The 72,089-nt window shown below is 34.2% G+C and overlaps 1 protein-coding gene, 1 long non-coding RNA gene and 2 pseudogenes across 2 annotated transcripts; 2 read left to right on the top strand and 2 right to left on the bottom strand.

Moving 5' to 3' along the window:
* The first annotated feature begins 42,482 nt into the window (after positions 1-42,482).
* Positions 42,483-46,060, top strand: LOC132281032 (L10-interacting MYB domain-containing protein-like; annotated as a pseudogene).
* Positions 46,061-46,323: 263 nt separating this feature from the next.
* On the top strand, positions 46,324-47,703 carry LOC132281031 (uncharacterized). The gene is made up of 3 exons (XM_059782771.1): positions 46,324-46,830; positions 46,918-47,149; positions 47,240-47,703. The coding sequence occupies exons 1-3, from the start codon at positions 46,324-46,326 to the stop codon at positions 47,701-47,703; spliced, it is 1,203 nt and encodes a 400-aa protein (XP_059638754.1).
* A 2,159-nt stretch (positions 47,704-49,862) lies between these two features.
* Positions 49,863-52,593, bottom strand: LOC132285745 (uncharacterized). Its single transcript, XR_009472597.1, has 2 exons — positions 52,428-52,593; positions 49,863-50,080 (listed from the first exon to the last, which is right to left on the bottom strand). It is a non-coding gene; the product is annotated as an uncharacterized LOC132285745 (long non-coding RNA).
* Positions 52,594-53,119: 526 nt separating this feature from the next.
* Positions 53,120-54,949, bottom strand: LOC132281030 (F-box/kelch-repeat protein SKIP11-like; annotated as a pseudogene).
* Between the last annotated feature and the right edge of the window lie 17,140 nt (positions 54,950-72,089).

Raw genomic sequence — 72,089 nt, 5'->3', positions numbered from 1 at the left:
TTAATAGTCCAGCAATTAAAGTCCAAATCAATAATCCTAGTAAGTGCAGAATTTAATAAAATAATTCAGCAATTAAAGTCCCAAAATGGTAATCCATGTAATTGTGGAATAGAGTTAATATTTCAGCAATTAAAATCCAAAATATAAGTCCATATAATTGCAAAATAGAGTTTAATATTTCAGCAATTAAAATTCAGAGTAAGCATAAAACAAGTCTGATAATTAAATGACCCTATTATGCATCCAAAACAAGGTTTATAAACTATATCGTAATCTGTTAAATTGCTAGACACAATTTAAGCAAATAAACCCTCTCTATCTGTTAATAGTATGCAAGATTATTTAAACTTCCCTATTGGTAAATCCACTAGCATAAAGACTTTAATTATGCAATGAGGATCCTAATACAGCGTAATATAATATTTAGAGTCCTTACCAATCACCCAAAATAGTCCAGGAAAAATTAAACAATTTAATCATTTCTATCCGTTAACAGCATGCAAGATTGTTTAAACTTCCCTACTGTTAAATTCGTTAGCATAAAGACTTTAATTATGCAATGAGGGTTCTAATACAGTATAATATAATGTTTAAAGTCCCTAGAAACCACCCAAAACAGTCTAGGAACTTCAAAAACCCAAAACAGACCCTTAAACCACGTCCTGTGGCAAGTTTGGCATGAGAGCATGCTCTCATAAGTTGAGAGCCTGCTCTTGACCCTTGGGAGCCGGCTCCCACACCTTGGGAGCAGGCTCTGTGGTCTAGATAGCCGGCTCCCTCAATCTATGTAGCCGGCTCTCTCTCACAGAGAGCTACTTCCTCTGTTTCCTCTTCTAGTTCGTCTTCTTCACTTTCGACGCTGTTACAGAAAGTTCTGTGATTTCTAATACAATTCCTAGGGTTCAATTCATGTCCCAAAATTCTTTATAAGGCATCCAAACTCTAGTATGCATCATCAACAGAAACTTAGAACACATATGAAACAACAATTGATACGAAAAAATGGATTAATTTTTCAGCACATAGACTATTTAATCTTGATTTAAAAACATACAAGTCTGATTTAAAAACATACGAGATTTATTTAATGCTTGATTAAAACCCTAGAGATTATCTAAGCATGCACAGAACACAGGTAAATGGGAGCGAGATAGAATAAAACTTGCCTGAGATTTTAAATCAAAATCTCGTCGTCGTCTTCCTAAGTTTTCCGACAACGTCCGTTCACTGTCAACCTCCTTCTGCACACCCTTCCTTCCTCCTAGGTCCGTCCTTTAATCCACAGCTAAAAACTCTAACTGAACTCTCTCTGTTTTTCTCACAATTCCCTCTCTGTTTCTCTCTATGTCTCTATACGTGAACAGGGTTCTAAAAACCCTTTGCTAACTTATAACAGTATATATATAGGCAAATATAAAACTTAAGTTTACTTGAAATTAGAGATGTAATTAGAGATGGAAACCCAACTAAACCCTAGTCAGCCAATACGATCCATAAAAGACTAAAACCCTAATTTCACATTATAATTAATAACTCTTCATTTAAATAAACTAATAAACCATTTAAACAATTAAAAATAATTTAATACAATTAAAGAAAAATACAATTAGACAACCAATTAAACAAACAATTCAATTAAATAACAATTAGTCAATTAATGCAAATAAACAGGCAAACAAAATAATCAATTAAACAACCAATCCAATTAAATAAAATAATTAACCAATTAAACATAAACACATATCCACATAAGCACATAAAATACAATAATTAAATTCCAATTAAGTCCTTTTTAAAATTAGGGGTATTACATTCTTTTTCCCCTAACAAAAGGAATTCCGTCTTCGGAATTCATGAAACTCTTAGTTATTTATTTATTTATTTTTTAAAATTCATTTCCGTTCCCATGTGGACTTAGCCTTTTTGTATAGGCTCCACCGAATTCCAATGCATCCAATAATAAATATCCTATATTTAAGAAACACCACAACTGTACAACTCCTAGGTTGTATCTAACAACGACTCAATCATACCTAATATGTAGTTAAGGTAACGATCCCTGTTCCTCCAAGTTCCACAGGATACTCGCACAATATTCCTATATTTCCAGTGCGAACAAAATTAGTAACGCTAATTTATATGCAATACTAAAAGCCAATAACAAATTTAATGTAGCAATTTTTAATTATGCTTTAGCAACATAACCCTGTCAGTACGAATATATTTATTCATATCTTGGCAACTTAACCGTGCCTCCCTAAGTATATTTATTTATATTTTTGGCAAATCCACCATGCCTCCTTAAATATATTTAGTTATACTTTAGCAAATCAACCATGCCGACAATTCAACCATGTCTTTGGCAAATCAACCATACCTCCTTAAGTATATTTAGTTATACTTTGGCAAATCAACCATGCCTTAATTCACCCATATACTGATTTTAAACTTAACGATAAACTAAATCACACATAGTCATAGCATGCATATCATACGCATATCATTAATTTAAAACCAAGCTATCCAGATATACCAATTAAACATGTCCTTACATCAGCCGGTTCACTTGACCAGCCATTCTATGTCTTATAATCGTCTGAATGCATTGAGAAGAAGTGACTAATTTTACATCGCATTCACTCCGACAACATTAACAGAAACGACTAATCCTCCGCCAGTACCTTAAGCTCTATCTGAGTAAGGTAACACCTCCACTAAAATCAACCCCGCATTCACTCTGAGATAATGAGAATAATGCTTTAGGAAGTTTTGGGAGGTAGTGAGAACACTTAGAAAGAGTTTGGAAGTTTTTCATGGAAGAAATACGTTATGTCCATCTTGAACTGGTTTAAGAATAAACGAACAGGTTTAACTTTTTAGGATTCTGGGAAAATTTCAAGTCTGGCCATCTTGAACCAGTTCAAGACTCAAAGAAGGGTTATTCAAATTCTTGCTGGTCTTCTTGAACAGGTTTAAGAATCCTGAACCGGTTCAAGGCATGCTCAACAGTTTGGAAACTTTCCTTTTTTTGCTCTATTTGATTCTTTTTTGGACAAGACTTCCTTCCAAGTCCTATGCATGATATTTTCTATATTTTCAGAGTGATTAGGACATTCTAAACTCTATATAAACCCTGGTAGTCATCTAGGTTTATTCATGACTTTCAGGAACATCAATTCTATATTTTAAGAAAGCCTTTAGAGAAAGAAAATTCAAAAAATCAAATCTGATTATTCTGAATGTATTTTTGAGAGCACACACATATATTCATAAGTGATTTAGTAGTGTTGTTCTCTATCTCATCAGAATTGGAGTTGAATTGAAGATTCAGAGATTACAATGAAAAAGTAGGATTTAATTCTTCTACATCGAGTTCAGATCTTGAAGAACAGAAGTAAAAACGATCACACTTTGAAAGAGTCAAAGCATTCGAGGAGTGTTGTTTGATCTACCTGCTACTCTTCTACAAAGATCAAGCATAAGTCTAAGGTCAAGTTGCTGTTCAACGGGACATCGCAAAGCTAGAGGTTTGTCAGTTATTGGTGTTTGGTAGAACGATAGGGTGTGAGCCAGAGTCAAAGTTCAATGTACTTTGTTTCAAATATAGTGGATCGTTTTACTTTGAACTACATAGACCACGAGTTTTTCCCATGCAAATAGTTGACGTATTTTATCAACTGAGGTTTCCTCGCTAAAAATCATGGTGCAATCTCTCTAACCTTAACTTGCTTTACTTTTCAATATTTATATTTATGATTGTGGATGGTTAATTGATCAGATAATTTAACCAATCATAAATTGAGCAAGTTGACCTAATAATTAGATCTAGGTCATTAAAGGAGTAAATCACAATTAAAATCAACTATTAGCTTCTGCACCCGTGTTAACACTGTTTTCACACATGTAGGATTAAAATTATATGATTACACCTTATAAATTCACACCTCTTTACAAAAACACCTCTTCATCACATGCATCTTTAAATACCGGGAGTCATTCAATAGATGTTTCTAAAACTCCTTGGTTTCAAGGTTTTTCTCTCTTACTTACTCTCCCTATCAACAAAATAATTCAATAGTCTGGGCTTTTCCACGCACGGGCATTGCAAAGAGCATCTTAGACTTTTACGTTCCTTTTGCCCATTTCCAACAATATTAAATATTTCTCTTGCTTCGATAATGAATGACCAGACAAGATGAAACATAATTCAATGTGAATAAAGAGACAAATTTCTTTTCCTTTTTCTTTTTTAACAATAGAGAGAGCAATTTCACAGGAGTATCTAGGAGGAGTCAATCCTGTTAGCTAAAAATTAAAGTTTCAACTCCGTCTAAGTAGCTTCGCTGATTTGCTTGCACGAAAAATGACAAAAATCGGGACAAAGAGTTCATAATTTTACAATATTTGTTGTACAACTCGTAACCTCTCACAAGTGCCGACCAAATTTAATGATGTAATATTTCATAAGTATTGATTTTCTAAATTACAATTTTTATTTTTCTTTTCAATTTCCTTTACTTATGTTAGATTTGGCTTGTTTTGAAGCCCTTCAAATAGGATCTCTGTTGGTTGTACAAGGATGATTCCTTATCTTTTTATATACAAGTTTAATACTTTCAATGTTCACTCTGAAAATTTAAATATTATTCTAATTGTTAACTATTTGCTTAAGAGTTTCAATTTAGATATTTATATAAATATGTTGATTTTACTATTAATTGATTTTTTATTTTATTTTTGGCAGATTAAGCCAAAAACACTCAAATTGACACCCTGATAAATTTGTTACATGGAATTAAAATAATATGACATATCATTAAATTTTAAATTAAAGATATTTTCAAAATGTGATGATATAGTAATTACTAATTACAAATATTTTATGTGTCACGCATGAAGTCTATCACCTCATGCAATCTAGAAGAAACTTGTGTTTCTCAATATACATATCCGGTTTATTGTTATATATTTTCAACCTTCCAACGGCCATCCTGTGTGTTCAAAAATAAAAACTCGACCTAAAATACGTCAAGACCAAAAAAAAAATAGAAAATAGGATGTAAGTTATAAAATGTCTAACAAGAATTACGTTTCTTTAAAATAGATATGACTTGGTTTTACCTTTTGTTGTGACATTGTTACATATTCTCCATTCTTTTTTATTGTGTTTGGTTTTACCTTTTGTTGTGACATTGTCTAACAAGAATTACGTTTCTCCAATTTTTATTATTTATTTATTTTTTTCACACTCAAATCATCTAACCTATTCTATTTCTATGTCACGTACTAAACATATTAACTCTATTTTTTTTTTTTTTTCCATAATTGTGGTTGTATAAGAAGAAAATAAAATACGTACAAAAGCACAGAGGGTATTCCCCCAGAATGATAAGCATACCGAAGATGGAATGGATGCATACACCCACCCCCTGATTAGAAAAATAAAACTAGGAAATCAATGGATCCATTGCCCATGCACATTAAATCAAAGAGAATCTAAAGCAAAAAATCTAAAATTGAGGTATTGTGTATATCCAACACCTCTAGCAAAAGACTCCTAGCAACAACTTCAGGATCAGTAGAAGATCCATGCAACCTAGCATTTCCCTCATGCCAGACACCCCGCAGAGCAGTAATGATAAGTGATCAAATGTGATACATTTTAGGACCTGAGATAGAGTATTTTAGTCCATTCATATACCTTACTTTCCTGTTTTAGTACTAATTTGTGTTTGTATCTATTTCAGGTCAATAAAGTTCAAAAAGGCTAAAAAGTGCCTTTTAGCTTAGTTTTGGAGTTAGGAGAGATCCAGAAAAATTCAGAAAAACTGCACTATTCAAGGTTCGATCGATCGAAGTAAGTCCCGATCTATCGAAGATTTCTACAATCAATCGAGATTAAGGCGGTGCCATTTTAATAGATAAGGTCGCCAGCTATTTAAAATATATTGCCACGTTAGCTTCGATCGATCGAAATAAGTGTCCGATCGATCGAAGCAGGTACTGGCAGTGAGCTATCTAATTCTCGAGAGCGCCCGAACTTCACCAACTTTTGTAGCTACAAGTTTGCACTAATCAAAGGCCTTATTTCTGACTTGTTGCCTACTCAAAGAAGCTTGTATTTAAATTAAATGAACCAATTTGTATAGGGTTCCAAATTTTATTTTACCAATTATAGAAATAGCTCTTAGATATTTTTCTCTCTAAAACTAGGGTTTTGGAACAAAGCAAAAAGGAAGAAGATGGTGCCTGCATTGAAGAAAACCCTTGAGGGTTCCATGACCACTACCATGAGTGGCTAAATCCTTCTTTTGGGGCTAGAGATAGCCCCTAGGCTTGCTTCCTAAACTTATTATTTTGTAGTTTTTGGAGATTTATGTTGTAAATGATATTTTGACAATGAATTTATATAGATCTTGAGTTTTTACATGATTTGTATGAATTAATTCTTTTAATTAATCTTTTATTTCTATCCATATGTCTATGCATGCTAGAATAAATGGTCATGTGCTTACACTAGGTTTTATGAGTTTAATGCATGTCTATGTGTGTTGGAATTATAAATCTAGTGGTGGTTAAGGCATGGTGTTTAATTGATTACTCTTGTGGTTTGTTTGATAGATTATGCTTATTTCTTGATGGATTGTACTACCTCCTTAGCTTAATTAGTTTAATTTACATGTCATTAGCATAGTTGTAGTGTAATTGCTTTAATTTCTTAGATAAGTAGACAGTCAATTCTTGTTGTTTGATAATCCATGCTTATGAGTGTAAGTAGTACATTTCTCTAGATTCTTGTGTGTGCATTAATTGTGGATTTATTGAATGGTTAATGGCTTAGTTTGATAGGTTGTGCTACTCTGTAGATTGATTAGACAGTTTATGCTTAATTTGCCATCCATGTTTAGTATTTCAATTAATGGCACACACATATTTGTTTTACAACATGAAACTCCCCTTAAATTGACAATTGCTAATATTTAGTGAAGTGAAGCTTAGCGGTGAACTCTATGCCTCGAGACCTTTTCTAGTTGTTCAAGTGCATTATGGTATTTTACATTTAATGAGGGTGGTATGGTCATTTATATAAATATAGGGTCTCACGCGCAAGACATGTGTTAGAAATCAATCGGACGGTCGCCTAACTGGGCAAACTGCGACCAAACAACATAGTTTTGGGGGTTTTCTACCACTTTAGAATTTTAGCGAGGTTTTGTGCTAATTGAGGTATAGTTGAGTGGGGGTTTATTGCACTTTAACCTATATATAATGTCAAGTTGGAAGATTTTTGAAAAGTTAAAAGGGTTATTATGGAAAGAAGGTAATTATTTTGCTTGAATTTTCAAAATGAATAACTAATTTAGGACATCCTAAAAAGGAAAAGTGGAGTACTAATATGGGATAAAGGTAATAGTTACATGGGTCCTAATTATACAACTTGGTACAAGTTTTGCATCTACAAAGTTGATACTCTCATCAATAGGCAAATGTTTCACATCCAAGTTCTTATCCACATTTCTCATACCAACTTGTGTTCTCAAAGATGATATAGTCCATAGCCATCTCTTGTTCCATATGATTCTAATTAAGTTATCTTTGAACTTTATTGTGCTCAGGATCTATCCATCTCATGAACCTATAAGACCTCATTAGATAACTTTCACATCCATAGAACTTTCATCCCAAATTATTTGTTGTCTTCTCAAATGAGACTTCACTCCATAATAACAATACAAATCTTCATATAACCTACCAAGATGTGTTACATTATTCAAGTTTCTTAAGGTCATAGATGGCTCTATATGCCTACAAGCAATTATTACTTAAGAAAATTCAAAAAAAAAAAAAAAAAAACACAAAACAAAACAAAAATTGTAGATATATGAACATATACATGCACATGTACATATATATATATATATATATATATATATATATAGACACATATACATACTCACCTGAAATATTTATATATAATAATAAATATAGACTTACCTAGACTATTGTTGGAGAATAGAGTTTTAGTTGGTGAGAGAGAGAATATGAACATTGGTTGTTCGAGAAAGAGTATTGTGAATGGTAACAAATGAGTTCTTATAGGGAAGGGGGTACAACTGTCATGTTCAAGGGCATTTTTGCCATTAAATAAAAAATTAAGTCATGTGCATGTCTGACAAATGGAAAGTGATATATAGTGACCTTTAGTGAGTCATTTGCTCACTTTTTTATAGATGAGGGACTGACATGCTCCAAAAAGTACCGCATGAGGTATCTTGCAACTTTGAAATAATTAGGGGTTTTTAGAAACCTTTGCCAATTTTTAAAAATGAGTAGATGATGAAGCTTGAAACTATGAATTATTCTCGTAAATCTATAAAAAGTAATGAAATATATATATCATGTTTAATTTAGATCTAACCAAAAAAAATCATAATTCTCCCATTATTTCACCCTTTGGAATCCCAAGATTCAAATTTTGAGCTTAGATTTTCATTTTTCAATTTATTTTATGCAAGATTTAGCCTTTGGGAGTAAAATACAACATTTTGAGCTAGTTGGTAGTGGTTTTTGAGTAAAAAAAAATTTTGTAAAATTATTTGTTGAAGGTATTTAAAAAAAAAAAAAAATGTGCTTGTAGTGCAAGGATTTGGATGTTTAACATTACCCCCACGTGCGCCCCCCGCTCCGGGGGGGGGGGGGGGGGGAGTTGTGGGGTTGTTTTGGAATGTTTTGTGAATATCTCAACCTTTTTGTAAAGTGTATTCCAAACTTGATAGAACATGATTCTTTATGTTAAACTAGTCTGGTTTTAACAAAACTATTCCAGTTTCGTTTCGGATTCGGCCAATTTAAAGTTGCCTCGCCTTTCAAAGTAAGAGGTTGAGAGTTCAAGTGGGTATGTGAATGTATTTTTTATCAATATATATATATATATATATATATATATATAAAGAAAATAAAAGAAAGAGATAAATAAATATGAGGAAGGAACATTAATCTAGTTGCTACAATAATCCCACATGTGGTAGCACGGATTCCAATTTTTGCTAGGCTGACAATATCATATTTATTCTTATGATACAGAATAATTGCAATCAAAGTAGTATAAAGGCCAATCCAAATGAAATCTTTGGCCGGATCCTATTAGTATCTCTCACAACCACACTGTCTCTCCAATTTTTTTTTTTTTACCCTTTTTTTCCTAGTTTTGCTTTGATGAATAGTTATCATTGAGTTTAACAATAATCCATTATCCTACTAATTTCAATTAAGTAAATTGTTTTAATTGGAAAAAAGAAAAAAAAAAGAAAAGTATTGCTATTTGGTGTGCAAAAATGGAATGGAATGCTCATTTTAACCATTTCTTTGTTTAGTATGTAATTTAAAGTGGGAATGACCATTCCATTGGAATGAAAATTCATTTTATAACTAAATCTAAGGAATGACCATTTCATTCTTAAGTAAATTTAAAAAAATTCAAATTCCCAAAAAAACACTCATGTTACAAGTTCAAAAACCACCGCCGCCACTACCGCCACCTTTCACAACCACCACCTCTATTACCTTCCACCATTGTCGCCGTCATCGCCTCTATTGTTACTGCCTTCAACCACCACACCACCGCCGCCGCCTTCCACCATCGTCGCCACCACCACTCACTTCCACCACTGCCACTGTCTTCCACCACCACCACCTTTAACCACCACCACCTCTATTGCCTTCCACCACTATCATTGCCACCACCACCGTCATCATTAGCGCGACAACTACAGTCGCCTTCACCACCACCACTACCTTCCACCACTAGCACCACCTATACCGCCACCGCCTTTCACCACCACCACACCACTGCCACCGCCTTCCACCAACACCATTGCCGCCTTCTTCCACCACCACCGATGTCACCTTCCACCACCGTCACCTTTCAACACCATCGCTACCTGCACTACCATTTTCCACCTTCACCACCATCATCGCGGTTATCTACCACTGCCATCATTTCTTCTAAAAAAAATTATTGAAGAATGTTATTTTGTTAATTTAATTATATTTGTCACTAAGAGTGGTATTTTGGATAACTCAATTTGAAATTTATTTCATTCTAAATTTTAAATTGGTCTAACTAAACACTAAAATAGTTATTATCATTTCATTCATACACGTTTCATATTTCTAATTAAACAATATAATGAGAATGACCAATCTTGCATACCAAACGTAGCAATAATAAAGAATGTAAGAAAAGAAAGTCTATAGGGCAAAGATAGTTATTGTATTATAAAATAGAAAATAGTATATTAATAAGGACTTTTATATTATTTATTTTAAAAAGAAAAGAAAAAGAAAAGTGAAGTCGGAATATTGGCTCCCTAATAATGAAAAAAAAAAAAAAAAATGAACTTTGTGCTGTGTGATCTCAGGTTGAGGCACCAAATCAGGAGGTTGATGTAGTAGAGACAGATTATATGGCACTGTGGTGTGCCACCATTGGCATTGGGTACATTAAAGCATTTTGAAGGTCAACCCTTCTTTCCTTTGGCCTACCATAAAAAAACACAAAAAAGATAAGATAAAATAAAAATCAGTTACATTTTTAAAATCAGACCTTACAAATTTGTTATATTGGAAGTCTGTGAACCTTTTCTCTCTCTAGATTATTTCATCTATTCAATGTGGAAGGATTTATATTCCCCCTAGATGGCATGATAGAAATTTCATATGGTGTGGGATAAAGGGCAAGTGGGAAGTGGAAAACTGTTTAGTGAGAAGTTGACCAGTATTTGATTAAACAAAATTTAAAATGATAATAATAATAATAATAATATTGGCAAGAGATAATGAAAATGATAGCTTCCCAGTCCATAAATAGGGGCAATAAATAATAGAAGGAAAAAAATATAAGATAAAATTTTGTCTCTTTGTTAATTCAATATGTATATATATAATTATAATTATAAAATAGAAGGAAAATAAAAAATAAAAAAAATTTAAACTACCACAACCATCTAAGCAGGCAAATGGTTGGATAGTCAATTGGATTAGTGCCTCCGATAGATTTTAGAATGTCATGTTTTGATTCTCTATATCTATTAATTAAATTTTTAACACTTTTTGTCTTGAAATAAATAAAATAAAATAAAAATAATTAAAAAAAATTGTAAGCAGATCCTCTTCAATTCTGAAGAGGGCCTCACATGGTGGTCCAATTGCCACTTTTTGTGGTGTACTGGCCCTCTCTACATCCAAGCTCCAAATTACATTTCAACATTTTTTTTTTCTTTCCCATATTTAGATTACCATTTAATGTAGTGGTAATTAACACTAACAAAATATTTGAATGGAAACGTTTGAGAGGAAAGAGAGAAGAAAAGAGAGAAAGAAAGAGGGAAGCAATTCCCTACACTCGGCTATGGTGAGAAGGTTAAAAGCAAGAAAAAGAACGAAGGGAAAATAAATTATTGAAAAAGCCATCTTGTGACCGACAATGAGCTCTCTTTATCAACTATTTTGATTTAAAAAAATAAAAATTTGACAACTTTGAAAAGTTAAAATAAAAATCTCTCAATCAAACAATCAAGAAGACGAACTCATCTTCTTATTATGAGAGGGCTCTCTTGATAACCTGAGAATTATTAAGTCCAAAGTTCCTCCTTTCACTTTCTTTTTTAACTGGGAGAACATGAAAGAAAAAGATAAAGAGTACAAAAGGTGTGTGTTTTGCTTCTATCTCTGTCATATGCTATTTTTTTTTTTAATCCTCTCTCTTTCTCCAACTTGCTTCTTATTAAACTCAACAACAGAAGAAAATGCAGTGACACTATCAAAAATTTTTGTTATCTATATTGTTAATGACACTAACATGTTAAAGAATGCAATCAATGAACACATTTTAGCTATGAAGCACGGACACTCCTCCCAGGGGCTCCGTACCCGTGTCGGATACTTTTCGGATACCGACACCCGCGTCTGACACTTCTGTAAAGTGTCCAAATATTATTTTTTATTGGGCACGCGTGTCCGAGGCTCGGACACACGGTCCGACACTTCTGTGAGACAAAATTTATTTTCTCTTACTTCTCTCAGTCTCTCCTCTTCTTTAATTATATCCCTTCATGAACAATATATATATATATATATATATATATATATATATATATATATAAGTTACATGAACAAAACTTTGTGAAAGACTAAAAGTATATATGTTTATTCATATACATATTTAGTTCATTATAGTTATGTCTCTTCTGCACATCTTCTTTTGGAATTTGGATCAACTTTATTTTTCATTTATTTTCTGTTTTGTCTTGTCTATATTTTTCTTATAACAGAGATAAAATTATTGAAATTAATTCTGTTCTTTATTGTTGTTTTATCTTTCTGTACAAGATTCTAGTAATTATATTTTGAATATATAATTATATATATATATATATATATATATATATATATATAATTTTATAGACGTATCCCCGCCGTATCCGTGTTCTATTTTTTTGAAATTTGTCGCGTTGTCGTATCCGTGTCGTGTCGTATCCGTATCTCTGTCCGTGCTTCATAGCATTTTAGTGACTGATCTGACAAGTCAGAAAGGTAATAGGGTTTTATTATGGATAAATGCCAGCCAAGATCATGATCACCCCAAGTCAACACACGCATATTTAAAGTTGCAGTCTCCACTTATTTTTATTTATTTACTTTTTTTGTGACTCTTTTTGTCTTTGTCATGCAAGTCCTCACCCCGAATTTAGTCTCTGTTGTCATTCAATATATAAAGATAAGATTTGTAAATAGAGACCGAGGACACAGGGTTGGAACTTGGAAAATATCTTTCTATTTTATTATTTTATTTTTTCGCATAGTAAAACCTTTCGTGTTTTTCACTGCGAATACAAACAAAATTTAAAATGATAATAATAATAATAATATTGGAAAGATATAATGAAAATGACAGCTTCCCAGTCCATAAATAGGGGCAATAAATTAAAAGGAAAAAAATATAAGAATAAATTTGGTCTCTTTGTTAATTCAATATATATATATATATATATATATATATATATATATAAAATAGAAGGAAAATAAAAATAAAAAATTGAACTACCACAACCATCTAAGCAGGCAAATGGCTGGATAATTCATTGGAGTAGTGCCTCCGATATATTTTAGAATGTCATACTTTGACTCTCTATATCTATTAATTAAACTTCTAATACTTTTTGTCTTTAAATAAATAAAATAAAATAAAAATAATTAAAAAAAATTGTAAGCAGATCCTCTTCAATTCTGAAGAGGGCCTCACATGGTGGTCCAATTGCCACTTTTTGTGGTGTACTGGCCCTCTCTACATCCAAGCTCCAAATTACATTTCAACATTTTTTTTTCTTTCCCATATTTAGATTACCATTTAATGTAGTGGTAATTAACACTAACAAAATATTTGAATGGAAACGTTAGAGAGGGAAAGAGAGAAGAAAAGAGAGAAAGAAAGAGGGAAGCAATTCCCTACACTCGGCTATGGTGAGAAGTTTAAAAGCAAGAAAAAGAACAAAGGGAAAATAAATTATTGAAAAAGCCGTCTTGTGACGACAATGAGCTCTCTTTATTAACTATTTTGATTTAAAAAAATAAAAATTTGACAACTTTGAAAAGTTAGAATAAAGATCTCCCAATCAAACAATCAAGAAGACGAACTCATCTTCTTATTATAAGAGGGCTCTCTTGATAACCTGAGAATTATTAAGTCCAAAGTTCCTCTTTTCACTTTCTTCCAACTGGGGGAACATGAAAGAAAAAGATAAAGAGTACAAAAGGTGTGTGTTTTGCTTCTATCTCTGTCATATGCGATTTTTTTTTAATCCTCTCTTTCTCCAACTTGCTTCTTATTAAACTCAACAACAGAAGAAAATGCAGTGACACTATCCAAAATTTTTGTTATCTATATTGTTAATGACACTAACATGTTAAAGAATGTAATCAATGAACAGATTTTGCATGACAAGTCAGAAAGGTCATAGGGTTTTATTATGGATAAATGCCAGCCAAGATCATGATCACCCCAAGTCAACACACGCATATTTAAAGTTGCAGCCTCCACTTATTTTTATTTATTTACTTTTTTTGTGGCTCGTTTTGTCTTTGTCATGCAAGTCCTCACCCCGAATTTAGTTTCTGTTGTAATTCAATATAGAAAGATAAGATTTGTAAATAGAGAGACCGAGGACAAAGGGTTGGAACTTGGAAGCACCGGAAGTCGTAATATCTTTCTTTTTTATTTATTTATTTATTTTTTTCGCATAGTAAAATCTTTTGTGCTTTTCACTGCGAATACAAACTACATACCGAACCACATAAATCAATCTTTGTACCTTGTGTGGTGTATGGTTTATTTTTCTGTTGTTTTCTGATTGTGTTCTTGATTTAAGTAAACAGTGTCTGAGCAGATACTACCAATCTGTGGAGAAATTTTGGTGCTGCAGGACAGAAGAAGAACAACCGGTGGTTAGCAGAAAAGAAAACCCATCATGGTCATGGTGCCCAGTCTTGGAGTTAAGGAAGTAGAGTTGCTAATTAATATCTGAATGCAGAACCATACAAACACAGTACACATACAAGCTTCATGGCATGTTTGCAACCAGAAACAATAATAGACAAGCATTTATGTTATCACGCACAACCCACGTGGGTTTTGTAATATTCCCATACCAACCTGCCTAATTGTAGCTGTGTCCAATCTAGTTGAGTTTGGCTCATCAATTTTCCTTAGGGCATACAAGACAACTGTACTTTTTATTTACTGGGCCAACCCAACCCTTCTAAAACTGATACAACCAGTTTCCAAACTACTAAAAAAACCAGCTGTGTTGTAGGAAACAGTAATTGAATTGGACAATATGAATAATGGAAAAAATGACTGAGACTCCGACTGATTTATGTGTGTGAGGACTGACGTAACGATGATGTCATTAATATTCCTGATATCATGATGTTAGCCTCTACTCTACTCCGACTGATTTATGTGCATGTCATTAATATCTCTGCTGACATTATGATGATGTCATTAATATCACTGACATCAGCCTCTACTCACATAAAGTAAGGGTCCGATTGTCGGACTCCCTGTCATTACTCATCCTTCATTCAAAGAGGAGCATCTAGTTATAACTTGATTTGATACTACAAACAAATTGATTTGAAAACACAACTCATACATGTATGAGCATTAGTACACATTGATTTATGACCACTAGAAAACTACCTGCATGAATTCAATTTTGATTGGTATGGAGGGTGGTTCACAACTGAGCCCCCTTCATTTTCTGACAAAAGATCCAGTTCATATCAATAGAATAGACTAGTCAGTCATCTTAATGTGTATGTGATCAAAATAATAGCACACGAACAAATTGTAGAACCTCAATGCTGTCACAATCCACCATCAGCTGTAACGTCTGTTCGAAATCGTAAAAAATTAATCATCTTTTTGTTTTTTTTTTCATCAAATCCGAGAATAATATTGAAGCACACGAAAGATGTTTTTCACATTTGGTATGAATAAAGCCTAATATGAGGTTCTAATAATTATAGCTACAAGAAAAAATACAACATCCTGGAAATTATAATGCACTAGCAATAAGATGGTTTTCCGTGCAAATTCCAACGTCACCAACTTTATTAACAAAAATGTTATACCAATCCAAATCTCTGAAAGGAAAATAGAAAATAAGAAAAGAAAATTAGTCGGGTGCATAAACTAAGAATCATAGGCTCTATTTGAAAGGATGGAATTAAAATGAAGGGATTTGGGATTTAAATAACATATATTATGGAAGGTTTGCTAATAGAGCTGGATTGAGTAATCCGACGAGGATAGAGACCATAGACATAGGAAAAGATGAATTTTCTTATGATCCATGTACAATTCGAATCCTTCTTAGCATGGAATTCATTTTCAAATGACTCCCTTCGCCTCGGTATATCAAATCCACCCTTATATGCTCTCAAATCAATCCATGCATGTTGTTGAAATGTAAGCTTAAGTTACCAAATTCAAATTTAGGCTGCAGTCTTAATTCTTAAATCATAAGAACAAAACCAATTCATTTCATCCATCAGTTCAAATGGAGCCTGAGATGACTGAATATGCATTTTATTTATGCATAGAATATCACCTCGTTATACCAATTCTACCCTTATATGACTCTCAAACCAATCCATGCAATTTATTGAAATCTAAGCTTAATGTCACGGGCTTAGAGATTTGGCGCAGCGGCACAGGAATCACTTCGTGACATCAAGCTATCAAATCCAAATTTAGGCTACAGTCCCTGAATCATAATAACAAAACCCATTCATTTCATCCATCAATTCAAATGGAGCCTAAGATCATTGAATATGCAGGCAGCTTATACCCAAACTAACCCTGCTTGATAAATTTATTTGAAAAGATTTAAGGTGAGAGATGAAGCTGCATCCAAAAATTAGACGAGACGGGGAAAGAAAAACTACAATAGGAGAAATGGCTCAAAGATAAAATATATGGGGAAAGAAAATCCTAAAATTTAAGGCTCTACTTTCTTTCCTGAATATAATAGATGAAGAAAATCCTAAAATTTAAGGCACAATAATCGTTAATTGATATTTTATGCTTGTGTTTATTTTCTTAATTAAGCTTCGCGGGTAGTTGTATTTAAGCTAATGTGTATATTACAGGTTGTTACATGTGTTGAAGCTTCATGAGATTCAAAAAAATTTCCGCGGTTTTATTTCCTTTAACAATCATTGTCATTTGTTTTTCTGCTTGGGTAGATTACAAATTGTTTTTAGGGTTTTGTCATGAAATTACCAAAGGGGGAGATTGTGAGATATGTATTTTGTAATTAGCTAATTTCATTGTCAATAAAGTCTGATCGAGTTGTAATTTTTCAATTCAAAATTTTAATATTGAAGATCAGATGCAGATTTGAAGAAGTTAAAAGTGTTCATAGTATACTACACTCCGGGATAATAAGAATAATGCTTTAGGAAGTTTTGGGAGGTAGTGAGAACACTTAGAAAGAGTTTGGAAGTTTTTCAATGAAGAAACACGTTATGTCCATCTTGAACTGGTTCAAGAATAAACGAACAGGTTCAACTTTTTAGGATTCTGAGAAAATTTCAAGTCTGGCCATCTTGAACCATTTCAACACTCAAAGAAGGGTTATTTAAATTCTTGCTGGACTTCTTGAACAGGTTCAAGAATCCTGAACCAGTTCAAGGTATGTTCAACAGTTTGAAAACTTTCATTTCTTGCTCTATTTGATTCCTTTTTGGGCTAGACTTCCTTCCAAGTCCTATGCATGAAATTTTCTATATTTTTAAAGTGATTAGGACATTCTAAACTCTATATAAACCCTGGTAGTCATCTAGGTTTATTCATAACTTTAAGGAACATCAATTCTATATTTTGAGAAAGCCTTTAGAGAGAGAAAATTCAAAAAATCAAATCTGATTATTCGAAATGTATTTTTGAGAGCACACACATATATTCATAAGTAATTTAGTAGTGTTGTTCTCTATCTCATCAGAATTGGAGTTGAATTGAAGATTTAGAGATTACAATGAAAAAGTTGGATTTAATTCTTCTACATCGAGTTCAGATCTTGAAGAGCAAAAGTAAAAGCGATCGCACTTTGAAAGAGTCAAAGCATTCGAGGAGTGTTGTTTGATCTACCTGCTACTCTTCTACAAAGATCAAGCATAAGCCTGAGGTCAAGTTGCTATTTAACGGGACGTCGCAAAGCTAGAGGTTTATCAGCTATTGGTGTTTGGTAGAACGATAGGGTGTGAGCCAGAGTCAAAGTTCAGTGTACATTGTTTCAAACATAGTAGATCGTTTTACTTTGAACTGCATAGTTCACGAAATTTTTCCCATACAAATAGTTGACGTATTTTATCAACTAAGGTTTCCTTGCTAAAAATCATGGTGCAATCTCTCTAACCTTAACTTGCTTTAATTTTCAATATTTATATTTATGATTGTGCATGGTTAATTGATCAGATAATTTAATCAATCATAAATTGAGCAAGTTGACCTAATCATTAGATCTAGGTCATTAAAGGAGTTAATCACAATTAAAATCAACTATTAGCTTCTGCACCCGTGTTAACACTGTTTTCACACATATAGGATTAAAATTATATGGTTACACCTTATAAATTCACACCTCTTTACAAAAACACCTCTTCATTACATGCATCATTGAATACCGGGAGTCATTCAATAGATGTTTCTAAAACTCTTTGGTTTCAAGGTTTTTCTCTCTTACTTACTCTCCGTATCAACAAAATAATTCAATAGTTTGGGCTTTTCCACGCATGGGCATTGCAAAGAGCGTCTTAGACTTTTACGTTCCTTTTGGCCATTTCCAACTATATTAAATATTTCTCTTGCTTCGATAATGAATGACCAGACAAGATGAAACATAATTCAATGTGAATAGAGAGACAAATTTCTTTTTCTTTTTCTTTTTTAACAATAGAGAGAGCAATTTCACAAGAGTATCTAGGAGGAGTCAATCCTGTTAGCTAAAAATTAGAGTTTCAATTCCGTCTAAGTAGCTTCGCTGATTTGCTTGCACGAAAAATGACAAAAATCGGGACAAAGAGTTCATAATTTTACAATATTTGTTGTACAACTCGTAACCTCTCACAAGTGCCGACCAAATTTAATGATGTAATATTTCGTAAGTATTGATTTTCTAAATTACAGTTTTTATTTTTCTTTTCAATTTCCTTTACTTGTGTTAGATTTGGCTTGTTTTCAAGCCCTTCAAATAGGATCTCTGTTGGTTGTACAAGGATGATTCCTTATCTTTTTATATACAAGTTTAATACTTACAATGTTCACTCTGAAAATTTAAATATTATTCTAATTATTAACTATTTGCTTAAGAGTTTCAATTTAGATATTTAGATAAATATGTTGATTTTACTACTAATTGATTTTTTATTTTATTTTTGGCAGATTAAGCCAAAAACACTCAAATTGACATCCTGATAAATTTGTTACATGGAATTAAAATAATATGAGAAATCATTAAATTTTAAATTAAAGATATTTTCAAAATGTGATGATATAGTAATTACTAATTACAAATATTTTATGTGTCACACGTGAAGTTTATCACCTCACGCAATCTAGAAGAAACTTGTGTTTCTCAATATACATATCCAGTTTATTGTTATATATTTTCAACCTTCCAACGGCCATCCTATGTGTTCAAAAATAAAAACTCGACCTAAAATACGTCAAGACCAAAATAATAATAGAAAATAGGATGCAAGTTATAAAATGTGTAACAAGAATTACGTTTCTCTAAAATATACATGACTTGGTTTTACCTTTTGTTATGACATTGTTACATATTCTCCATTCTTTTTTATTGTGTTTGGTTTTACTTTTTGTTGTGACATTGTCTAACAAGAATTACGTTTCTCCAATGTTTATTATTTATTTATTTTTTTCACACTCAAATCATCTAACCTATTCTATTTCTATGTCATGTACTAAACATATTAACACTATTTTTTTTTTATTTTTTTCCATAATTGTGGTTGTATAAAAAGAAAAGAAAAATATATACTGGAGCACAGAGGGCATTCCCCCAGTATGATAAGCATACCGAAGATGGAATGTATACATACATCCACCCCGTGATTAGAAAAATAAAACTAGGAAATCAGTGGATCCATTGCCCATGCACATTAAATCAAAGAGAATCTAAAGCAAAAAATCTGAAATTGAGGTATTGTGTATATCCAACACCTCCAGCAAAAGACTCATAGCAACAACTTCAGGATCAGTAGAAGATCCATGCAACCTAACATTTCCCTCATGCCAGACACCCCACAGAGCAGCAGTGATAAGTGATCAAATGTGATGAATTTTAGCACCTAAGCTAGGGTATTTTAGTCCATTCATCTACCTTACTTTCCTGTTTTAGTATTAATTTGTGTTTTTGTCTATTTCAGGTCAATAAGGTTCAAAAATGCTAAAAAGTGCCTTTTAGCTTAGTTATGGAGTTAGGAGAGATCCAGAAAAATTCAGAAAAACTGCACTGTTCAAGGTTCGATCAATCGAAGTAAGTCCCGATCTATCGAAGATTTCTACAATCGATCGAGATTAAGGCGGTGCCAGCTCAATGGATAAGGTCGCCAACTGTTTAAAATATATTGCCACGTTAGCTTCGATCGATCGAAATAAGTGTCCGATCTATCGAAGCTTGCTTCGATCGATCGATGCAGGTGCTGGCAGTGAGCTATCTAATTCCCGAGAGCGCCTGAACTTCACCAACTTTTGTAGCTACAAGTTTGCACCAATCAAAGGCCTTATTTCTGACTTGTTGCCTACTCAAAGAAGCTTGTATTTAAATCAAATGAACCAATTTGTATAGGGTTCCAAATTTTATTTTACCAATTATAGAAATAGCTCTTAGATATTTTTCTCTCTAAAACTTGGGTTTTGGAGCAAAGCAAAAAGAAGAAAATGGTGCCTACCTTGAAGAAAACCATTGAGGGTTCCATGACCATTACCATGAGTGGCTAAATCCTTCTCTTGGGGCTAGAGATAGTCCCTAGGCTTGCTTCCTAAACTTAGTATTTTGTAATTTTTGGAGATTTATGTTGTAAATGATGGTTTGACAATGAATTTATATAGATTTTGAGTTTTTACATGATTTGTATGGATTAATTCTTTTAATTGATCTTTTATTTCTATCCATATGTTTATGTATGCTAGAATGAATGGTCATGTATTTACACTAGGTTTTATGAGTTTAATGCATGTCTATGTATGTTGGAATTATAAATCTAGTGGTGGTCAAAGCATGGTGTTTAATTGATTACTCTTGTGGTTTGTTTGATGGATTATGCTTATTTCTTGATAGATTGTGCTACCTCCTTAGCTTAATTAGTTTAATTTCCATGTCATTAGCATAGTTGTAGTGTAATTGCTTTAATTTCTTAGATAAGTAGACAGTCCATTCTTGTTGTTTGATAATCCATGCTTATGAGTGTAAGTAGTACATTTCTCTAGATTCTTGCGTGTGCATTAATTGTGGATTTATTGAATGGTTAATGGCTTAATTTGGTAGGTTGTGCTACTCTCTAGATTGATTAGACAATTTATGCTATTTTGCCATTCATGTTTAGTATTTCAATTAATGGCACACACACATTTGTTTTACAACATGAAACTCCCCTTAAATTGACAATTGCTAATGTTCAGTGAAGTGAAGCTTAGCGGTGAACTCTATGCCTCTAGACCTTTTCTAGTCGTTCAAGGGCATTATGGTATTTTACATTTAATAAGGGTGGTATGGTCATTTATATAAATATAGGGTCTCACGTGCAAGACATGTGTTAGAAATCAATCGGCCGATTGCCTAATTGGGAAACTGCCACCAAAAAACATAGTTTTGGGGGTTTTCAACCACTTTAGAATTTTAGCGAGGTTTTGTGCTAATTATGGTATAGTTGAGTGGGGGTTTATTACACTTTAACCTATATATAATGTCAAGTTGGAAGATTTTTGAAAAGTTAAAAGGGTTATTATGGAAAGAAGGTATTTATTTTGCTTAAATTTTCAAAATGAATAACTAATTTAGGACATCCTAAAAAGGAAAAGTGGATTACTAATATGGGATAAAGGTAATAGTTACATGGGTCCTAATTATGCAACTTGGTACAAGTTTTGCATCCACAAAGTTGATACTCTCATCAATAGGCAAATGTTTTACATCTAAGTTCCTATCCACATTTCTCATACCAACTTGTGTTCGCAAAGATGATATAGTCCATAGCCATCTCTCATTCCATATGATTCTAATTAAGTTATCTTTGAAATTTATTGTGCTTAAGATCTATCCATCTCATGAACCTACAAGATCTCATTAGATAACTTTCACATCCATAGAACTTTCATCCCAAATTATTTGTTGTCTTCTCAAATGAGACTTCACTCCATAATAACAATACAAATCTTCATATAACCTACCAAGATGTGTTACATTATTCAAGTTTCTTAAGGTCATAGATGGCTCTATATACCTACAAGCAATTATTACTTAAGAAAATTAAAAAAAAAAAAAATAATAACAAAAATTGTAGATATATGAACATATACATACACATGTACATATATATATATATATATACACACATACTCACCTGAAATATTTATATATAATAATAAATATAGACTTACCTAGACTATTATTGGAGAAGAGAGTTTTAGTTGGTGAGAGATAGAATATGAACATTGGTTGTTCGAGAGAGAGCTTTGTGAATAATGGTAACAAGTGAGTTCTTATAGGGAAGGGGGTACAACTGTCATATTCAAGGTCATTTTTGCCATTAAATAAAAAATTAAGTCACGTGCATGTTTGACAAATGGAAAGTGATATCTAGTGACCTTCAGGGAGTCATTTGCTCACTTTTTTATAGATGAGGGACTGACATGCTCCAAAAAGTACTGCATGAGGTATTTTGCAACTTTGAAATAATTAGGGGGTTTTAGGAACCTTTGCCAATTTTTAAAAATGAGTAGATGGTGAAGCTTGAAACTGCGAACTATTCTCGTAAATCTATAAAATGTGATGAAATATATATCATGTTTAATTTAGATTTAAGCAAAAAAATTCATAATTCTCTGCCATTATTTCACCCTTTGGAATCCCAAGATTCAAATTTTGAGCTTAGATTTTCATTTTTCATTTTTCAATTTATTTTATGCAAGATTTGGCCTTTGGGAGTAAAATACAACATTTTGAGCTAGTTGGTAGTGGCTTTTGAGTAAAAAAAAAGTATGTGAATTTATTTGTTGAAGGTATTTAAAAAAAAAAAAAAAACAAAAAAAACAAAATGTGCTTGCAATGCAAGGATTTGGATGTTTATCATTACCCCCACGTGCCCCCCCCCCCCCTCTCAGGAGGGCGGGGGCCTTTTTGTAAAGTGCATTCCAAACTTGATAGAACATGATTCTTTATGTTAAATGGTGGTTACTTCGAGGCGTCACCCCCAAAGTCCAAAGTTTGTGCACTAAAAGATAATGGTGTAGAGCTATAATGAATGTGGCCAAGTTTTACATTTAAAAATTGCCACTACTACCTTTTACTAAAAATATTATTAGGGCAAGTAGGGATCGTCCCAAGGGATTGGTAGGTTGTACTAGGTTGTGGAATCGAGATTAGGGTTAGTAGGTCGAGTGATCAAAAGATTGGTTGGTGGTTGAATTACACTAAGATGTAATTTAAACTAAAGTAGGCAATTAAATGCAATGAAGAGAAAATAAGAGAGAGATTTTGGGGTTTAGAGATCACCACTAAGTATAACTTTTCTACACCTTTAATGAATGATTAATGAGGGGAAAAACATATATTGCAACATAGTGTGTGTGTGTGTGGTTGTTTCAACAAGTATGGATGACAAATTAAGCATATATTGTCTAAGCAACATGGTGGATAGCACAATATATCAAATTAAGCCATTAATCCTTTCTTTAAGCTCACAATCCAAACACATCACAAGATTAGAGATATATGCTACTTGCTTTCATAAGTATGGAACATCAAACAACAAGCATGGATTGTCCTTCCATTTAACATCTAAACTACAACTACTCTACAATTAAGTTAATGACATGAAATTAAACTAATTAAACTAAGGGAGAGGTACAATCCATCAAGAAATAAGTATGAACCATCAAATAAATTACAAGAACATTCCATTAAGCACTATGTCTTGACAATCTCTAGATCTATAGCATTAATACACATAGACATGCATCAACAACACAAGAAATAGAGACAAACACATGAACATCTATTCTAGCATACATAGACATATGGATAGAATGAAATGATCAAATGGAAGCATTTAACCATACAAATCATTGAATAGACAAGATCTATATATATAAAAATGTCAAAACATGTATCACAATACAAATCCCCTCAAAAATACATAAATCAAGATGTAGAAAGCATGCTTAAGGCTAACTCTAGCCCCAAGAGAATGTCTAGCCACTCGTGGATGGTGTCCTCCAACCCTTAAGGGCTAACTCCATGGTAGAGATTGCTCCTCTTCTTGGTTGATGGAAGAACTCCAAGCTTGTGTCTCTAGCCTCCTCATTTCTTTTCTTCCTCCCTAAGAATATGAGAATTGTGCCTCTCAAGTATATCTTTTAAAAAGTGGCTCATATTCCTTATATAGGTAGGTCAAAAATCACCCCAAATGAGCTGGGCTCATACAACAATATTCTTTACAATGATTGGATATGAGACAACTTTTAATGAGCTGGAATTTGGATTTTCTTAGGATTTGGGAAGTTCGATCGATCGAACTTGTGGTAACATCGATCGAACATGGCTGAGATCTATCGAATATCTATGGCGGTGCCTTTTTGGATAAAAACAAATCTAAGTAATTTTGAAGATATTTTTGGGAAAAAGACAAATGTGGTAGGTAGGCTGGTGCAAGTGGATAAGATGAAATCTTTTCGATCAATTGGAAGAAAGTTGGATCGATCAAACTTTGTGGGATCTTTGGATAAGGACAAAAGTGCTTGGATCCATCTTGGAAAGCTAAGATCAATGAACTTTCGATCGATCGAATATTTGCTGAGATCGATCGAACTTGCTGAATTTCCACTACTTGCTTCCTTTTACTCCCACTTTGCTCATTTCTTTGATTCTTCTCAAGATTGCTTCAATTATGCTCTTATTTAGCTGAGTTAGCTTATTTTGGAGATAAGTACCTGAAAATAGAAATAATACAAAATCAATCTAAAGCGGGAAAATAAGATAGATAAATGTTCAAGAATACCTAAGCTTAAGGGGTTTAAATGCGTACTTTTCAGTGCTCATCATTAAACTAATCTGGTTTTAAGAAAACTAGTCCAGTTTCGTTCCGGATTCGGCCAATTTAAAGTTGCCTCGCCTTTCAATGTAAGAGGTCGAGGGTTCAAGTGGGTATGTGAATGTATTTCTTATCAATATATATATATATATATATATATATATAGAAAAAGAAAAGAAAGAGATAAATAAATATGAGGAAGGAACATTAATCTAGTTGCTACAATAATCCCACATGTGGTAGCACGGATTCCAACTTTTCCTAGGATGACAATATTATATTTATTCTTATGATGCAGAATAATTGCAATCAAAGCAACATAAAGGCCAAGCCAAATGAAATCTTTGGCCGGATCCTATTAGTATCTTTCACAACCACACTGTCTCTCCAATTATTATTATTATTATTTTTTACCCTTTTTTTTTTTCCAACTTTTGCTTTGATGAATAGTTATCATTGAGTTTAATAATAATCCATTATCTTACTAATTTCAGTTAAGTAAATTCTTCTAATTGGAAAAAAGAAAAAAAAAAGAAAAGTATTGCGTTTGGTGTGCAGAAATGGAATGGAATGCCCATTTTAACCATTTTTTTTTGTTTGGTATGTAATTTGAAGTGGGAATGACCATTTCATTGGAATGAGAATTCATTCTACAACTAAATCTAAGGAATGACCATTTCATTCTTAAGTAAAATTTTAAAATATTTAAATTCCCAAAAAACACTCATGTTACAAGTTCAAAAACCACCATCGCCACCGCCGCCACCACCGCCACCTTTCACCACCACCACCTCTATTACCTTCCACCACTGTCGCCGTCATCGCCTCTATTGTTACCGCCTTCAACCACCACACCACCGCCGTCGCCTGCCACCATCGCCGCCACCACCACTCACTTCCACCACTGCCACTGTCTTTGTAATACCCCTAATTTTAAAAAGGATATAATGGAAATTTAGTTAATTATTTATGTGCATTTTAAATTGATAAATTGATTATTTGTTTTGTGTGCATTTAAATATGATTATCTGGCTAAGTGGTTAATTGTTTTACTTGTTTAAAATTGGTATTGTGTATTTGTTTTATGTTGTTTATTTATTTTAACTTAATTACGTGTAATTGGGATTTATTTTATTTATTTGATTAATTGGTTTTTTTATTTATTATTACGTGTTTTTAAATGATTTGTGTGACTTATTTGATTTAAGTTATATGGTTGTAGTTATATTTACGTTTAGGGTTTTGGTGTTAAGTATTTTGGTTGGCTGACTTATACTTGGGCTGGAATTAGGATTAGGGTTTTTGCATGAGTCTATATATATAGAAAAATATTTGTCTGCAAGGGTTTTGGAGACACCCTTTTCACGTAATAATCTGGAGAGGTAAACAAAGGGAAACTAGAGAAGAGACGACGGCCGTTCCAATACGCCAAACTGAATGTAGTAAATGTGTGGTTCAAGAAAAGCCTTTTATATCAAATTTAAATTTATAAAAACCACTACCAACACTACTACTAACGTAGCAAGAGTGAGTAGGGATCGTCCCAAGGGATTATATGTGTTGGAATTTCAACTTCGACTCTAGCGTACCAAATGATTGCAAAAGGGAATTGGGTTGGTTGATTACTTCTAGAAAAGAATTAATTAAAATGCATTAAGATAAAGAGTAAGTAAGAAGGAAAGGTCTTGGGGTGTAGAGATCACCACCAAACAATACTATTCCAAACCATAATCAAGTGACTAATGAGGGAAATGAATGTGTTGCAACAATATTGTGTGTATAAAAGACATTCAATTGGTAAGGGTGACTCAACAAGTGCAAATTGTCTCAATCAACATGTGTGAGGCCACAATACATCTATTGGTAGAGGAATATATTGTCTAGACATCATGTGAAGAGAACAAAATATCAAATCAAGTCATTTGATGTGACCCGAGCGTGTGCATAAAATAATGCACAACACTTTGGTTTTGGAAATGGTATCAAGCGGGCATCATAGTTTACATTTGTAAACCGCTAGACACTTATACTATGTAGTATGAAGTGAGAAGGGATCGAACCCAAGGGATTGAACACGTGTTGGGACTAAACTTGATTTTAATGCTAATTAGATTGTAAAAGAGAGAAGAGAGAGAGAGAGAGAAATAGTGTGAGAGAAAAATATTTTGGTGGAGTGATTAAACTAAAATTCAATTAAAAGTATGAAAATAGAAATGACATTAAACTAAGAATTAAAGAGATAGGAAGAGAGTCTTAGGGTTAGGATTCACCACTAAGCCCATGCAATTAACCATATGCTTTCAATTAATGGGGAATTTATTAGTGTAATTATAGATGTGGTCACATTATCATCACAAATCACAATTGTAAGCATAGATTATCAACATCAAGAATGAATTGTCTACCTAATAATAATTAAACTAAAGTGTAGAACCCATTCAAGACTACGTCATAACCCACCATACACATTCACAAATGTATCCAATAAGAGCACACATCAATCAAGAAGATAATACTAATTGTAATTAGAAGCATGGATTAAAATAATTAAGCACAGATTGCCTACTTTACTACAATTAACTAATGACAAATAAGCTAATTTGTAAAACAATCTATCATGATTAAGCCTTTATCCATCAAATTAATTGACAATTGTATCAACTAAGTTTCATGCTATGGCTATCACTAAACACAACTAAAAGAACTATCTAGTGTAGAGTATAATTCTAAATCAATCACACCTAGACATGCAATTTTCATATAGAATCAATGGAAGAATTAAATTATAATCATCTAATGAAGAATAAAATCCCTAATTAATCATACATAGACATACAATCAATTGGAGATTTTAATGGAAGAATTTATCAATACAAACCCTAATTTATCAAATCAAGCATGTATATATTAAGAAATCGCAAGGCCATACAATTTAATTACAACATAATAATTCCCCAAGAAAAGAAATACAAAGGTTAGGGTTACATGAACTTAGGGCTCATCCAAGCCCTAAGTGAAGAACTAGCTCATGGAGGAGATGATCATAGTGTCAACAAGTCCTATCTCCATCTTTTGGCCCTTCTTCTTCTTCCTTCAACTGTAGACAAAGCCTCTGTAAAAAATATTCTTGAAACCCTCGCTTTTTTTCTTCCTTTCGTTTTCTTCCAGAGAGAACGATATCACGATACAGATTAAAAAAATAATAATCAAAACTTAATTCTCCAAATAATAAATCACTAAACTAATAAATACTAACCCTAAAAACAATGGGCCTCACTGGGCTTAAGTAATAAACCTATTAAAGCCCACTAGGTTACAAAATAAGCCCAAACATTAAAATAAAAATATGCAATGTTGCCAAGTCCTGGGGGATCGATCCCCCAGAGTTAGAAAATTCCTTTAAGCCTTATTCAGCTCCATTTTTCTCCTGGGCTATTTGGTTTGCTTCTCCATCTTTGGGAACATCATCAAAGGCCCGAGATTGACCGCTTTGTGCCATTTTCTGAAAATCTTTGCTTAACTCCAAAAAGGCTTAATTGGACCGTTCTTAGCTCATTTTAACTTTATTGCCCTGAAATACACATAAACATAAATTAGGACTAAAATATAAACTTAAGATAGATGCAAAGACTGAAATACCCTAGCTTAAGTGCTGAAATGTGCAACATTTAAGCACTTATCATCATTGAACCTTTCATTAAGCTCATAGTCCAAGCAATCCATAAGGATGACTTAGTTTAACATGCATTATCTAAACATCATGTGAGAGGCCACAATTTATCTATTGGGAGAGGAATAAATTGTCTAAACACATGTCAAAGATATAACATATCATAACTAGTCATTAATCCTTCATTAAGCTCACAATCCACATACAACACAATATTAGAGGAATATGCCATTTGGACTCACAAGCATGGAACATCAAACATCAAGAGTAGATTGTCCTCTAATCTAACATTATACTACCACTACACTAAATCTACACTACTAGCATGAAAATAAAGCTATCTAGACTAGGGGAGAGGCACAAACCATCAAGAATAGGCATAAACCATCAAATGAACCAAAATAGCATTCATTAAGCATATCATCTTGATAATCTCTAGATCTATAACATCAATACACATAGACATGCATCAAAAACACTAAATCTAGAGATAAGCACATGAATATCCTACTTTAGCATACATAGACATATGGGTAGCATAGAATAGTCAATTGGAAGCATTAAACCATACAAACCATGAAATAATCAAGATTTATATATACATGAATATCAAGATGTATCATACAACATTAATCCCTCAATAATACACAAGATTAGAGTATAGAAAGCATGTTTGGGGCTAACTCTAGCCCCAAGAGGATGTCTAGACACTCATGGTAGTGATGATCCAACCCTCAAGGGCTAACTCCATGGCTGCTCCTTGTTGGTGAAGATCTCCTCCAATGGTGCTCTAGCTTCCCTCCTTCCTCCTCTCCAAGGAGAGCCTCCAAGATGATTTTCAATGTGTGTCAAGAGACTCTAGACTCCCCTACAAAAAGTGTATCATATTCCTTATATAGGTAGGTCAAATACACCCTATGATGAGCTGTGGTCGTGCAAGGCATATTCTCCAATGATTGGGTGAAGGACGGAATAAATGAGCTGGACTTTAACTTTTTCTCGCTGGAGGAAGTTCGATCGATCGAACCTTAACTTGGATCGATCGAAGATGGGTTCGATCGATCGAACTGCATCTTGGATCGATCGAAGTGGTCTGACTCCTCCGGATAAGGACAAGGTTGAGATATTTCGAAGATATTTATGGGGCAAAGGACAAAAGTGGTTGGTAGGCGTACAGCTGTGGATAAGATCAATCATTTGAATAGGACAAAATAGGGTTCGATCGATCGAAGGTGATGTTGGATCGATCGAACTTGGAATTTCAGCAAAGGCCAAGGTTGGATCTATCGAGAAGTACTGTGATCGATCATAGATGTTCGATCGATCGAACTCTAAGTTGGATCGATCGAACTTTTCAGCTGCACAACTTTGATTCCTTTTTGCTCCTTACTTTCTCCACTTTGCTCCCTCCTTTGGTTTATCTCAGGATTGCTTCAATTAAGCTCTTATTTGGCTGAGTTAGCTCAATTTTGGGATTAGTGCCTGAAAATATAAATAACACGTAATAAGTCTAAAACGGCAAAGTAAGATAGATAAAGGTACTAGAATGCTTAAGCTTAACGGGTTTAAATGCGCACTTTTCAGTGCTCATCACACCCCCAAACTTAAATATTGCTAGTCCCTAGCAATGAACTAAGAAGTAAAAGAATGAAATGAACAACTAAACAAGTATAAACTGGAAAACAAGTAAAATGATAGCACCACTTTCGTAGGGAACACGATTGCATTTAGCATATGCAACAAGCCTTTTAAACCCCTAGGTTACCCCTAGTGGACAAGTAAAGTTTCGTGAAGGTTTCCAGAAATGGTACCCACAAACATTAAGCTCATTTTTTTTCAAAAGAGGCACCAATATTGCAAACAAACATTGGGAGAAAACTACCTCAAGTATGCAATTTTTCAATCATTTCAAAGCAATCTCCCAAAATTTCAATATCAAACAAGCAAGCATGGTCCTCCACACGTCAAGAAAATGATCATGAAAATCGAAACAAGTCTAGAATCCATGTGAGAGGTCCGGCATCAAGTGTGTTGCTATCTTAGCTAACTAGAGAAGTAATCACATCCTTACCCTCAAACTAGCACACAAATCTAGTACCGATCATCAAGATAAGAGAGTGGACCTTTTATTAAAGCTTTATTGTTCTAGGTGCGCTTATTCTTTTCACTCTATTTTTTTTTATTTTTTATTGAGGATCAAAGATGGAAGTATTGTGTAATGTGTTGATCTCTTAAGCTTTCTAGAAGATTCATGTAGCGAGCTTTAGGTCAATGACTCCCAAACCAGATGGCTTTAGGGCATTAGGTGTTAAGACACCCCTACGGACTTACAAACTCAAATTAACTAGGCTACAAATCAAGACAACAACCATCTAATCATTTCCTACTTCTCACCTTTTGGGAGAAGTCCTCACTTTTATTGCTTTTGCAACTTTTTTTTTTTTTTTTTAATTAAGTATTAACCTAGAGTTTGGGCCCTCCACCTTTCGGCGTGAGAAGTTCACTGCTTAATGAGGCAAGAATCCCGGCTACTCAATGAAAAGGGGTTGTTATCCACCTTTATCAAGAATGAAAGCTTTTAATGCACTACTAGCCCAATTGGGATATAACCAATTCAATAATCAACAAAGCATGTACCCCACAATTGAATGCTACCGTGCGCCGGTGCTAGTGTAGAATCCTAGAATGAATCTCAAAACAATCACAAAATCAGGATGATGTGGACTACAAATACAAGCAAGATATCAATCTTTTGAAAAAATTACTCCTAAATGGCATCCTCAAGGCATACAAGGAGTATTGGACTCTCAAGTCAAGCAATTTTTAAATTTTAAGCAATATAGTCCTCAAAAGATCAAAATCATAGCTAGAAATGGACCAAGTATAGAAATATCCCTCAAATACACAAGACATGCTCAAAATTTGAATTTTAAAGTAACACTGAAATATACACCAATACCCCCAAACTTAAACTACACATTGTCCTCAATGTGTGAAGAGAACAAAGGAAAGAGTATACCAGTGCTTTAGACATGAATGATCAGGATAGAAGTATCCAAAGTGGGTGGCATGGCCCCCCCAAACATGGGATAAACTGTGGTCCTGAAAAGTTTGCACTCGGATAAACTCATTAGATAACAAGATAGGATAATCAGTGCACAGTGGACATGCAAGTGTAAGATGGGATAAATAGAGAATAGAGAGAGAGGTGTAAGAGTGGTCCTGAAAAATTAGGCAACACTCTCTCACTGAAGTCACTGTGGTGTACCTGATGGAGTCAAACATACGAATATGAGATACTAAGAGACATCCATAATCAAAAAACAATATATAGAGAATATAAAGTGCAGGTACATCAATAAAATAATAAAGCCGACAGACCGGCCGCAAGGTATAATACAGTAACAGTGACAGTATAATACAGATCCAGAATAAAAGAAATGAAAGCATAAAACAACTGGAAGTGGAGTCTCAGGAGGCCTAATCATGAAGATCTGCAGTGGCTGGAGGTGCAGGTGCGGGTGCAGGTGCAGGGAGTCGGCTGGAGAGATCGGCAAAGCAAGCCATGACATCCGCCCTGAAAGAGGTGAACTCAGCTCGGTGGGCAGTGATGTCGGCTCGCATGGCTGCTACGTCCTCCTCCAGTGTCTGCAAGCGTGCTCCGAATCCGAGAGTAGGAACTGGAGACTCAGGCAGAGATGCCTCTGAAGAAGACTCCCGAACTCGCTCCTGAGCAGCGGCTCGATCACTGGTATCATCGGCATCAGCATCATCTGCAGCATTGGCATACTCCTCCGCAAGTCGCTCCAGGTCAATGTCCATGCGATCGGTAGCCGGACCGACTGGTGCGTCGTCCGCTGCTATATCTGCTGCTGCTGGAGGTGCTGGCTGTGCCTAGGCTGCCTCCTCCTCCTCTAGTTCAGCTGCTGCCTCTACAGCTGGCTCCTGAAGACTCCGAATAAGAGCATTGTAGCTCTTATTCCAGTCGTTCCTCCTATAGAAGCTGGACCGTGCAAGGGGCTCCTCATCTGGGGGCACTCTGTAGCGCTGGTCAAGAAGGATCTGCGTGATGAGGTGTCCGAAGGGCAGGACCTTGGACCGCTTAGGGTCCTTCCTGGAAATGAAAGAATCATACAGTAACCTCATCACGCTCCAGATGAGGACTGGGATAGATACCCAGCAGCCTGTGTAAAAAGCGTAAAGAGCTGTCACGTAGTCATGACGCCTCTGGATCTTGTGGCCCGCCACGTAAATGTTCTGAAAAAGAACTGTGTCGATGAACCAGAGGTCGTCAGGCAAGAAGGTCCTGGTGGTGAATGTCTAACCACCGGCATGATGGCCTGTCAAGGAGACAGCCATGTCAAAAAATGAAGCCCTATGCAGCCTCGGGTATGTCTCTGCAAGCTCAGGTGGACACCGGTGTGGGCACCGGCAAGCACGGGCCAGAGTGTCAACTGTGATGACAATGTCGTGGCCGTCCAGTGTAGTGATCATCTCTGCGGTAGATCGTGGCGAGGACCAGAGATGCTGAAAGAATAGCCGCACCAGTCGCGGGTATACAAGGCCGGTGACTGGGGCAAAGATGGCTGAGAGGCCCCGCTGCATGATATCCTGATAGCCAGACCGGGTCAGGATAGACTCGGAGAAGTACGCAGTATCGAAGTACGACTCCTGAGCCACAGTCATAGCTGCATATCTCGGCAGCAACTGGTCACGGCGCTGAGCCGGTAGAGGTGGCTGCGGTGATGGCATGGCGGCTGCATCTGCCAGATGGCGCACAGGAGAAGGTGATGGTGTGAAGGATGGAGGAGCCTGGGATGTAGATGGCATGTGGTTAGCTCCCTCCTCAGCCTCGTGGGATGGGGACTGAGGGGGAGTAGCCTGTGCGGGCTCCGCCTGAGCATGAGATGGCTCTGCAACTATCTCTATCCTGGGCCGTATATGTCTGCGGGGTCGCTGTGGCCCCGAAGATCTCCTGGCTGTACTCTTGTACCGCGGAGGCATGATCTGTAAAAAGACAAGAAAATTTCAATATAAGTCAGTGCCAGACATAAGAATTTAAGTGCATAATAGAAACATGTATGTCAAATAAGATAGACAAAATACGGATGACATGAATCTATGATGATGATGATATGTGAATCATGCTAAGCAATGTAGGTATGAAATGCATCCAATGTGGAATATCACAGGCATTGTGCATATAAAGATAGCATGAAGACGACACAAGATGAATGGAGTGTGTATGTATGATCTGTGAAAGTTCGATCGATCGAACTTTCGAACTTTAAGTTCGATCGATCACAGAAATTTTCGATCGATCGGAGTGAAAAATGTTCAAAAGTTGGATCGATCGAAGTGAATTGGAACAATCTAACACTTGGATCGATCGAAGCATGAAAGTGCACAAGATTGGATCGATCGAAGGTAGTGAAATGAAGTTCACTACTTCGATCGATCGAAGCACAAGTTCGATCAATCGAACTGTGCGAATGCCGAATTTGAAAAGTCACAGATCTGTGAGATCTAGAGCACGGGGCCCACACAAACGTGTTTGTGGGCCCATCTACACACCAAACAGCCCATCCTCAACATCTAAACACTCCCCAAATGCCAAATCAAATCAAAAATCCCCAATTTGGTTCGGCCGAATGCATGTGTGAATATGTATACCATAATCATGAAATTGATGCTTCAAAATGGATGATTAATACACATACAACATAAATCAATATAGAAAATCATGAATCATGCATTGATTAAACTTTTAAATCAAGAAATGGCTCGCGATTTACCTCAAAACCGAGAGGGATGAGATGAGAGAGAGGGTGCGAAGCCGCGGTGAAAATAAGGCTCTACCTTGCCGGAATTGGCTCGTCGGAGATGGGGAAGATGATTGGAATGGAGGTTGGCCGGATTGAGATGAGATTGAGAGAAGAGGGAGACTAGGGTTTGGTTTCCTTTTGAAGTTGGATCGATCCAAAGTGATCGATCCAACTCGGTTATATTTTTAAAAACACGAATTGCAGAGTTCGATCGATCGAACTTAGGTCTCCACTCTTAATGGCATTTTTTTGAATTTTTTTTTTTTTTTTTTTTTAATGAGATGCAAATTTCGATCGATCGAAGAAAGATTTCGATCGATTGAAGAGGATAAAGAATGTACAAGTTTAAGGGTTCAAGAGTTGATATGTGCTGGAACCTTGGATCGATTGAACTTGGAATTCGATCGATCGAACATGAAAAATTTTGAAAAGTCCCGAGAGCATGCATTTTGGAATTTGGATGCAGGTCCAAAATTTTTCTAAGTGTTGGGACTCATGATCGATCGAACCACATGTTGGATCGATCGAAAGGTAGTTCGATCGATCAAAATGGTTTACGATTGATCGAACTTTTGAAAATTTGGAGATCCCGAGAGCATGCATTTTGGAATTTGGATACAGGTCCAAAATTTTTCTAAGTGTTGGGTGCAAAATGAGAGCTGGATTGATCGAGTCCATAGTTGGATCGATCGAACCAAAGTTCGATCGATCGAACCAAGACTTGGATCGATCGAAATTATGTCTAAATGCTCAAAATGACTTGAATGCTCATGCAATCCCTTACTCAGTTCCTTTCAATGTATATGAACCACAAAAACAATATCTAGACTTCGCAAAAATCAAAATGCAAGATAGAAATGAGGGAGGAATAGGGTTTTGACATCCTACAAATACTAGTGTTTAACGTCTCTAGCAAGACGTTAGGTCAACTTACTAATCAAATGAATCAAAAATTGGATATGAAACATCCTTATTGACCCTCTTTTCACTTTTCTCATTTAATGTCCCACTTATGACAATGAAATCATCCTCCAAAAGAATGACTTGAAAAGAAATAAAAGAGATGATATTGTTCCTTTCATCCACGGTCTTGAAAACAAAATCAATCATGGTTAGGCTTGCCTCTTTGTTGTGTTCTTGAAACACATTCAAATGATCATCCATATTAATAATTGGTGAGGCATTGTCTTTCAAAGACTCATTTGGATTAATAAGAAACACCTTCTCTTCATCCCTCTTCTCCTCCTCATAAATTACCATTTCCTCACCTTCTAAGTAAGCTAAGGAGTCCATTAGAGAGTTTATTTCATTTTTAGAGCTTTTAAAGTTAAAACCACAATTTTTATACATTTCCAAAAGAGATTCCTCAAGAGGGTCATTAGAGATAATAGAAGGAAGGCCCTCTTCAACAAGTTCCTCCTCCTTCTCTCCTACCTCAAGTGTGGTCAACATCTCCTCACTCTCTAGAGTAGCCATATCATAGATAAAATCATAATCAAAACAAGGAAAGTCCTCATTAATCATGTTATGTTCTATTGGATTAGCCACTAACTCACTTGCCACTTCCTCCTTTATACAAGATAGAGTGCTAGGCATTAGCTCACTTATTTCATTCTCCTCACTCTCATCATCCTCATCTATATACATTGAAGTTCTTGCCATTTTTTCATTTGCCTCTTCCTCCTCCTCTTGATGAGAAAGAGTACTTGCAATTTGCTCAACTTGAGCTTCTAAGTTGGCTAAAGCTTGAGAATGAGAATTAATAAGTAAAGTGTGTGAAATATGCACATCAAGTAAAGCTAACACTTTTTCTTCAAATCCGGGTGAGTACTTAGAAGGTGGTGGAATTGATTCATCATAAAATGGTGGGGGAGGGTAATAGTCACAAGAAGGATTAAATGAGTGATCAAGTCCATAATAAGATGATGCATGAAATGAATTGGACTCAATCTCATAAGGATTAAAATGTGATGGAGGGGCATAAGGTGAAGGGATGTAATTCCCCCCCCAAACTTGGATCAAACAATTCCTCCATTCACAATTAAAACCCAAATGCAAGAAAAAATTGGCCTCAACAAGGGCCTATGCTTGGACAAAAATTTAGCAATAAAATGAGCCTCAACAAGGGCTATCACAAGCATACAAAGAAGTGAAACAATTAAAATACAAGAGAGCCAAGAATTGGTCACAATGGTCCTTTAACACTTCAACTCCAAATTTATCTTTTAAGCTCCAATGACTGCTTTAAGTTCCAAAGTTCGCCTTCCTTGTAGTCAAGTACCTAATTGAACAAATAATAATGAGAATCAAGATAAAAGAATATACAATGGAAAATAAAATAAAAATAGAAGCAATCTAATGAACACTATTGTCTAGTTTAATTCCAACAAAACCGTTAATCCCCGGTAACGGCGCCAAAATCTTGACGACGGCCGTTCCAATACGCCAAACTGAATGTAGTGAATGTGTGGTTCAAGAAAAGCCTTTTATGTCAAATTTAAATTTATAAAAACCACTACCAACACTACTACTAACGTAGCAAGAGTGAGTAGGGATCGTCCCAAGGGATTATACGTGTTGGAATTTCAACTTCGACTCTAGCGTACCAAATGATTGCAAAAGGGAATTGGGTTGGTTGATTACTTCTAGAAAAGAATTAATTAAAATGCATTAAGATAAAGAGTAAGTAAGAAGGAAAGGTCTTGGGGTGTAGAGATCACCACCAAACAATACTATTCCAAACCATAATCAAGTGACTAATGAGGGAAATGAATGTGTTGCAACAATATTGTGTGTATAAAAGACATTCAATTGGTAAGGGTGACTCAACAAGTGCAAATTGTCTCAATCAACATGTGTGAGGCCACAATACATCTAATGGTAGAGGAGTATATTGTCTAGACATCATGTGAAGAGAACAAAATATCAAATCAAGTCATTGAACCTTTCATTAAGCTCATAGTCCAAGCAATCCATAAGGATGACTTAGTTTAACATGCATTATCTAAACATCATGTGAGAGGCCACAATTTATCTATTGGGAGAGGAATAAATTGTCTAAACACATGTGAAAGATACAACATATCATAACTAGTCATTAATCCTTCATTAAGCTCACAATCCACATACAACACAATATTAGAGGAATATGCCATTTGGACTCACAAGCATGGAACATCAAACATCAAGAGTAAATTGTCCTCCCATCTAACATTATACTACCACTACACTAAATCTACACTACTAGCATGAAAATAAAGCTATCTAGACTAGGGGAGAGGCACAAACCATCAAGAATAGGCATAAACCATCAAATGAACCAAAATAGCATTCATTAAGCATATCATCTTGATAATCTCTAGATCTATAGCATCAATACACATAGACATGCATCAAAAACACTAAATCTAGAGATAAGCACATGAATATCCTACTTTAGCATACATAGACATATGGGTAGCATAGAATAGTCAATTGGAAGCATTAAACCATACAAACCATGAAATAATCAAGATTTATATATACATGAATATCAAGATGTATCATACAACACTAATCCCTTAATAATACACAAGATTAGAGTATAGAAAGCATGTTTGGGGCTAACTCTAGCCCCAAGAGGATGTCTAGACACTCATGGTAGTGATGATCCAACCCTCAAGGGCTAACTCCATGGCTGCTCCTTGTTGGTGAAGATCTCCTCCAATGGTGCTCTAGCTTCCCTCCTTCCTCCTCTCCAAGGAGAGCCTCCAAGATGATTTTCAATGTGTGTCAAGAGACTCTAGACTCCCCTACAAAAAGTGTATCATATTCCTTATATAGGTAGGTCAAATACACCCTATGATGAGCTGTGGTCGTGCAAGGCATATTCTCCAATGATTGGGTGAAGGATGGAATAAATGAGCTGGACTTTAACTTTTTCTCGCTGGAGGAAGTTCGATCGATCGAACCTTAACTTGGATCGATCGAAGATGGGTTCGATCGATCGAACTGCATCTTGGATCGATCGAAGTGGTCTGACTCCTCCGAATAAGGACAAGGCTGAGATATTTCGAAGATATTTATAGGGAAAAGGACAAAAGTGGTTGGTAGGCGTACAGCTGTGGATAAGATCAATCATTTGAATAGGACAAAATAGGGTTCGATCGATCGAAGGTGATGTTGGATCGATCGAACTTGGAATTTCAGCAAAGGCCAAGGTTGGATCTATCGAGAAGTACTGTGATCGATCATAGATGTTCGATCGATCGAACTCTAAGTTGGATCGATCGAACTTTTCAGCTGCACAACTTTGATTCCTTTTTGCTCCTTGTTTTCTCCACTTTTCTCCCTCCTTTGGTTTATTTCAGGATTGCTTCAATTAAGCTCTTATTTGACTGAGTTAGCTCAATTTTGGGATTAGTGCCTGAAAATATAAATAACACGTAATAAGTCTAAAACGGCAAAGTAAGATAGATAAAGGTACTAGAATGCTTAAGCTTAACGGGTTTAAATGCGCACTTTTCAGTGCTTATCAAGAGAAACAGAGAGGTTTGAGGGGAAAAACACAGAGGGACACAGAGAGAATCAATTAAGCTTTCAGCTATGGACTAAAGGTGTAACATAGAGGAAGGAAGAGGTTGATGCTGAGATAGAACTGGAGCAGTAGGAGAGTTGCCGGTAGTCTACAGTTCGTCGGAGAATTTAGCAACGGCGTTGAAAGGTTTCAAACCGAAACCTAAAGGCAAGTTTCAGACTATCTCTTTCCCCATAAACTTGTGTTCTGTGCATCTTATATAGACTCCAGGAACTTAATTAAACTATTAAAAACGGATTTTATGCATTGCTAGATGATTTTTGAAATCTGTTCTGTGTTTTTTTTAAGTTTAAACCCGTTGTTGCTTAAACTATTCTGTTGTGAGTTTAATTTCTGTCGTTTGATTTACACTGGAGTATGAGAGGTTCTAGGACTATAAGAACTTAAATAGAATCCAAAGAATGCTACAAAAGTTTGGGATATGACACTGGACTTCGCCGGAAGCGAAGAAGAACTGAATTGGTTGTTTGCATAAACTGTTTTTGTCTTCAAATTAGATTTTTGCCAAACTATTCTTAGGGAAATCAAAGGAGTTTCTAGGAGTATTAGGGCTTAAATTGAACTCTTAAAATCCTTAAGAAACTTAGGACAGACAGTTGGAACTTCTGCCGGAAGTAAAGACGAAGCAATGAAGCAGAGAGGGGCTCTCAGGGGTGAGAGCCGGCTCCTAAATGGTGGGAGCCGGCTCCCATGAAGAGAGAGCCGGCTCTCCATGAGGGAGATCTGGCTCTAGAAGCCTAGGAGCCGGCTCCAATAAAGGGGATCCGGCTCCCATGGGAAAAAAAACCCCTACGGGTGTTTTCTGCAATTTTTCTGAAGTTCAGGGGCTTAAAGGTAATTACTGGAAAGTGATGGGGGGTTTTAAATGATTAAAATTAACTTGTTAAAGCCTTCAAATAGTAGGTTTATGCTAAGGTGCTAAACCTAAATGCATGCCATAAAACATAAGCTTATAATAGGCCTACTGTCAAGGAAGGAGGAATGCTTGTTTTGCTAAGTTGTTTTGACAACTTAATTTGGACTGACATTGTAATTATTGTTAGAATTTATATCAATGATATATTTAGCATAGTTCAGTTCTAGGAATGTTGGTTATGACGTCATGTACCCTTACCTAATAAGCTGCATATTGTCGGGAGTAGTGGAAGATTAGTTGCTAGTTTTGTGTTAGCAAATTAAATGGAACTCATATAAAATACTTTTTGAAGTTTCATATGATGTACTTAAACTTTGGAGTGTCATTATATCCGACACAGAATTTATAATGGGGAATTACATAGATGCCATGAGATTTAATTATAAATTTGCATGCCGTAAAGGATATGGGAGGATTTAAGTGCTAGTCATCATTTTAACATTTTAAACGAACTAGTATGGACGTGTTGTTTTGGAATTCTAGTATAATGTGCAGTTTAAAATTCTGATATTCATTATATTATGTTATAAAGGATAATTGCTGAACTGTCTTAATTTCTGTTCGGTCAATTACATGGAAATGGATGGTTTAAATTGTTTATTCTTATTTTAACAATTTAAAAGGAGGATCTATGAATATAATCATATACTGAGTGTGCATCATGTGTGGATCATATGCATTATATGTACCGGTATGGGACGGTGACATATCAGGGATGGATTAGATCAAAAAGCTAAGTCCTACCCCTTTCATATATACGGAATGGATTAACTAAAACAGTTAAATCCTACATGGATGCATGTCCTGTCAACTAAAACAGTTGAACGACATAACGGATGTTTGTTTTATCTTTCTGCGTTAGGAAGGAATTTATATATATATTTATGGTACCGTGATACGAGCTTAAGTCTCCTGATCATGGTTAGGGTGCGTATATGGCAAAGGTTGAGTAGCTAGATATAGCTAATGTTCCCTGGTAGGTCTAGGTAATTGGCTGCTGAAAAGCGTGTTTTATATGTCACCTTCTACCCAGGCTGAACTATGTTATAGGCTAGTGAGCATCCTATAGTGTGTATATATATATCTATGGACTATTGTAGATATTGCCGAGCTATCTAGGATGTATCTGCGTATCGGGTTTATGTACGGATTGTAGTAGGATGGAACTTGCATGTAGGCCTGACCCACCTTTATTTTTCAGGTGTTCGTGAGTACCAGGCTTAGGGTTTGATCGTGGTGATGCAGATATAGTCATTCACTCTTCCGACTAAATAGGATTTTTCTTTCTGGTTTTAGTTTTCGATTTTATTCTGTAAAGTTTTATTAGTTGAGATTATTAGGGGTCCACTAGTTGGATTCCCGAGTTGTACGGATTGGAAAGTTTAATTTATATTAAAACTTTTATTTTTGGAGGTTTTACAATTAGAATTCTTTTCAGCATATCATTATTTTATTCTTAATTCAGTTTTATTCCTGCTTGTTTATATATTGATTGTCTGATATCCCTCGGATCTGTGCTCGGACTTGATCACCCGTGGCTCTAGAATCGAGGGGTATCACAGTCTTCCACCACCACCACTTTTAACCACCACCACCTCTATTGCCTTCCACCATTATCATTGCCACCACCACTGTCATCATTAGCGCGACAACTATTGTCGCCTTCACCATCACCACTACCACCACCTAAATTGTCACCGCCTTTCACCACCACCACACCACTTCCACCGCCTTCCACCAACACCATTGCCGCCTTCTTCCACCACCACTGAAGTCAACTTCCACCACGGTCACCTTTCAACACCATCGTTACCTACACTACCATTTTCCACCTCCACCACCATCATTGCGGTTATCTACCACTGCCATCATTTCTTCTAAAAAAAATTACAGAAGAATGTTATTTTGCTAATTTAATTATATTTGTCACTAAGAGTGGTATTTTGGATAACTCAATTTGAAATTTATTTCATTCTAAATTTTAAATTGGTCCAACTAAACACTAAAATAGTTATTATCATTTCATTCATACACGTTTCATATTTCCAATTAAACAATATAATGAGAATGACCAATCTTGCAAACCAAACGTAGCAATAATAAAGAATGTAAGAAAAGAATGTCTATAGGGCAAAGATAGTTATGGTATTATAAAATAGAAAATAGTATATTAATAAGGACTTTTATATTATTTATTTTAAAAAGAAAAGTAAAGTCGGAATATTGGCTCCCTAATAATGAAAATAAATAAGTAAAATGAACTTTATGCTGTGTGATCTCAGGTTGAGGCACCAAATCATGAGGTTGATGTAGTAGAGACAGATTATATGGCACTGTGGTGTGCCACCATTGGCATTAGGTACATTAAAGTATTTTGAAGGTCAACCCTTCTTTCCTTTGGCCTACCCTAAAAAAACACAAAAAAGATAAGATAAAATAAAAATCAATTACATTTTTAAAATCAGACCTTACAAATTTGTTATATTGGAAGTCTGTCAACCTTTTCTCTCTCTAGATTATTTCATCTATTCAATGTAGAAGGATTTATATTCCACCTTGATGGCATGATAGAAATTGCATATGGTGTGGGATAAATAAATGGAAACAGATCCTCTCCAAGGAAAGTTCTCTCCAAGCATCTACAGGTATTAATCCTATGACTATTAATGTACCACATCAACAACTTATTTCACTACTGAGTACACTAAAACACGACACTTTCTTACCATTCTGAAACTTTCTTTTTCTATTCATAAATTTTAGGAAATTAGTATTACTCAAATTTGATATTTCTACATAAACCCTTAAAATAACTTTCTTACCGTTCTTAAACTTTCTTTTTCGATTTTCTCTACCATCAACAATCTTTGATTATTGCAACTGAAGATTTGCAAGATTAATCAAACTTGGAAGATATGCAAGATTAATCAAACATATATTTTTATTCACAAATTCTAAAAAAAAAATAGTATTGCTCAAATTTCAGATTTCCACATAAACTCTTAAAATAATTTTCTTACCTTGAAACTTTCTTTTTCGATTTTCTCTACCATCAACAATCTTTGATTGTTACAATTGAAGATTTGCAAGATTAATCAAACTTATATTTCTATTCACAAATTCTAGAAAAATTAATATTGTCCAAATTTGAGATTTCTACATAAACCGTTAAAATAATTTCAATTTCCAAAGATCCATACTATGTGAGATTGATAGAAAGATTGACTGTTTTGAGAGAAGAATTTAGGCTGTGTTTGGCGTGGCTTCTGGAGGCTTCAAAATGGGCTTTTAAGTCCAGGAAGGAATTCACAAAAAAATTGAGTATTTGGTAAATATTTTTAAACGGGCTTCCTTATAAAGCCCAACTCTTCAAAAGTCCATTCTACTGAAGCAACAAAATGAGGCTTCTCAAATTCACTTCTCAGGAAGCAAGGATGGTTTTAAGTGATAAATATTGTTGTTACAATTTTGACCTTATAAATTATAATTTTTTTTCCAAATTAACCTTCGTTCTCAATTTTATTACGAGAGGAATCGATGTCTGCTAGGGGAGATGAAGAACTAACAGGAAAAAGAAAATTCGCATGAAGCGTACTTTCTCGCCGGAGTTCCGCATAGTTACTCAGCCCACAAGTGTTTGGATTTCTACTGGAGAATATTATTTGGGATTTTGAAGACGAATTTGAGTCTTGCTACACTCCTAATCATAGTATTTTTCATCAAATTCTCCATTCCCAATTTGCCACTGCCCTAGAATCCATTATCGAATCATCGTTTCTGTAAGTTCACATCTATCAATCTCTAGAATTTCTTTAACCAATGAAGAGTTTTGGTATGTTTCGTCTCCTATGGAAAGTTTTAAAATTCCTATGAATACGCGGAAAAAAAATTCCTATGGAATACGCGGGCAAAAAAAATTCCTACAAAAAATTTCGTATGGAGGCAAAAAAAAATTCATACAAAAAAAATTCGTTTGGAATAAGCGGGCAAAAAAATTTCCGAGAGAAAATTTAGGACTTACATTCCTATCAACAAAATTTGCTATTCTCTAAATACTACTGCTATATATATTATCTTTCTCCCTTTCAATCTTTAGTAGCTCTTTCAATTTCTGCAAATTCTCTGCACGATTCATAAGTTGCAAAACTCGAACTCAGGTTAGACATGATTTTTTAAGTGCATCATAGAACAATTCATTTCTTCTGCAAAATCATTCTCATTGTTGTTGAATATGTTATTTTCCTTTTATATTCGAGACATGAACTTTTCGGTCAATTTGATGTTGTGAAGGTGTATTATCACATATTATCTCCTCTTTCTTGCTAGTTATCATCATTGGATTTTTGTCAAGGTGTTTATATATTGATCTATAGCACTGGTTTTTCTAATTTCAAAGTTGTAGAATTTGGTACATGTCTCTATTTATCAAAATAATAATAATAATAATAATTGATATGTGTCTCTGTTTTTGTAATTTGTTGCAATTTGACTGATTTGTCAAACTTGATAGTGTGTCCGAAAAAGAAAAAAAAAACTTGACAGTGTGAAAAACTTTATTTATTTTTTTGATAGATGCTGATGCACTGTTTTCTTTCTTTGTGATTTTTGATGCCTTGTGAGTTCACTTCCTCTATGGGTAAGTGTCTTGCGAGGGCCGTGAGACCTGGTTTTGGTTCAATCTCTTTGTGATGTCATGGACAGTTTGGGAATGCTATCACGTTGTGATCTACTTTCTTCTAGCTAAAGGATGGGATTCATTCTATTCATTTTTTGTTGTTTTCTCTGTACTACGTCTTTTTTTTCCTAAATGGTTTTCTCTGTACTATGTCATTTTTTGTTGTTTTCTCTGTACTCTGAAGTTGAGGTTGTTTTAATTCTTTATAGATTATTAATTTTATGGTATGAAATGAGCTCTTATAATGAGGACATAGGAAATGGGGGCAACTTTAATTCTTTTTATTTTTATGTATTCATCTATGTATTTATGGATGTATCATGCATTACATGTTTGTAGCTTATTACTGTGCCTAACTTGCTCACAAACATGCATGTTGTACCATGCATTTTGATTGTCCAAGCTAATTTGTTATATTATGTTATAGATGGCAAATAATGAAACAGGTGGGTTATTAATGCAAAGTCAAAAGAGTGAAAAAAAGGGAAAAGCAATTTGGAATAATGAGTTGCATAGTATTTTTGTACAATTATGTTATGATCAAATGTTAAAGAGAAATAAAAAAGGGACTGTCCTTAGTAAGGAAGGATGGAATTATGTACTGTAAAACTTTCAAAGGAGAACTGGAAAAAAATATGACAAAAAACAGATGAAAAATCATTAGGATAGTACAAAGAGTGAATGGAAGATATGGTATAAGCTGCAAAGGGAAGAGACTGGGCTTGGATGGGATTATGAAAAAGATACAGTCGTGACTAGTGACGATTGGTGGGCTAATTACTTGCAGGTATATACCTTTCTTTTCTTTTCTTTTTTTTTTAATTATATGAATATGCATGCACTATTTTGTAATTATATGTTATGATAAAAATTATTTTGTTAACAAGTCAATCCAGATGCAACTAAGTTTCGTGAGAAGGGAATTGAACACTCTTACCAATTAACAGCTCTATTTAAAGATGGGATAGCAACAGGTAATTCGGCTTATGGACCTTCACAAGGAACTTTATCAGAAGATAATGCTGGACCTTGTCGAATTGACCAAGATACACAGGATACTCAAGAAGAGATGGGCGTAAATACTATATTTCATAATGCAGAAGAACATAGGGAATATGATAATAATCAAGAAACTGGTGGTGTTAGGGAGAATGATGGTACACGTAAAAAATCAGAGGATTTCATTCCGCCACCTGAGAAACGTCGAAAAGTGACTCCGGCAACTAATATGAACAACATGCTTAAGAGAATATGCAATGCAGTTGAATCAAGGGCAACAAATTCTAACCGTGCTGGTGGAAGTAACACAATCAAGGAGTGCATAGAATTGTTGAACCAAACGACAGAAATACCAAAAGGATGAGATCTTTACATGTTTGGTTGCGACACTTTGTTCTTACAAAAAGAACTACGAGAGCTATTTGTGGCACCCGGAGAGCATGAGTTACGCCTTAGTTGGCTTCAAAATCGACACATGGCTTCTAAGACATCCCATCCATAGTTTTTTATTTTTTAAAAAAAAATTATTATTAAGTTTCAAAATTACCATTATGCAATTTTTATCATTAATATTTTTTTTATTTAGAAATTGATAGTTTTAAGATACTGGAGTGGTTATTTGAGGTTGTTATTTTTATTTATTAATGGAAATGCTTTATTTTAGACTTTCTAAATGTGTGATGCATGTTCTTATATATTATTTATTATTTATAATTTGTTTATTGTATAGATTTTGATGAAGGACGTTCATTGTGACAGTTAAGCATGGATTCAGACAACAATTTTCAATCTGATGACGAATTTAATGAAATGGTGGCAGATGCATTGCTGGGTGTTGCAGTTTGTGTTTCAACTAATTACCACACCAACTATAATGTGAAAGAACCATGTAGAAATTCGAATTATACAGGACATCAATTTGTAATGGAAGTATTAGCTAGACATCATAAGCGTTGTCATGAGTTATTTCGCATGGAAAAGCATGTATTTTTATGGCTTTGTCAAGAGCTCAAACGAAAGGATCTATTAAAAGATAGTTGTGAAATTTCTATGGAGGAGCAAATGGCCATATTTCTTATGACAATTGGCCATAATGAAAGAAATAGGATGCTACAAGAACGATTTCAACACTCTGGTGAGACTATTAGTAGGCATTTTAATACAGTTCTGAAAGCCCTAGTAACATTCTCAACGTCAATTATTGTGCCTCCTTCGTTTGATGATATCCCTATTCACATACGCAACAATCCTAAATATTGGCATCATTTTAAGGTAATTTATGTACTTCTTTCATAATGGATTATATTATTATATTTTATCATTATTTCATTGTTAACTTCATAACAATCTTTTTTGTAGGGTTGCATTGGTGCAATCGATGGAACGCATATTGATGCAGTGATTCCAGTCGATCAACAAATTGCATATCGTGGACATAAAGGAGATTCCACACAAAATGTGATGGCTGCTTGCTCATTTGATATGAAATTCACATTTGTTTGGGCTGGATGGGAGGGATCGGCTCATGATTCTCGTATACTTAACGAAGCTCTTAGTAGGCCAAATTTGAACTTTCCCAAGCCTCCAAGTGGTTCATACAATATTTTTTTTTTCTTTTTTCTTTTATTTTTTTATTTTTTATGTAACTTTTTTTTATATATTTTTCTTTTTCTTTTTGTAGGTAAATATTATGTTGTTGATGCTGGGTATGCTAACATGCCAGGATATTTAGCACCATATAAAGGAGTACGTTATCATTTACAAGAATTTCAAAGAAATCGCCAACCAAGAGGAGTTAGAGAACTGTTTAATTATGCTCACTCATCTATTAGAAATATAATTGAACGTTGTTTTGGAGTTTGGAAGGCTCGGTGGGCAATTTTAAAACATATGGCTCCTTTTCCATTCCCAACACAAAGGTTAATTGTGATTGCATCAATGGCATTACACAATTATATACGACAAGAAGCAATAGCGGATGCCGAATTTCGACGATATGATGATGATGAAGGTTATGCCAGTGACAACGATGATATGTACACGCGTGCTACTTTATCGGAATCTAGTGGAACAATGGACCAACAACAAGAGATGAGCATTATACGTGATGGGATTGCTAATTCAATATTGCAATCAACTAGATAAATTGTTCCTTAGTCTATTTATGTCTTAGGATTGATTCTAAAATTTTAATTTATTTATTTTGAAAAATTATTGTTTATTTGAAATTAGTATTTAAATTATTGATCATGTTTACTTTTTATATAAATGGAAATTTATTGTCTTCTTTAAATAATATTTAACATATCGATTATCCATTTTTAGTGGTAGAAGTGTTCTATCTAATTGTTCATTATAATTTTATGTTAATTACAATTATTATTATTTATTTTTTTTGAATTACTAAACTGTTATTGATATGATTCAATATTTGTGTCAAATAGAATGTAAGGATATTATTGTAAATTTGTAGTTATTTAATAGTAGAAGGACTTCAGTGACTTTGCAACCAAACACATATCGTGTGAGTAAAATCACTTTTGTGCATAAAAGAAGTTCTCAAAAGTAAGGTTTACCAAACGCCTTTTTTATTTCTAAATTCCTTCCTATAAGTGATTCTTGAAAGCCCGTTATAGTAAAAGGACTTTTCACAACAGGAAGCTCATCCAAACAGAGCTTAATTGTAGGAAGGAAACTGATCCCTAATAGGAAAATTGGTTGGAAAACCGTAAGACTTGATTTGTTTTAATCTAAACGTTCAGTAGTGAAATAAGTTATTAATGTGGCGTCTTAATAGCCGTAGGATTAATACTTGGAGAGAACTTTCTTTGGAGAGGATCCGTTTCCTAAATAATGGGTAGACAATTGAATAGAGGGCAAGTGGGAAGTGGAAAACTGTTTAGTGAGAAGTTGACCAGTATTTGATTAAACAAAATTTAAAATGATAATAATAATAATAATATTGGAAAGATATAATGAAAATGACAGCTTCCCAGTCCATAAATAGGGGCAATAAATTAAAAGGAAAAAAATATAAGAATAAATTTGGTCTCTTTGTTAATTCTCTCTCTCTATATATATATATATATATATAATTATAAAATAGAAGGAAAATAAAAATAAAAAATTGAACTACCACAACCATCTAAGCAGGCAAATGGCTGGATAATTCATTGGATTAGTGCCTCCGATATATTTTAGAATGTCATATTTTGACTCTCTATATCTATTAATTAAATTTCTAATACTTTTTGTCTTCAAATAAATAAAATAAAATAAAAATAATTAAAAAAAATTGTAAGCAGATCCTCTTCAATTCTGAAGAGGACCTCACATGGTGGTCCAATTGCCACTTTTTGTGGTGTACTGGCCCTCTCTACATCCAAGCTCCAAATTACATTTCAACATTTTTTTTTCTTTCCCATATTTAGATTACCATTTAATGTAGTGGTAATTAACACTAACAAAATATTTGAATGGAAACGTTTGAGAGGAAAGAGAGGGAAAGAGAGAAGAAAAGAGAGAAAGAAAGAGGGAAGCAATTCCCTACACTCGGCTATGGTGAGCAGTTTAAAAGCAAGAAAAAGAACGAAGGGAAAATAAATTATTGAAAAAGCCGTCTTGTGACGACAATGAGCTCTCTTTATTAACTATTTTGATTTAAAAAAATAAAAATTTGACAACTTTGAAAAGTTAGAATAAAGATCTCCCAATCAAACAATCAAGAAGACGAACTCATCTTCTTATTATGAGAGGGCTCTCTTGATAACCTGAGAATTATTAAGTCCAAAGTTCCTCTTTTCACTTTCTTCCAACTGGGGGAACATGAAAGAAAAAGATAAAGAGTACAAAAGGTGTGTGTTTTGCTTCTATCTCTGTGATATGCGATTTTTTTTTAATCCTCTCTTTCTCCAACTTGCTTCTTAATAAACTCAGCAACAGAAGAAAATGCAGTGACACTATCCAAAATTTTTGTTATCTATATTGTTAATGACACTAACATGTTAAAGAATGTAATCAATGAACAGATTTTGCATGACAAGTCAGAAAGGTAATAGGGTTTTATTATGGATAAATGCCAGCCAAGATCATGATCACCCCAAGTCAACACACGCATATTTAAAGTTGCAGCCTCCACTTATTTTTATTTATTTACTTTTTTTGTGGCTCGTTTTGTCTTTGTCATGCAAGTCCTCACCCCGAATTTAGTTTCTGTTGTAATTCAATATAGAAAGATAAGATTTGTAAATAGAGAGGCCGAGGACAAAGGGTTGGAACTTGGAAGCACTGGAAGTCGTAATATCTTTCTTTTTTATTATTTTATTTATTTATTTATTTTTTTCGCATAGTAAAATCTTTTGTGCTTTTCACTGTGAATACAAATTACATACCGAACCACATAAACCAATCTTTGTACCTTGTGTGGTGTATGGTTTATTTTTCTGTTGTTTTCTGATTGTGTTCTTGATTTAAGTAAACAGTGTCTGAGCAGATACTACCAATCTGTGGAGAAATTTTGGTGCTGCAGGACAGAAGAAGAACAACCGGTGGTTAGCAGAAAAGAAAACCCATCATGGTCATGGAACACAGTCTTGGAGTTAAGGAAGTAGAGTTGCTAATTAATATCTGAATGCAGAACCATACAAACACAGTACAAATACAAGCTTCATGGCATGTTTGCAACCAGAAACAATAATAGACAAGCATTTATGCTATCACGCACAACCCACGTGGGTTTTGTAATATTACCATGTCAACCTGCCTAATTGTAGCTGTGTCCAATTTAGTTGAGTTTGGCTCATCAATTTTCCTTGACAACTGTACTTTGTATTTACTGGGCCAACCCAACCCTTCTAAAACTGATACAACCAGTTTCCAAACTACAAAAAAAACCAGCTGTGTTGTAGGAAACCAAGTCTGGTTGCAACTGCATATAGAAACAGTAATTGAATTGGACAATATGAATAATGGAAGCAACAAAGTAATCCAAGGTCATATATCCATCGTGGAAAATGACTGAGACTCCGAATGTTGGACAACTCTGATTGATGTATATGTGTGAGGGCTAACGTCACGATGATGTCATTAATATCCCTAACATCATGTTGTTAGCCTCTACTCTACTCCAACTGATTTATGTACATGTCATTAATATCCCTGCTAATGTTATGATGATGTCATTAATATCACTGACATTAGCCTCTACTCACATAAAGTCAGGATCCGATTGTCCATGCATGTATGAGCATTAGTACACATTGATTTATCCATGCATGTATGAGCATTAGTACACATTGATTTATGACCACTAGAAAACTACCTGCATGAATTCAATTTTGATTGTTATGGAGGGTGGTTCACAAATGAGCCCCCTTCATTTTCTGACAAAAGATCCAGTTCATATCAATAGAATAGACTAGTCAGTCATCTTAATGTGTATGTGATCAAAATAATAGCACACGAACAAAATGTAGAACCTCAATACTATCACAATCCACCATCAGCTGTAACGTCTGTTCGAAATCGTAAAAATTTAATCATCTTTTTGTTTTTTTTCATCAAATCCGAGAATAATAATGAAGCACACGATAGATGTTTTTCACATTTGGTATGAATAAAGCCTAATATGAGGTTCTCATAATTATAGGTACAAGAAAAAATACAACATCCTGGAAATTATAATGCACTAGCAATAAGATGTTTTTCCGTGCAAATTCCCACGTCACCAACTTTATTAACAAAAATGTTATACCAATCCAAATCTCTCTGAAAGGAAAATAGAAAATCAGTCGGGTGCATAAACCAAGAATCATAGGCTCTATTTGAAAGGATGGTTTAAAATGAAGGGATTTGGGGTTTAAATAACATATATATGGAAGGTTTGCTAATAGAGCTGGATTGAGTAATCCGACGAGGATAGAGACCATGGACATTGGAAAAGATGAATTTTCTTATGATCCATGTACAATTCGAATCCTTCTTAGCATGGATTTCATTTTCAAATGACTCCCTTCGCCTCGGTATATCAAATCCACCCTTATATGCTCTCAAATCCACCCTTATATGCATGTTACTGAAATATAAGCTTAAGTTACCAAATTCAAATTTAGGCTGCAGTCTTAATTCTTAAATCATAAGAACAAAACCAATTCATTTCATCCATCAGTTCAAATGGAGCCTGAGATAATTGAATATGCATTTTATTTATGCATAGAATATCACCTCGTTATATCAATTCTACCCTTATATGACTCTCAAACCAATTCATGCAATTTATTGAAATCTAAGCTTAAGCTATCAAATCCAAATTTAGGCTACAGTCCCTAAATCATACTAACAAAACCCATTCATTTCATCCATCAATTCAAATGGAGCCTAAGATCATTGAATATGCAGGCAGCTTATACCCAAACTAACCCTGCTTGATAAATTTATTTGAAAAGAGCTAAGGTGAGAGATGAAGCTGCATCCAAAAATTAGACGAGACGGGGAAAGGAAAACTACTATAGGAGAAATGGTTCAAAGATAAAATATATGGGGAAAGAAAATCCTAAAATTTAAGGCTCTACTTTTGTTCCTGAATATAATAGATGAAGATTGGGGAACAATTATACACTCTCCTCTTGTGGGGAAAATCTACTTTTACTAAAAATTTGGTTACTTTTCCTCCAGAAAAATTTCCTCAAACGAACTATAATAAAAAAACATAAAAGCCTAATGAGACATTCCCACTTGTGCTCTTGTAAAGGATGGTAATAAGGGGAAAGGGTATCCTTGTAAATGAATACAAATGGACAAACTTACCTTACAAATTGCAATTAATATAGAAGTGGGTAAGAATGCAAAAATGAAAATGTGAATTCCCCTACCATTTCTTGTATTTCCAGTAGTTTAGCTCCACATGTGAGATTATTCGAAAAAATGATGAATGCAGTAACTGCATCGTTGATCAAGAAACAAATCCAAAGGGAAGAAGTTGGTTCAACTGAATAGGGCACCCAGCCAAAAGGAAAAAGGAAGAGGGGAATGTGGGGAGCAGGCTGCAAAAAGAATGATTCCGTTTAACTAAAATAGTTTTATTAGCAGTCAGAAGAAGATAAAACTCGTAAGCATGCAGAATATTTCAATATTTCCTATGGGAAAAAAATCTCATGTGAAAGTACAAGACCAAATTACAACAAATTCCAAAGGTAAATTTGAAGCTCTAAAATTTCCACTTCGTATAAGAATCTTATTAGGCTGTGTGACCTGAAGTCTCTCATTACTAAATAATACAAAGCACAAATGTTGTACCAGAATCGAAGTAAAGGAACTAAAAACCTAGTAATTCTCAAACCATTTAAAACAGGTATAATAATTGTGAACAGCAAATAGTATTATTGAAAATGCTATAGCACAATTTATGAAGAAAAGATCCATCAAATAAGAAAATCTAAACTAGAAATACATATAACGGGTAAATAAGCATCAGTCATAAAATAAAATAAGGAAACTGGCCAATTGGATCTCATCAAGGAAAATCCAGGCAACTGAGAAGCATGATCCCTCTGAACAGTTCAAATGATGCTTCAATAAAGCTTTTGTAAATATTCATAAAACCTAAAATGCATCGGTACTTCAAATTATTAACCTATGTGTCAACATGATAGAAACCTTGAAGAGCTCAAATGGTAACTAAATGGGTGAAGATGCAAACCAATAGGACATCATAAATAAAAGACAGAGAAATCTCCACACTTCCTCCAAGTAAATATTTATGAATCTTGAGTAAAATCTTAAATTTCCCCCCCAAAAGAAGAGAAAAACAAAGGAAGGCAGAGATTACCCACTAGCCAGAATCCTATCTCATTGAGAAAGCAAAGTTGGAACTCTCATTCAGAAAGTAATCTGCACAGTGGAGACAGTGTCACCAAAATCAGACACCTCAGCACCCCATCACGGCACAATTATAGACAAAGCTTCCTGAATGCTTGCTAGCCAGCAAAGTCCACTGCGGTGGGCCTTCATCTGGTACCCAAGAATTAAGCTATATGATCCCTCCACCTAAAGCTCTAGGACCACCAATAACAATAAGCCTGTCTCCGCAGGCCCTAAAGGCTAGCCCCCAACCATTCATTGAGACTGCCCTTTCCGGTAATCTCCCCACTGTAATCCACAAATTCCTTTCCTTATCATATTTTCTCACTTCCTTTTCTGCATAATAAGCCGCATATAGCTCATTTTTTACAACTGCCACCAGAGGAGGTGCCTTGGCTGTAGCAGGTGCCTCAGTCATCCCATCATCTCCATTCCGTGCAGGGAACATATTAGGAATCTCGCGCCAAGTCCTCGTATCCAAATTATACACTTCCCCACACGTAAGCAAATTTGAATTGCCTACACCAATCCCCCGATAACATAGAACTTCCTATCCATAAACACCCCAGAGCACATTTACCTCGGTTTATTCATGGGTGGGAGAGACACCCATGTTCCAGTGTCTGAATTATAAAGCTCTGCCGAGCTCAAGATATTGCCCTGTGGATCACAACCGCCTGCTAGAATTGCAATTTCTCCAAGACTAGCGGAACCAAATAAGCAACTGGGGATCATATCCAAGCCTATCTTTAGCATAAGCATTTCTTTGCTTACCAAGCATGAGACTTAAATTCTCTCTACTTCTTGTGAATTTGGTTAAAATCTCAATTTGATCCTCAATTATGACTTTCAAGGACTCATTTTCGGAAGCTAAATCAATAGATGCCAAATCTTTAGCTAACTCACATTCTTTTTCCTTTTTCAATGTTTCATTTTCAAGAAGGGATTTTTCAAGCTTTTGAGAGATAATTTGTTTTTCTTTTTTAAGATTAGCACACTTTTGAACCATCTTGCCTAATTCGTCATGCAATTCTTTAAAAGTGTCAAGCAAGTAATTGTGGGCATCAACTAATTCATCATAAGTAGTTTCTAAATCAAAAGAGTCATGATTAGAGTTTACCTCATCTTCATCGGCTATGAGACAAAGATTGACCAATTCATTGAGTTCATCATCACTTCCGGATCCATTTGAATCATCATCCTCCCATGTAACACGCATGGCTTGGGCTTTCTTTTTCTGTTCCTTTTCATTTTTGTATGCATAGCAATCCGATTTGAAGTGTCCCGGCTTTCCACAATGAGAACAAGTAGGTGTTTCTCTTTTTCCTTGCTCACTTATCAAACCATTTCTTTTGAGGTTGTTGCTCTTTTGACACTTCTTCATTTGAAGGACTCTTTTCACAGTTTTGGTGATGAGTGCAATTTCTTCTTCTTTTTCATTATCAAGAGCTTTCTCAACTTTAACCTTTTTTGTAGTGGCTTGAAGAGCTAAATCTTTATTGTGAGTTTCTTTGTTGTCATCTCCATCATTCATCTCTACCTTATATGCCATCAAGGAACTAATGAGTTCATTAATAGGAAGTTTGTTGAGATTTTTAGCTTCTTGGATAGCGGTTTTCTTAGCTTCCCAATTCTTAGGCAAAGACCTAAGAATTTTTCTCACATTTTCGGATGATGTATATTACTTTCCAAGAGCCTGCAAAGGATTGACAATGTTAGTAAAACGAGAATACATTTCACTAATTGTTTCTTTGTTGTTCATGGTAAATAATTCATATTTACAGACAAGCATGTTCATTTTGGATTCCTTAACATGACTAGTGCCAACATATGTAATTTTAAGTTTATCCCAAATCTCTTTGGCCGTTTCACAATCTAAAACTCTATTGAAGTCATCTTTACTTAGAGCGCAATAGAGATTTGTCATAGCCTTGACATTAAACCAAGGAGGTTTATTGTTAGATTGACTTTCTTGATAAAAGTTGGCCATGATCGTTCTCTAAGATGATTAAATCTTTAACTAGAGATTAGGCTCTGATACCAATTGCTAAACACTAATTGACTCTAGAGGGGGGTGAATAGAGTCAATGGCCAATTTTTCAAATTTTCAACTTTAACTACTAATTATCAATTATGCAATAATCAATTAAAGTAGATAAATAATTCAAAGCATAAATGTAAGAGAGATAGGGATAAGAAATTGCAAACAATGACTCAGAGATTTTAGTGAGGTTCGAAAACTCATACTCCTCTGCTCAAGATCCCTCTTTCGACTTCCCAATCCATTAAAGCTGATCCTTAATGATGGAGAGCAAACCTTCACATGAAGCAAGCCCTTGCTTCTCTTTTTTACTAGGAGAACACCCTTCTCCTAGGCTTCTTTTAGGTCACACTAACCCTTACAAGTTTGTGATTGAAATACAAGATTGAATCTCTCTCAAGATAGATGTACAAGTGTAAACTCATAACTAGAGTAAATATATGAATGAAATGAAGCTCAAATCTCTAAGATGATATGAGAGAATAAGAGATATGGAATGAATGATCAAATAATGGCCTTGAATGCTCTAGAATAGAACTTCTTCAATACTTTTCAAATTGCTCTCAATAGTTGTGTATCTATAACACAAGCTGCAGCCCCTATTTATAGAGAGAGGAACACAATATAGCTTTTGGAACACAATATAACTGTTAGAGATGAGGTGTGAATAGTCCAAGTTTGCAGGTAGTTGTTTGATTTGAAGTTGACTCTGTATCGGTCAGCTGATGGAGTATCTTCGGTCAGATGAATGTCTCTTATTAGCCGGTTGATCCCCAATCGTCGGTCCAACTCACTGTTTTTGAAACCTCTTCTTGTCGGTCGGCTGATGTATCAAATCGGTCGGGTGATGCATTTATCATAAAGATTATTTTTCGTTAAACCCTTGTCAGTCAGCTAAACCCTCATGTTCGGTCAGCCGAAACGTCTGTTGGCTAAAACCCAACTCTCTGTTTTCTTTGTCAGCCATCTGATGCCTTAAATCAGTCGGCCGAAAGATCTTGAATGTGAACTTCCTCCTCTGTTTCTAGGCTTTTAAAGTTATATGGACAATATATGATGCCATTTAATCATGAAATGAGGAATGAATGATCCTAGGATGTGAGCTTCATGATATTCATAAATCAATTTAACATTTGAATCTATGGCACTCACCAAACCTATTTACCCCATTTGAATTGCCGGTCTTGATTTTCTTTCTTTTCCGTGTTTCATCTTTGAAGCATGGGATTTGAATGACTTGTCTTCTTTTATCCTTGGAGTGCATGGAATGAAACTTGCTTGGCTCATTCTTGCCTTTAATTTCTTCTCCATTCGGACTTCAAATGATTTATCTGTCATATGATCTTAATGCAAATATTAGTCCTTAAAACATCATTAATGTTTTGTGATTGTCAAAATTAGTCTTATGGTTAACAACTAGTAAAATTAATATTTCAAAGAATCCAGTTTTGCATTCTAGAACTATGCACATTGACATTCGACCTCACTTTTTTAGGGAACTTTTTGAATAAAATGTCGTGTCTTTGGAAAAAGTGCATACTGATAAAAATTTGGCTGATATTCTCACTAAGCCATTAGATTCTCTTAAGTTTTCTCATCTTAGGAAATCTATAGGTGTCATTTATCTTGATTAGATGTATTGCAAAGACATAGTCTAGAAAGGTTTTTTTATGCATATCTTGAGTGTCTAGATTATGTTTTTGGGAAGATAAGCAAACCATATTGATTGAGTATATTGAACACAAGGAGTTTTATGACACATGAATTATCTGTGTAAAATATACTATGGCTATGAATTGATGCAATTGGTTTTGCTTACTTGTTTCTTATAATAAATGAATCATTTAAAGTACATTTACGTACTTATATTTGATGTCATTGTTTTGGTCAAAGATAATGTTGATATGAATGATCAATGTCTTGGAATTGAAACTTACTTTATGTATTTTAGACCAAAAGAGTGAAAGTAAAAGAAATTGAAAAACAGCTTGGAATGAAATGTTTTTTAAAAAAATTGAAAATAATTTGTTGTTTTGAAAAGGTGAGAAGGAAAATGCTACCTTTGGGAATTGTCTAAGCTACCTTGACTCGAAACAAATGGGAACAAGGGAAAGAGCTGGTTGCCCATAAGTGTGAAAGCCGCCAATGTGAAAAAAAGAAAAAAGGAGCACAAAAAGAGAAATAAAAAAATAAAAAAAATGTCTTTTGCACATGTTAATAATTTGATTTCTAAGGATATGTGATATCATTGATTTATTGTATGAAATCTAAATAGTTGACAGATCATAGGTTTTTGGAACTTGGTGGTGATTTTACTATACTTACTAAGTTTGTGAAACTTCATAGAATTAATCTTGATTTTTTGTGTTGATACATATAGTCTTGTGGAGTCTACATTCTCATTAGTTTCAATTTACAAGATTTATATGGTTGGTTGCTTCCTACTTTTAGGATATTTCATCCTTGAGACCTTTGTTAATTTGTAACAAAAAGGGGGAGAGAGTTTAGAGTCTTATCATTCAGGGGAGAGATACTTTTGCATTAAGGGGATGAACTTTTTGCATTGAGGGGGAGAACCATTGATCATTGCATTTACATTGCTTTGATATTCAGGCATTCTTAGCTTTAATTGCTATTTTATGCTTGTGTTTATTTTCTTAATTAAGCTTCACGGGTAGTTGTATTTAAGGTTGCTACATATGTTGAAGCTTCATGAGGTTCAAAAAAATTTTCGCGGTTTTATTTCCTTTACCAATCATTGACATTTGTTTTTCTGCTTGGGTAGATTACAAATTGTTTTTAGGTTTTTGTCACGAAATTGCCAAAGGGGGAGATTGTGAGATATGTATTTTGTAATTGGCCAATTTCATTGTTAATAAAGTCTGATCGAGTTGTAATTTTTCGATTCAAAATTTTAATATTGAAGATCGGATGCAGATTTGAAGAAGTTCAAGTGTTCATAGTATACTACACTTCGGGATAATGAGAATAATGCTTTAGGAAGTTTTGGGAGGTAGTGAGAACACTTAGAAAGAGTTTAGACGTTTTTCATGGAAGAAACACATTATGTCCATCTTGAACTGGCTCAAGAATAAACGAACATGTTCAACTTTTTAGGATTCTGAGAAAATTTCAAGTCTGGCCATCTTGGACCAGTTCAAGACTCAAAGAAGGGTTATTCAAATTCTTGCTGGTCTTCTTGAACAGGTTGAAGAATCCTAAACCGGTTCAAGGCATGCTCAACAGTTTGGAAACTTTCCTTTCTTGCTCTATTTGATTCCTTTTTGGACTAGACTTCCTTCCAAGTCCTATGCATGAAATTTTCTATATTTTTAGAGTGATTAGGACATTCTAAACTCTATATAAACCCTGGTAGTCATCTAGGTTTATTCATGACTTTAAGGAACATAAATTCTATATTTTGAGAAAGCCTTTAGAGAGAGAAAATTTAGAAAATCAAATCTGATTATTCTGAATGTATTTTTGAGAGCACACACATATATTCATAAGTGATTTAGTAGTGTTGTTCTCTATCTCATCGAAATTGGAGTTGAATTGAAGATTCAGAGATTACAATGAAAAAGTAGGATTTAATTCTTCTACATCAAGTTCAGATTTTGAAGAACAGAAGTAAAAACATTCGAGGAGTGTTGTTTGATCTACCTGCTACTCTTCTACAAAGATCAAGCATAAATCTGAGGTCAAGTTGCTGTTCAATAGGACATCGCAAAGCCAGAGGTTTGTCAGCTATTGGTGTTTGGTAGAACGATAGGGTGTGAGCTAAAGTCAAAGTTCAGTGTATTTTGTTTCAAACAAAATGGATTGTTTTACTTTGAACTGCATTGTCCACAAGGTTTTTCCCATGCAAATAGTTGACGTATTTTATAAACGAGGTTTCCTCGCTAAAAATCATGGTGCAATCTCTCTAACCTTAACTTGCTTTACTTTTCAATATTTATATTTATGATTGTGAACGGTTAATTGATCAGATAATTTAATCAATCATAAATTGAGCAAGTTGACCTAATAATTAGATCTAGGTCATTAAAGGAGTTAATCACAATTAACATCAACTATTAGCTTCTGCACCCGTGTTAACACTGTTTTCACACATCCAGGATTAAAATTATATGATTACACCTTATAAATTCACACCTCTTTACAAAAACACATCTTCATTACATGCATCTTTAACTACCGGGAGTCATTCAATAGATGTTTCTAAAACTCCTTGCTTTCAAGGTTTTTCTCTCATACTTACTCTCCCTATCAACAAAATAATTCAATAGTCTGGGCTTTTCCACGCACAGACATTGCAAAGAGCGTCTTAGACTTTTACGTTCCTTTTGCCCATTTCCAACTATATTAAATATTTCGCTTGCTTCGATAATGAATGACCAGACAAGATGAAACATAATTCAATGTGAATAGAGAGACAAATTTCTTTCTTTTTTCTTTTTTAACAATAGAGAGAGCAATTTCACAAGAGTATCTAGGAGGAGTCAATCCTTTTAGCTAAAAATTTGAGTTTCAATTCCGTCTAAGTAGCTTCGCTGATTTGCTCGCACGAAAAATGACAAAAATCGGGACAAAGAGTTCATAATTTTACAATATTTGTTGTACAACTCGTAACCTCTTACAAGTGCCGACCAAATTTAATGATGTAATATTTCAAAAGTATTGATTTTCTAAATTACAGTTTTTATTTTTCTTTTCAATTTCCTTTACTTGTGTTAGATTTGGCTTGTTTTGAAGCCCTTCAAATAGGATCTCTGTTGGTTGTACAAGGATGATTCCTTATCTTTTTATATACAAGTTTAATACTTACAATGTTCACTCTGAAAATTTAAATATTATTCTAATTGTTAACTATTTGCTTAAGAGTTTCAATTTAGATATTTATATAAATATGTTGATTTTACTACTAATTGATTTTTTATTTTATTTTTGGCAGATTAAGCCAAAAACACTCAAATTGACAAATTGATAAATTTGTTAATGGAATTAAAATAATATGATGTTGACCTTAAGAATTTCATCCAATGACAATCTAGGTGTTTTGATGATAACAAACCATTAATGGTGTTTATGGACTAATGTTCACATTGAGTGTTGTAGATGATTCACATTCAAAGAAGAACCTCAATGAAGATCATAAAGACCATTACAAGTATTCCATTACTCAAGATCACATCTATGGAAAGTAAAGGAGTCAAAGGAACTTGAAGTTGCAAGGAACCAAATGCAAAGTCCATCCAATGATAACTTGGACTACAATGAGCAAGGAAGCAACTCAAAGAAAGGAAGAAAGCGAGTCTACCTAAAAGCCTACACGATCATGGACAAAGCATAAAGAAAGGGGTAGATAGGATGGTGAGTGTTTAGGATTCAATTTCAAAGTATTTATGAATCTATTTGAAGCTCATCTTTATAGGATCATGCATATCATCATTTTCATTCATATATTTATTAGCAATAGACTATGAACTTCATTACTTATGACATGTGGAGTCTTTACTAAAGAATGAGTTAGTTCAAGCTTGTTTAAGCATTGAAAGAACTAATCACTTAAGCTAGAAATTCAAGGACCATGCACCTTAATCATAATATTTATTTTGGTCTCTAGAAAGAAAAGGAAAATGCATTGAAATTCATCTTTCAACTTTAAAGCCTTTGTTGCCACACAATTTGGTAAATATATCTAAGACATAATGCACATGAAATTTATCATCTTCATATGTCCCTAGACTCTTAGAAATTGGACTTGAACTGAATTGAACCATTCATCAAAGTCCTAGGTGCTAGAAAGATGGATATTTCATAAGAAGCAATTTTCAGCCCAGAAAATTTCCAGACCAGCCTTTACTAAAACTGCTATAACTATTTTTATAGTTGGAATTTTTAAGTAAGGTCAGTGGCATTGGAAAGCTGACTTCGAGCCCTTGAATTTAGACGCAAATTTCACCTAAAAAGGATTTGAATTGAGTGAGATATAACCATCACAAGGTGGCTGATCCTAGTCTGCGAGATTTCTGACTAGGTTGCACTAAAACGGCTATAACCATTTCGGTGGTTGGAATTTTTGAGTAAAGCTGAAGGCATTAGAAAGATGACTTTAAGGCAATGAATTTAGACTTAAATTTCACCTCATTTGGAGTTAAATGGACCGAGTTATGTCCATTTGAAGTTATGTTCTTTTATGTCCAATAGCAAAATTTCAAGAGGAAGCTTGTTCATGTCGACGCCTACTAAGCTCATGTCAACCGGTATCTAGGCAGTAGCAAATTTCAATTTAAAGCTTATTTATGTCGACTGGTTTGCACATACATCAACTGGTTTATGAAGAAGATGTCAACTGGTTTGCAAATACATCAACTGGTTTATGTAGTAGATGTTAACCGGTTTGGAACATACATCAACCGGTTCATGCCAAGATGTCAACCGGTTTGAACATACATCAACCGGTTCATGCTAAGATGTCAACCGGTTCATCCACATGTCAACCGGTTTGGTCACAGATCTGCAGATTCAAACTGTAACGGCTCTATTCTACTCGACCCTCGTGCATTCCACTCCCAACAGCTATATTGAGCTTGGAAACTTTATAAATAGAGTGAGGAATGTCTTAATAAGTAAGAGACATCATTTTGAAAGACATTACATTGCATTAAAGAGAGCTTTTGCTCTTAAATCTTCTCTTCATCTCTCTCATTCACTCATATACAAATCGTGAGAGTTTTAACTAAGAATTCAAAGGGCTTTTGCTCTAATTCGAATCTTCATAGAGCTTGTGTTCTATTCTACACTTGAGAGATTATAAGAGCTTATATTTTTCACTTCTATCATCTTTTCTCATTCATTTCATTAATAGAGTATTGAGCTTCACTTACATTCATATATACTCTAGTTGTGAGCTAAAGTTTGTACATCAATCTTTGAGAGATATTTCTTGTACTTCATTGTTCTTGTTACTATCTATTGTAAGGGTTGGTTTGACCCACCGGGTTGGTGTGACCCAAAGGAAGACTAAGAGAAGGTTGTTCTCTTAGCAAGGAAAAGAAGCAAGGTCTTGCTTCATGTAAAAGTTTGCTCTCCACCCGTAAGGAGAAGCCATAGTGGATTGGGAAGTCTCAAGAGAAGTCTTGAGCCGAGGAGTAGGAGTTTCCGAACCTTGCTAAAATCGCCGAGTCAATGTTTGCAATTTCTCTTCCCTTATCTCTTTTACAATTATTCTAAAATTGTTTACTTTGATATCTTGATTTCATATCTTGACTATTGCATATTTAGCTAAATTGTTGATTAGAAATTGTATTTCTATAAATTGCGAAAATTGGCCATTGACTTTATTCACCCCCCCTCTAGAGTCAATTCTTGGGCAACAATTGGTATCAGAGCCTAAACTCTAATAAAAGACTTAACCGTCTTAGAGTACGATCATGGCCAACAATGGTAGTATCACATACTTAGAAGGACAATCCAATGATCAACCTCCTTGTTTTGATGGAAATGATTATATTTATTGGAAAATTAGAATGAAGGCCTTCTTAAAAAGTATTGATATTGATTTATGGAAAGTTGTTGAAAGTGGTAGTCATATCCCAACCAAAGTAATGGAAGGGAATGCAATTCCTAAATTAAAAAGTGAATGGGATGAAAATGATCATAGATTAATTCAATGTAATGCTTTAGCCATATGCTATCTTTATTGTGCATTGAGCAAAAATGAGTTCAATAAAATTATCTTTTGTAAAACGGCTAAAGAAATTTGGGACTTGCTTGAATTAGCCTATGTTGGATCAAGTCATGATAATGAATCAAATACAAATGAACCCTCTTGCATAAATGAGATGCATTATAGTTTTACTAACATTACTAATCATTTGAATGTTATTGGTAGAACTATCTCATCCACTTCTAGTGAAGAAAGTGACACATTGCAAAAGAAGAGTATAGCTCTCCAAGCTTCTACCAAAGAAGCAAGTAACATCAAAGAGTTGGTTAATCATTGTCTCATGGGCACTGAAGATGAGGTAAATTCTAATCATGAATCTTTTGATTTAGAAACTTCCTATAATGAATTAGTTGATGAGCATAATGATTTGCAAAATGCGTTTAAAGAGTTATATGGTGTGCTAGAAACAATACTTATGAAATGTGCATCTTTTAAAAAGGAAAACCATGATCTCTCTCAAAGTCATGAAAAAGTTCAAATAGAAAACGACTCTTTGAAAAATAAAAATCATTATCTTGTGCAAGAATTAGAAAAGATTCAAATTGAAAATGAGTCGTTGAAAAATGAAATGAAATGCATACTCTCTAAAGAGTCGTCATCAATTGATCTTATTTCCGAAAATAAGTCTTTAAAGAAAATCATTGATGATCAAAATGATATTTTAGTCAAGTTTACCAAAGAAAAGGAGAACTTGAGTATTATCCTTGGTGAGCAAAGAAGTGTCTTTTTCCAAAATGAGATAGGGTATGATCCTCATATTAAAGATGCATGCTTGTTGAGAAGAAGAAAGCCTTTGTATGATCACTTTGTCAAGAGTGGTACCCAATCCTCTAAATGCAATTATTGTAAAACATTAGAACATAAGATTCATGATTGTCCATTTAGAAAGAAGTTGAGGTCAAAGAAGATTTGGGTTCCAAAAGGAACTTATGTTCCATTGCCTAACTCATATGGATCCAAGAAAATTTGGGTACCAAAAGGAGAATTTGTAACCTTTCCTTGTAGGGTTACTTGATGGCATCTTCTTCGTTGAAGGATAATGAAAGAAGCATTATACTTGGGAACAATCCCAAGGGCTAGGTAATTAGTATTACTCCACATAATCTTTCCATGCTCAAAATTGCTTGATTATATACTTCCATGATGTGTTGAAATCATCTATGAGCATCAAAAATGAAAATGTACTATCATGCCAATGATCATTATATATGAAGAATCCTTAAAATGAGAATTATACTAGACCATTGAAGATAATATACATTGTAGATCCTGTATCTTCTTGGTACAATTACTTATTGTTTATGCAATTTGTTTAAATGCATACCTTTATTGATTGTAAAATAATTCTTCATGTATTACATTTCTTGAAATTGCATTTGAAGATTTTCTCTTGAATTAGAAGAAAATCGTTTTAAAAAGTATAAGTCTTGAGAAGGAACTTACTTTCCAATGAGCTAAACATTCTTTGTAAATGAAAATTATTTTTGGAAAGGAAAGATCTTCCTTAATTGTTGAATCCTTCAAGGATTTCAAAAATGAGGCACCTAATTCATTTTTGCCCACCTTGAAAATCTCATTGTCATTTCTTGAATCATGGATAGTGCTCATGGAATTACATTATGATCCATATATGAAATTATGCTTTCCATTCAATTACTCTTTTCATATTGGTTCATTAGGTTGTATTTTATCATAAGCATACATACTTATTGAATTGACAAATTCTAGCATGCAAGAGACATTTAAAATTCTAATTTTACTTGAAGCATGTTAATTAATGAGAATACCATATTTGTGCTTTATAGAATTAAGTTCCAAAAGGAACCATATCATGTGTACTAACTAGTGAGGACCCTAAAAGAATGGGGTACCAAAGATTGCCTTTGAGTATGCTTTATAGATTCAAAATCCTTTTCACTCAAGGACAAGTGGATTCTCAAGTTGATGCCTAGAGCACAAAAGAAATATCATGCCAAGAATTCCTCTCACTCACAAAATGGAAAGGATGCATCACATTGAGAAACAACTCCCAAGCTAATGAAGTTAGCACCATGGGTAAAGAATTCCTTTCTCATTAATGTGCTTTTATATAAAGAATTCAATCGTGAAATTCTAAGCATGACATTCTTAATATGCTACTAGTTGCTAATAGATGTAAAAATGTACATGTTATAAATTTTGATAATTTTGCATGAAAGTAGTTTGTTTTGGCATATGAGTTATGAACATGCTAACACGAAATGATACTCTATCTTCCAAATAATCTTTAGATTAAGTATTCTCAATCTTTGTGAAAGATTTACTTTTTGGAAGATATGTCATCAAAGGAAAACATACACTATCTCATGAAGACCATTAATGCTATTTCATTTGAACCTTATCAAATATATCAATGTAGCAATGTCTAAAACATCATCTATATGCCTTTGTGATCTTAAATGCTTCATCCATTTTATTGTGTCACTTCCATGCATATAGAAAATGAGGTTGTTCATCTTGAAAAGGTTTAGTTGGACTTAACAAAATAAGAAATCAAATAAGTCCTCAATTGAAAATCTCAAGGAACAAAACTCCATGGAAGAGCCATCTCATAAAATCTAAGAGTGAGAGTTTATAATGCCTTCCTAAGAGTGGATGAATAGTTCACTTCATTATTTTAATCCATCATTGGTGAACATTCTCTATGTGCTTATTATTGGAACTAATTTTTGTGGTAGCTACGATATTAACTAGGCTAGACTATTCCCAAGGGTTAATCCATGAAGAAGAAATTGAATATATGACCTTGTATATTACTTGAATTGAAGTAATAAAAATGCTACATGTTTTTGCATGAAATGATTTGTATCAAATGCATTTTTAAGTGACTTTAAATTCAAAAGTCTCTAAAGATAAACCACCCGAATTTAAAATACATATATTTTGAAGTACATGTTTAAAATGATCTATAGCCTTATGTAGTTAAAAATAAGCTCCTAGAGCTCTTTTCAAAAGGCTGAGTGGTTTCCTTCAAGAATGATGGTTTTTGGACAAACTTGATATTTTTGTATCTTTTAAGTTTTCAAAACCATTGCTGAAAATATGTTGATTCACTTACAAGGATGATGTAGCTTTTAAATCAACATTAATGTTTTGTTCAAAGAAGTTTACCTCAAGCATGCAAAATAAATTGAAATGAGCATGATAAGTAAACTTATTTTCTTCTAAGGAGTGAAACTCCTCAAGTGTCATGAACTTAAATTTCATATATCTATTTGACTCTTTAGTCTTGGGAATATGACATTCAAAGGATACTATGTTCTAGATTAGATGACTAATGTGATATCACAAGTGCTATACTATTTTGATATATCCATTTTTAGCACTTTAGAACTTTATGTGATGTTTTTTCATCACTTCTTAAAGAATGCATCTAGAAGAGATAATTAGCTCATTCACTTGAAAATTCATGTAGCTAATCTCTCACCACATCTCTTAAAGAAGATATTTTGGTATCAACACCTTAATCTATACATTATTGCTTTTTGTAATCTAGAACTTCATAAGATACCTTGACATCACATTTTGAGAAATATGTGCAAAGATAAATATTGAACTCATTCACATATACAATCATGCACCAATCATCTCTAATCATACTTGTCAAAGAAAATATGCTTTTACATTATTGGAAATTCATTGCACATGACTAGGTGTAATGCCACCACTTCCATATATGCCTTGTATGTCTCTTGCCTTGTAAGATTTTGATCATTCAATCATATGCGTATAAAAAGAAGATCTTTGGCATTAATGGCTCATTTCATATATCATTATTTTATTGCATTATCTAGAATATCCATAATACTTGATATATGATATAAATTGAAGCATACTCATAGGGGGAGATTATTAATAATCTCTTGAGAAGGAATATTGCATGAGTTGCTAAGCCTAATTGACTTACGTTGGATATTGTCAAAACATGCCTTAAAATGACTTTTTGGTCATTATATTCCATTCTTATAAGCTTTCATAACTTGAAAATTTTTCCCTCTTTATTGAATACATCAAATGGGAAAAATATATATATTAGGATTGAAGCACACTTAACTTCTTTGCTTTGCCTCTACAAAGGTTTTTGCCTTTTGGCTTACACTAATCCTTGCTTCATTTTTACGAACTATTGTGTATACTTTTGTATACTTTTGCTTAATTGAGTATATATTCCATCTTGGGTTTATTCTTTATGTATACTTTTGTATATGCCATGAACCTTAATGATGAATCGAACTCATGTTGTCAATGAAATTGGTACCTTATGATATAATTGCTTATATGTTGCATTTTAAAGCATATTATAGTCATTACCACTTAAATGTCATTTCTTGATGATCAATTCACAATGCTTAATGATCTATGCTAAATGAAGTTGTCTAGGCCTCCTACCTTTTTGAGATGACAAAGGGGAAGAAATATGTGTGATGTGATTCACTATGTATGATCTTAAATGCATGTAAATGAATGTACAATGTAGAAGCATGTTATTTCATGACATTTTGTTCAATGTATGCACTTTGATAGGGGGTGCATTTTTCAAATGCTACTCCACTTCCTTATGAACACATCAACGTTTTGTCATCATCAAAAAGGGGGAGATTGTTGACCTTAAGGATTTCATCCAATGACAATCTAGGTGTTTTGATGATAACAAACCATTAATGGTGTTTATGGACTAATGTTCACATTGAGTGTTGTAGATGATTCACATTCAAAGAAGAACCTCAGTGAAGATCATAAAGACCATTACAAGTATTCCATTACTCAAGATCACATCTATGGAAAGTAAAGGAGTCAAAGGAACTTGAAGTTGCAAAGAACCAAATGCAAAGTCCATCCAAAGATAACTTGGACTACAATGAGCAAGAAAGCAACTCAAAGAAAGGAAGAAAGCGAGTCTACCTAAAAGCCTACACGATCATGGACAAAGCATGAAGAAAGGGATAGATAGGATGGTGAGTGTTTAGGATTCAATGTCAAAGTATTTATGAATCTATTTGAAGCTCATCTTTATAGGATCATGCATATCATCATTATCATTCGTATATTTATTAGCAATAGACTATGAACTTCATTACTTATGACATGTGGAGTCTTTACTAAAGAATGAGTTAGTTCAAGCTTGTTTAAGCATTGAAAGAACTCATCACTTAAGCTAGAAATTCAAGGACCATGCACCTTAATCATAATATTTATTTTGGTCTCTAGAAAGAAAAGGAAAATGCATTGAAATTCATCTTTCAACTTTAAAGCCTTTGTTGCCACAATTTAGTAAATATATCTAGGACATAATGCACATGAAATTTATCATCTTCATATGTCCCTAGACTCTTAGAAATTGGACTTGAACTGAATTGAACCATTCATCAAAGTCCTAGGTGCTAGAAAGATGGATATTTCATAAGAAGCAATTTTCAGCCCAGAAAATTTCCAGACTAGCCTATACTAAAACTGCTATAACTATTTTTGTAGTTGGAATTTTTAAGTAAGGTCAGTGGCATTGGAAAGCTGACTTCGAGCCCTTGAATTTAGACGCAAATTTCACCTAAAAAGGATTTGAATTGAGTAAGATATAACCATCACAAGGTGGCTGATCCTGGTCTGCGAGATTTCTGACCAGGTTGCACTAAAACGGCTATAACCATTTCGGTGGTTGGAATTTTTGAGTAAAGCTGAAGGCATTAGAAAGATGACTTTAAGGCAATGAATTTAGACTTAAATTTCACCTTATTTGGAGTTAAATGGACCGAGTTATGTCCATTTGAAGTTATGTTCTTTTATGTCCAATAGCAAAATTTCAAGAGGAAGCTTGTTCATGTCGACGCCTACTAAGCTCATGTCAACCGGTATCTAGGCAGTAGCAAATTTCAATTTGAAGCTTATTTATGTCGACTGGTTTGCACATACATTAACTGGTTTATGAAGAAGATGTTAACTGGTTTGCAAATACATCAACTGGTTTATGTAGTAGATGTCAACCGGTTTAGAACATACATCAACCGGTTCATGCCAAGATGTCAACCGGTTTGAACATACATCAACCGGTTCATGCCAAGATGTCAACCGGTTTATCCACATGTCAACCGGTTTGGTCAGAGATCTGCAGATTCAAACTGTAACGGCTCTATTCTACTCGACCCTCGTGCATTCCACTCCCAACAGCTATATTAAGCTTGGAAACTTTATAAATAGAGTGAGGAATGTCTTAATAAGTAAGAGACATCATTTTGAAAGACATTACATTGCATTAAAGAGAGCTTTTGCTCTTAAATCTTCTCTTCATCTATCTCATTCACTTATATACAAATCTTGAGAGTTTTAACTAAGAATTCAAAGGGCTTTTGCTTTAATTCGAATCTTCATAGAGCTTGTGTTCTATTCTACACTTGAGAGATTATAAGAGCTTATATTTTTCACTTATATCATCTTCTCTCATTCATTTCATTAATAGAGTATTGAGCTTCACTTACATTCATATATACTCTAGTTGTGAGCTAAAGTTTGTACATCAATCTTTGAGAGATATTTCTTGTACTTCATTGTTCTTGTTACTATCTATTGTAAGGGTTGGTTTGACCCACCGGGTTGGTGTGACCTAAAGGAAGACTAAGAGAAGGTTTTTCTCTTAGCAAGGAAAAGAAGCAAGGTCTTGCTTCATGTAAAGGTTTGCTCTCCACCCGTAAGGAGAAGCCATAGTGGATTGGGAAGTCTCAAGAGAAGTCTTGAGCCGAGGAGTAGGAGTTTCCGAACCTCGCTAAAATCGCCGAGTCAATGTTTGCAATTTCTCTTCCCTTATCTCTTTTACAATTATGCTAAAATTGTTTACTTTGATATCTTGATTTCATATCTTGACTATTGTATATTTAGCTAAATTGTTGATTAGAAATTGTATTTCTATAAATTGCGAAAATTGGCCATTGACTTTATTCACCCCCCCTCTAGAGTCAATTCTTGGGCAACATATGAGATATCATTAAATTTTAAATTAAAGATATTTTCAAAATGTGATGATATAGTAATTACTAATTACAAATATTTTATGTGTCTCGCGTAAAGTCTATCACCTCACGCAATGTAGAAGAAACTTGTGTTTCTTAATATACATATTCGGTTTATTGTTATATATTTTCAACGTTCCAACGGCAGTCCTATGTGTTCAAAAATAAAAACTCGACCTAAAACACGTCAAGACCAAAAAAATAATAGAAAATAGGATGCATGTTATAAAATGTCTAACAAGAATTACGTTTCTCTAAAATAGACATGACTTGGTTTTACCTTTTGTTGTGACATTGTTACATATTCTCCATTCTTTTTTATTATGTTTGGTTTTACCTTTTGTTGTGACATTGTCTAACAAGAATTACGTTTCTCCAATTTTTGTTTTTTATTTAATTTTTTTGCACACTCAAATCATCTAAATTATTCTATTTCTATGTCACGTACTAAACATATTAACACTATATATATATATATATTTTTTCCATAATTGTGGTTGTATAAAAAGAAAAGAAAAATATGTACATGAGCACAGAGGGCATTCCCCCAGAATGATAAGCATGCCGAAGATAGAATGGATACATACATCCACCCCCTGATTAGAAAAATAAAACTAGGAAATCAGTGGATCCATTGCCCATGCACATTAAATCAAAGAGAATCTAAGGCAAAAAATCTGAAATTGAGGTATTGTGTATATCCAACATCTCCAGCAAAAAACTCCTAGCAACAACTTCAGGATCAGTAGAAGATCCATGCAACCTAGCGTTTCCCTCATGCCAGACACCCCGCAGAACAGCAGTGATAAGTGATCAAATGTGATGCATTTTAGCACCTAAGTTAGGGTATTTTAGTCCATTCATTTACCTTACTTTCCTGTTTTAGTACTAATTTGTGTTTTTGTCTATTTCAGGTCAATAAGGTTCAAAAAGGCTAAAAAGTGCCTTTTAGCTTAGTTTTGGAGTTAGGAGAGATCCAGAAAAATTCAGAAAAATTGCTGTTCAAGGTTCAATCGATCGAAGTGAGTCCCGATCTATCGAAGATTTCTACAATCGATCGAGATTAAGGCGGTGCCAGCTCAATGGATAAGGTCGCCAGCTGTTTAAAATATATTGCCACGTTAGCTTCGATCAATCGAAATAAGTGTCCGATCGATCGAAGCCAACTTCGATCGATCGAAATAGGTACAGGCAGTGAGCTGTCTAATTCTCGAGAGCGCCCGAACTTCACCAACTTTTGTAGCTGCAAGTTTGCACCAATCAAAGGCCTTATTTCTGACTTGTTGCCTACTCAAAGAAGCTTATATTTAAATCAAATGAACCAATTGTATAGGGTTCCCAATTTTATTTTACCAATTATAGAAATAGCTCTTAAATAGTTTTCTCTCTAAAACTAGGATTTGGGAGCAAAGCAAAAAGGAAGAAGATGGTGCCTACATTGAAGAAAACCCTTGAGGGTTCCATGACCACTACCATAAGTGGCTAAATCCTTCTCTTGGGGCTAGAGATAGCCCCTAGGCTTGCTTCCTAAACTTAGTATTTTGTAGTTTTTGGAGATTTATGTTGTAAATGATGTTTTGACAATGAATTTATATAGATCTTGAGTTTTTACATGATTTGTATGGATTAATTCTTTTAATTGAAATTTTATTTCTATCCATATGTCTATGTATGCTAGAATGAATGGTCATGTACTTACACTGGGTTTTATGAGTTTAATGCATATCTATGTGTGTTGGAATTATAAATCTAGTGGTGGTCAAGGCATGGTGTTTAATTGATTACTCTTGTGGTTTGTTTGATGGATTATGCTTATTTCTTGATGGATTGTGCTACCTCCTTAACTTAATTAGTTTAATTTCCA

The sequence above is a fragment of the Cornus florida genome, unplaced genomic scaffold (assembly GCF_030987335.1).
Source record: "Cornus florida cultivar Cherokee Brave unplaced genomic scaffold, ASM3098733v1 CherokeeBrave_3.0.0_Hap2_Chr11, whole genome shotgun sequence".
Lineage (NCBI taxonomy): Eukaryota > Viridiplantae > Streptophyta > Magnoliopsida > Cornales > Cornaceae > Cornus > Cornus florida.
The sequence above is the reverse complement of the archived record's forward strand: the minus strand, read 5'-3'. Positions and strand labels throughout refer to the sequence as shown.

Excerpts from the sequence above, each read along its gene's own strand:
- LOC132281031 (XM_059782771.1), top strand. The coding sequence starts at position 46,324 with ATGGATTCAGACAACAATTTTCAATCTGATGACGAATTTAATGAAATG. Across the intron at positions 46,831-46,917 it reads AATATTGGCATCATTTTAAG|GGTTGCATTGGTGCAATCGA; the intron begins GTAATTTATGTA and ends TCTTTTTTGTAG. Across the intron at positions 47,150-47,239 it reads CTTTCCCAAGCCTCCAAGTG|GTAAATATTATGTTGTTGAT; the intron begins GTTCATACAATA and ends TTCTTTTTGTAG.